The sequence below is a fragment of the Hippopotamus amphibius genome, chromosome 7, assembly GCF_030028045.1.
Source record: "Hippopotamus amphibius kiboko isolate mHipAmp2 chromosome 7, mHipAmp2.hap2, whole genome shotgun sequence".
Classification (NCBI taxonomy): Eukaryota; Metazoa; Chordata; class Mammalia; order Artiodactyla; family Hippopotamidae; genus Hippopotamus; species Hippopotamus amphibius.
Genome location: NC_080192.1, coordinates 70266055 through 70327002, shown reverse-complemented (window position 1 = coordinate 70327002; position 60948 = coordinate 70266055). Strand labels below are relative to the sequence as shown.

Below are 60948 nucleotides of genomic sequence, written 5' to 3'. Positions count from 1 at the left end.
TCACTGATTCACTTCTTATCCTTTAAGATGCCTGGGATTATCAATAGAAAATCCCTAACTCATGTGCAATGACCACTACTGGCTTGTCCAAGCTTTCGTGCTGGGCAATTATCTTGAGTTTTATCTCAAAAGTAATTGCCTTCCTCTTCTTCCCACTAGGCGCAGCATACGCAGATGAGTGTTTTGTAGACATTACAGGATGTGAAAACAAAAACCACAATATGTAAAAACACAAGCACCACAGTACACTGACGAGTATTGTTTGTTTACCCTCAGGATCATGTGGCTGACAGGGAGCTGTCAACATCCATTTCTAATAAAAACTCTCAACAAAGTGAATATAGAGAGAACGTACCTGAATATACATGGTGTCATATATGACAAGACCATAGTAACATAAAATAAAATGTATAATAAAAAATATAGTGTAAAATCTGAAGTCTTAGATCTGTTGAAAAATCTGATCCAGTTAAAAATCTTCCTATTGCATGTTTTCACTAATCAAGTGCTTCTACTAAACATTTCAGAAATATTACTACATATATATTTAAAGCCATAAATTCCCATCTAAGCACTGTTGTAAACAATTCCACCATTTTTGAATGGTTTTTATTATTGTTCCAAATATCTCATTTCCATTCTGATTTCTTCTTGATCAACGGGTTACTTAGAAGTATGTTGCTTAATTTCTCAACATTTGAGAACTTTTGTAGTTATCTTTGTTTCCATTGTCATCACAGAACATATCCTTTAATATGATTTCAACTTCAATAAACCTTTGAAATTTATTTACAGTTGTTTTTTTGGGGCAGTGTATGTTTGTTCTTGGTGGATAAGCAACGTGCCCTTGAAATGAATGTGTTTTGCAGCCATTGGCTTCAGTATTCTAATAAATGTCAATTTGGTCAATTTGCTTGATAGGTTCAAATTTTTTATATTTGTATTGGTTTTATATGTTTATTATATCATTTACAGCAAGAGGTGGGTGAGAATCTTCAACTACAATTGTGAATTTGTTTTCTCCTTTCTGTGAAATTTTGCTTCATATTACTTTGAAGTTCTGTTATTAGGTTCATACCTACTTGGGGTTATTATATCTTCCTGCTGAATTAATTCTTTTATGACTGTGAAAACTTTTTCTCCCTGGTAAAACCCTGTCTTAAAATCACTTTGGTATTAATATAGCCATATTTGCTTTCATCAATGTTTGCATGATATAACTTTTTCTATGCTTTTACTTTTAACCTGCAGTCACTCTATCTTCTGTAAGTAGCATATAGCCAAGTCTTTTACTTAATCCAGTCAGACCATCTTTATCTTGCAATTGGAGCACAGGTAGCCCCCACTTTTTGAACATTTGCTTTACACTAGTTCACTTTTATGAAATACCTACATTAGTACCTGTTTTTGCTAACTGAAAGAGATCTAAAGGGGATTTTTGCTTTCACAAAAAAAAAAAAGGCAAAAGGCAAAAATAGCATTCAGTGTTTGTTTTGCAGCAAGCTTTTACAGAGACAGCACATATCCGGTGCAGTGGAAGAGGCACTGCCAAAGTCCTTCCCAAGAAACCACACTCAGCATCTCAGCATCAGGTCGCCATAACTTTGAACCATGTCAGTGAGCGTCTGTGCTTTATGTTGGTTTATTTTGTACATCCATTAGCAAGATGTGTCCTAAGGTACCTGCTTCTACGCTTGTGAAAGGTTTCAGAGGAAACCTCTACTTTTGGTACTTTCGAATAGGGGGGAAGCCTGTACTCAGAAAAGCCTCACTTGTTCCTTCTTTCCTACCTTTTTTAATCAATTAAAATTAAGAATGTCATTTTCTCATTCAACTGCAAAAACTGTTCCTACTCGGAGTTAATTTTTATTTTGGTTAAAATATACACAACACAAAATTGACCATTTTAATCATTTTTAAGTGTACAATTCAGTGGTAATAAGGACATTTACAATGTTGTACAACCATCACCAACATCCATCTCCAGAATTTTTTCATCTTCCCAAAAAGAAACTGTACCGGTTCAACAATAACTTCCATTCCTCCTTTCTCTCAACCCCAGTAACCATCATGCTACTTTTCTGTCTCTACTCTAGGAATATGATTGTTCCTCATTAAGTGGACTCATACAGTACCTGTCCTTTTGCGTGTCTGTCGTATTTCACTTGGCATATCTTCAAGACTCATCCGTGTTGTAGCATGTGTCAGAATTTTTTTCAAGACTGACAGTCCACTGTACATACATGCCACATTGTTCATCTATTCATCTGTTGGGCTGTTTTCACTTCTTGGTGCTTGTGAATAATGCCACTATGAGCATGCGTGGACATCTGCTTGAATCCTTACTTTCAGTTCTTTTGAGTATAAACCTAGGATTGGACCCATGGGATCATATGTTAATTCTATGTTTAGCTTTTAGGGGAACTTTATCCAGACTTCTACAAACATTGTTCCACTGTTGCTTAAGGTTATCCATGAATTTACAATTTCCCTTGTATGCCATTTTTTCTTGCATCATGATGTGGGTTACTTTTCTTTCCTAAGGATATTCTTTTTTTCTTTTTTTTTTATCCTAAGGATATTCTTAAAAATTCCTTCAGCAGGGGCCTGGAAAGAAACTTTCAGCTTTCACCTGAAAATGTCAGTAAGAACAGGGAAAATATTTTGCTGTGTCTAGACTTATTTTCAGGCATACTCTCCGGCACAGTAAGAGTTGCATCTACTTTCTTGACTCCCACTGTTGTTGTTAAGAAGTCAACTGCTGGTCTGTCACCCTTTTGAAGATCATGTTTTTCCCCATTTTGGGTACTTTTAAGAACCTATTTGTTTTGGGTATTCTTTTAACTTATTACTATTACTTATTACCCACATGTGTGGGTATTTTATTTATCTTGTTTGATTTAGTTAGGCTTCTTCAATCTGACATGTCAGTACTGGAAAAATTTCAGTCTCAGAATGTCACCCTCCCTTACCAGTCTCTTAATTCTCTGTCACTGATCGTCAAACCTATACTTTTTCTGTGTCCCGCTTATATATTAACGCTTCCTTACAGTTTCCTGTTACTCAGTGCTATACTGTGTTATTTTTACCAAGCTTTCACTTCGTAAAAGAACTTTTTTCTGCTACTTAACTCATGCGCTACATTTCTAATTTTAACCATCATGTCTCATTTCTGTAAATTCCATTCGGCTTCTTTCCAAATCTGGTCATTTCTGGTAATCTCGTTTCATCATATTCCTATACTCTTATTTCTTCAAACATACTAAACATTTCAGAATATAAAATAAGTGCTGGATCATTCCAGAATCTACAAACTTCACAGGTTTAATATGGCTGTTTGCAGGTTTGCATTGACTCTTGCTCATGGTAGCTTTCAGTTTTCATATTTGTGAGTACAATGCATTTGATTGTGAATGACAGTCCTTGGAACTATCCGTGGCATTCCTTTGAGGCCTTGCTTAAAGGTGATTTCCTCTATAGAGAATCCAAGTTTTCCTCTTCTTTTGGCTATTAGAGATTTCTAATTAACAGTGCCAGTTCTAGATCCAAAACTGTATAAAGGAGCTTCTGGTAAGAAAGTCCCAGGAAGACATTTCCCACTAAGATACGTAGATATTTCTACTTATTCTTTTCAGAAAACTTCATGTTTTTGAAAGTTCATCCATTAAAATTTTTGTCTTGAAGTGCGCTGGCATTAGGCATGGGTCTTCGATCTCCTCCTCTGAGCGCATAGGTAAAAACCCAGGCTCTAAGCCTTGTCTACGCTACTTGATTTCACTTTAATTTCTTTTAGTACAGCTATAGCTGTCCAGGAGAATCAACGAGCTATAGAAAAGTGGCTTCTTTATGAATTTTCTTCCTTCATAGGGATGATTATTTTAGATACTACTGTTCTAAAACTTCTAATAATTTCATTTTTCTTTTTAAACTCTTAAATTATAAAGCGCCAGAAGAGAGACATGGTATTTTGATTTCTTACCTTTTTAGAACCATTTAACCAGTCACTATTTGGTTTTTTGGTTAACTGTCACTTCTAAAGGTAGTTAATCAGTGGTGTTTCTTTACAAATGTATGACAGGAGTTTCCACTTGGCTGGGGAGAAACTTGTTTCCATGTTAGCATTGTAACAACCACTCAGAAATCACTATAGCATCGAATTTCTGTGCTTTTAAGACGAGTTCCTGGAGCAAACTCTTACACCTGTAACATTGATGAAATGTGTGTTGACTCTGCAATCAGAGAATAATGCCAATAAACTGAGTCAAAACATTATATGAATACTTTAATGCAAAATGCTTAACACTTAAAATTAGCAAAGCTTCATTTAAATTAAAACTCCATTTAACTAAAGATGGTTAACCCCAAGAATTGTACAGTAGTTGACTTCTGCTATATAATGCCAGTCCTAATGCAATACAATGTCCACACGTTGGCGGTCGCTTCCTCCACTGCTCTTCTGAACCCTAAGGGGTGGGGGACAGGGTACTCAGACACAACAACACACAACCCAAATAAACTGCGCAGTGATTCCTAAGAGTTTTAACCCATTTGACTAAGCTGTCCAACCACACGGCTGGGAAATAACTGCGGGTCTTGTTCCAGAGCTGATAAGGGGTTCTGTTTTTACAGCTGGGTAGAAGCTCTGCACTAGGTGAGAAGTCACAGTTTAAGGATGCATGTTCTGTAAATAGTTACTACATATACACATTTAGTGTCTGTAAACACTAGAAATATACATTAGACAGAGTACCCTTACCAGGTGGGTACAGTTTAAAAAAGAAGATGAGGTAACATGAGTCTCAAAGTCCACAGGAATCCTGCCTGAAGAGTTTGAACAGCTGCCAGTAATTCACTTCCAATGTGCAGGGGTAAGGCGCCTCTGGGACCCTCAGGGCTTGCCAAAACTGGATTCACTGGCTTTCAGCATAGCAACCGCATCTTTCACCGCATGGTAGATAACATTCTTCACCTGAAAGAATGAGAGAAAATAGGGTTCGTTTACCATTAAATCTAAAATCTGTCAGTAAAAATAAACTTTCCCCTTACCAATTTCATTACTATGCTCTTGAAATTTAAAACTCAAAATTCAATATGAAATGTTAATAATACTTGAAAGGCCCTTGGGACTCCTTTAGGCTCTTATTTTATACACATTTTAAATCCACGCCTCCTTTGAAGAACTTGAAAGCTCACTCTCCCCCTTCCATAGGCTTTGATCCTGCGTGGCCCCACCCCCAGTGAGTGCAGACACAAGCAAGCTCCAGGCTACAGCTCTATTTTTCAGAGTTTATCTACTTCCCTAGTTTTCCAAACATGAAATCATGTTAGATAATTCACCACCGAAAGCCTCTAAACCAAAATGAGATTTCTTTCCTGTTTATTACTCCTCTGCCTAAGCAGGTAGCAGAACTAGACATGAAGCCAGCGCATCCACTCACTGTACCAAGTGTGACATGGCCAAGTCCGCTGATTATTTTTATAAGGTCAGTAATGGGCCATGAAGCCAGAGTCAGAGAATGCCAGGAATCAGAGCCATTTTACCTGTAATTTATCTTCATGATTTGTGTGAGTCTGTGACAGATAGCGGAATTCCTGAGTAAGCCAGAAGCAGTGTTTAACATGTTCTGGAGAAACGAAATCTTCAGCCACTTTGATACAGCTGTATAAGTTATGAACCTGGAAAACAACAAGCCACATCAGTACCACGTGCCAAAGTTTGCAGTGTAAGGAGAACAAAGAATACGGGAACGGTTCTTGCCTGATGTGGAGCCCCTGCTGGGATAAATACCACATCTCCAAGAAACTGCACGATAGCCCAGCCTTGAACTCCATACTCTTGATGAAGACGCTTTCTTAGTGATCGGTCTAAATACCAGCTCTGATCATGAATGGGATCATGGTCTGCTGGGTTTTCTTGACCTTGCTCTTCTGATACCTGGAATACATTCCAAACATTATGAAACTGAGTAACATGCTGGGCCTCAATGAGGGCATTTTGACCCCTGAAGAGCGTGGGCAGTCAGTCAGTAAATGCCAGGCCTTCTTTAACATGTGCCCCTGTTGGCAGAGAGAGAAAATACTACTCAAAGACATAAACTGAATGAACCAAGAGGAGACTGAAAGAAAATGTGGGTTCCCTTGTGTCATTTCCTATAAACCGTGACGGGCCGTCTGCATATTTTTGTAAATACTGTGTTTGGACAATATTTTGGCCTAGACTTCTGAATGGAAGTAGACTTAAGCTCCTTAGAAACAGACTTGCTACACTGCAGTTTTTAAAAACCTGTTTTCACTTAACAACCTGAGTTATGAAACAATCCCAAAGTTGCCTGTAGATTGAACTTGTTTATTCTAGACCCACTACCTGGCAGCACAGACTCAGGGTGGCACTATCAAAGGCTCAATATGGTGACCAGCAGGTTTTCTGGGAGAGTCAAATTACCCTTAGCCAGAAACATCTTGATTGAAGCAAATGCTGGTAAAGGATCTAACTTGGCACCAGGCAGCAGGCCAGGAGCACTCATAACCATTCCTCATAAACAACTGAAGGGTACCAGCCACAAATGTCTGGGCTGCAACTAGCAGCCTCAGTGGCGAAGAGGTTAAAAACTGAATCTGTCCATCTCTTCCGCTGCCTAGCGCTTCCACACAGAACCCTTGCTGAACAACCTGCTAACTGGAAACATGGAATCTTCAAAGTCCCTGAATCCCTTCCCCACATAAGCTAATGGCCACAGTAGGGTGTGAGGTCTTCCTGATCTACTACAAATTAGGGTGCACAAAAAAAACAAGGACCTTAGTAACGAACTTTGAACACAGCTATCAAGGTCGAATAAATGATACATGGACTTCTGAAGCGCTTAGATTTTTAAGGCAATAAAAACAAATAGATGTGGGGATATATGTATAAATACAGCCGATTTACCTTGTTGTACAGCAGAAACTGGCACACCAGTGTAAAGCAATTAGACTCTAATAAAGAACTTAAAAAAAAAAGTAGTATATATGAGTAAACCCTGCATATTAAGCTAAATAAAATTTGTTTTCACTTGTACGCTAAACTTGTTTCATATTAAACACTGTTTAGACTGAACAAACAAAACAAAACAAAAACAAATAGATACTACGTGGTGATCAGAGGAACTACCTTAAAGGTAGAGCACAAAAACCTCCAAATGCACTAAAACATAAAACACAGTCATTAAAAAAAAAGACAAGTTCCCCTCTTTTCAGAGGTGTGAGCCTAATCATCTAGAAATCGTTGTTCCTTAGCAACCAGCTTCAGCCTATCCAGTCTGAGATGCCCAGACCTAACTTCTGAGCTTGTGATTATTCTCCAGTAACCCAGGCAGGTCTTGATATGTAATATAATACTGCTATCCTGCGTGTCTCTCTTCACATGCAGCGGGTAAGGAGCACACCTTTTTAAGAAATTCTCGTATCTTCTCCGTGTCCTTAGCAGCATATATGTGCCAGAGGGCTCCGGGCTTCTCTTTTCCTTCAATGAATCGCTTTATTGTGAGTTCATCAGAATCTCCATCTTGGATGGTTTTAAGGACTTCTGCAGACAGAGAAAGCAAATATCAGACCACAACATTTCAGCTCAGAGAATAAGCCCCACTTTTTTTCTCAGCATCCTACCTTCTTCTTGGTCACACTGTCCTTTGGGAATTCCCACGTAGACCATGACATTAGCTGCATCAGACACATCTAAGTGAAGATTTGTTGTTCCATATTTCCGATCTTCTGGAGTAATTAGTCCTACAAACAGAAAATGCCTTAAATTTACTGAGACAGCAAAGACTGCCAGTCTTTCCCACTCCCTGGAATACTTGATCACAAAATTTAAAAGCTACCTTTCTACTCATGTAAAAGTAATAGAACAATATTTAATATTAGGTTATTTTATCCTTTCAACTTTGCAAAAAAAAGCTCTTATTAAATACTTATTTATAAGAATAAAAAACCAACTCCTAAGACTAGGATTTGTTTCTGGTGACAGGCAAAATAGGCTTCCTCCTGCTGAGAACAACTAAAAATCCTGGATAGAATTATTTAAAAAAATTTTTTTTAAATGAGTCAATACGCTAGCAAGAAAAGAAAGCCAAAACTAAAAAGCAGGACTCAGGAATGGTAAAGTGGACTACTGAGGCTGGGATTTGCCAAAAGGATGTTTGCTCAAGCAGGTGAGATCAAGCTTTGGTTGTCACAGCCTAGAAGGACTCTGGGGTAAGACATAAGATGGGGAGTCTAACAGATCCCACCCCATTCCCCTCACAAACATGTATAGCTGGGACCTCAAATGACTGTGTACTTAGCATAAGAAGGAACATTGCCCACATGTTCCTTGGATCCCTCAGCTATGAAAGCGGTGAGCCAGAGCACGAGGTCCACACTGGTGCTCACAATCCGAGCCTCTAACCGCTTACCCCAGGAGAAGGCTCCTTTGTTCAGCATTCACCCTGAGGCTCATCAAGCCCTGCAGTTACCTTGGACGCCCATCCTGACATGAGGTCACTGCTTCTTGAATGGGCAGCAGAGCCAAGCATAGCTTGGGGTGGACAAGCCTAGGCTGTTTTCTAACCCACCAAGCCCTGAAACAGCCCTGTCTTGCTTGGAGGCCAAGGGACTTCTCTCTGGCTTGAAAGGGCCTGTGGTTTAGGAGCAGCTATACACAGCAGAGGGCACCTTATCATGTCAACCAGGGACCATGGCCCTGGGACTCTGGTGTGTTTTCCTTTCTTTCCAGTTTGCTGAAATTATCATTCCTAGGAGGAGGTAAAGCAACAGACAGTGGATAAAATCATATGATATATGAGATTTTCTTTAGAATAGTAAAGAAAAAATATAAAGGGAGGAAATAAGGAAACAATTACGCGAGAAAAAAACCTGAGACGGGTTGTAACCAGGGCACAGGTAATATGGGAAGTCACTATCCTACACTCCCACGTTTTCAGTACATTTGGAAAATTTTCTATAGTAAAAAAAGTAAACAAGTGGAATTTGAGAAGAAAAAAAAAAAGCAACGTGATAGAAGGCAACTGAATGAAATGAACACAGTTATTCATGACAGCATGGAGGAATATCCAGAGTCTGATTCCATTTATACAAAGCTCAAAAACAGGTTAAATACTGAAAGAATATTCTGCAAGACTACAAATATATATGGTAAAACTATAAAGGTAAGGAGACGATAAACACAAACTTCAGGATGTTGGTTAACACTGGGGGCAGAAGAAAGGAGATGGGGCTCGGAGGAGGGAGGAAAGGTGAACAAGTCTCAGAGCCTCATCAGAAGATGCTTGCTGGTTGGCCAGTGCCAACCTGAGTAAAAAGTGTCCAAAAGAAGAAGGAAACGACACCTTCCCAGCCACCAGCCCAAAGTCCATCCAATCCCAGCTACAGGTGACTGCACATTGATAAAACCAGTCTCTAAACTGAGAGAGCCTGAACTCAGATGGAACCAAAAACAATGGTCCCAGGGAAAGGATTCCCAGAAAATAGAAAATCCTGAAACAAAACACACCATGGATTTTTATGAAAAGAACAAAAGCTGACACAGTAGGGCCTGCTGGGTGAAAGTACTGAGGTTGGAGGTTGGTTCAAGTCTGGAAATTAGGAGACTTGAAAGTCCTAGTCCTAGATACCTCTTGGATATCCTGATCAGGTCAATGTCCCCTCTATCATCCTGAAGTCCTTGTCCCTATCTGTGGTGTTGGAGCTGGAGAGAGGTGACTATATGATCTTTCCAAAGAGCCTTTCACTCTTCTTAGTCTGATGGAGAAGTCACATCTCAGTCACCCAACTTTTGAAAAACGACTGTGCCTTAATGATGTTTACGATAAAGTGTAAAGTGTTTGAAAATGAACATGTTTTCACTATTTTCAACTCCTAACTGCTTACTCTGAATGGGAACAATTCTGATAGGAAAAGCTATTATAGAGTAACACTGCCATCTATCTACTGGTATCTAGGAGGAAAAGATCTGCTGTCAAGCTATTTAAACCAAGCAGACTATTTATTTTGAAAACTTCTCAGATAACCACTTCTACCTTATGAAGCTTCATAATTTCTGTAAGGCATGGATAATCACTATGCAACATCACACTACTTGCTTCAGTGGCAAAATGCTTCCACTTACATAAATTCACTATAAATCTTCACCATGAACAGAATATGCCCTGAAATCCCAACCACCCAGCTGCTTTGAGGGGCTGGGAGAAGGGAACTAAGCTATGGTACACGCTGCAGACCCACACGCGGACCCACATGGGCTCTCTAAACTGAGACCTGAGGACAACGGGAAGAGGAATAGGTGAGATGACTCCTGCCAGCTGCGTCCTCTCTCCCACAGACCACTGCTCACCCTGCCCCCTGGCAGAACTATCTTGGGCATCTAGGCTGTGGGAACTTCCCAACGTAAACTCCCCTCTTGGAATGTTCCCTGACCTCACTCCAGGTAGTTCCCTGGGCCAACTCCACCATAACAGAAGAACTGGGGGTCTGAGGTCCAAGCCCTCTCTCCTTCCTCCCCCAACAGTGTCCGGAGAGGATGGCAAAGATGCCAAAAGACTCTGGCCTGCCACCCTCAAGTCTGAGAGATCGGAGTTGGGATAATTATGGGAGGAAGGAATAAAATCAAAGAAATACAATTCAAAGGGTGTTTGCAATACTAACTTAAGCAACTAACTACTACCCACCAACACAGAACATTGCATGTAAGTTTAGCAAGATGTTAAAAACAGCTGGAATGCCAGCAAACTGACCTAAACGTCCAGCAACATTAAGACAATAAAATTATATTCATGCAATTATGTACCATGCAATCATTAAAAATGATCACACTAAAAATCATGAAGCAACATATAAAGATTTTACTGTATAATATTAGCTGCAGGAGAAAATTTTTAAACAGCATATGTCCTACAACTGCAACTATGAGAGGGAAATATACATCCACATGGCCAAGGAATGACAGGAAACAAAAAATGAAGACTATTGCTGTGTTAAGGGTTAGGGTTACAGACGTTTTCCACCTCTCCCTCCCCAAAAATCAACACCCCGAACATTTTGACTTGCTTTACTCCTGTAATAATTTTTTCAAGTTAGCCATTCCTTCCTTACCATAAGCATTATACATCTTGGGACCCAGATCTGGCCTAACAAAGTAGTTTGGCAGCCTTGAGGCCAAGTTCAGTTTGCCATCTCTCCTTGTGTACTCAGGCAGTGGAATGTTGGCCATGAGATCATCAAACCTAGGACAAGAGAACCATGAATTTACAAAATAAGCTTGTGTTTCCAGTACATCGTGGGATTTGATTTGCTCCTTCTACACCAAAAGGAACGACAAAACACCTGTGCTCGGGAAGATGGAGATAGCTGTCATTAACGATATTTAAGGTTAGCACACGATACTTATATGTGGAACCTAAAACATGACACAAATGAACCTATCTGTGAAATGCAAACAGAATCAGGGACATAGAGAATAGACTGGTGTTTGCCAAGGGGGAGGAGGGTGGGAGAGGGCTGGACTGGGAGTTTGAGATTAGCAGATACAAACTGGTATATACACAGGATGGATAAACAACAAGGTGCTACTGTACAGCACAGGGAACTATATTCAATATCCTGCGATAAACCATAATGGAAAAGAATATGAAAAAGGATGTGTGTGTGTGTATATATATATATAACTGAGTCACTTTGCTGTACAGCCGTAATTAATACAAGATTGTAATTCAACCATACTTCAATAAAAAATAAATTTAAAAAAATGTAAGGTTAGAATTATAGTGCTTATCACAAAGATGTCTTTTCTCTCCTACAGCACACATATATATCAAAATGATCTAGAATATTTCAGACAAAAGATTTGAGCAACAAATTCCTGATGATAAGAAGTGACATGAAGGGATATATTACTCATTAGTTCTGCGGATTCTTTGCAAGGTTCAAGCTCAAATCAGGAAAATGGCTCTAGCAATTCTGCTGTCTTGGTGTCTAAAGTGATATATCACACCCAACCCTAACATGTCTAATCTCACTCCTGCCTCCAACTCCGTGCGTGTACATCTGAGTCGGCCTCTTCTCTGGGGAGCACGAGAGTGGAAACATGTGGAGTTTTCATTACTGAGCCAGATTTAAAGGTCCATAACTTCTTTATCTCACCACCTCAAAATGAATTCCACCTACCCAGTCAAGGACAGGATCATCTCTCCCCTCCCTAAGATCGTACCTGGATGGCATCATATCTCTAAAATCTTCTCCTGGTGGCCAGTCCTTAAGTTTCAACACCATTGGCTCTTTTTCATTTTTCAGGCGGTCTGAAAGGTAACCGGAATTACTGAACTGTTAATATTCATAACTCAGAAAACAGACCAAAATCAATGGCAAATTAGCACCTTATGCCTTAACAATGCAAATAAAATTTATTTATCTCAGCAAAATCTTCATAACCTGATACATTTGGTATACAAATATTATTTTTCTTTAATATTCCCCTCCCATGAATTGCCAATCATTTTATTTCTACAGTGCCAAGAAATCCATTCGTACCCATGTAGCAGCAAGGGGTAGCAAAATAAAGGTCACCAACTAATTGTATTAGAGCCCTATCTTTTCCAGATGCTTATTAAACTGCTACTCATTCTTTGAGATCTCAGCAACCCACTTTGTTTTTTGTTTTTTAAATTTATTTATTTATTTATTTTTTGGCTGCATTGGGTCTTCGTTGCTGTGCACAGGCTTTCTAGAGTTACAGCGAGCAGCAGCTACTCTTCATTGCAGTGTGTGGGCTTCTTATTGCAGTGGCTTCTCTTGTTGTGGACCAAGGGCTCTAGGCACATGGGCTTCAGTAGTTGTGGCTCATAGGCTCAACAATTGTGGCTCGTGGGCTCTAGAGCACAGGCTCAGTAGTTATGGCGAACGGGCTTAGTTACTCCGTGGCACGTGGGATCTTCCCAGACAAGGGCTCAAACCCGTGTCCCCTGCATTGGCAGGCAGATTCTTAACCACTGTGCCACCAGGGAAGTCCTCAGCCACTCACTTTGGTTCACTCCACGCAGGTGGTGTTTTGACAGATTTGACACAGTGTTCTAGAAGAAGTTAGCAGCGCCCCAACTAGTAAACAGCAATGCACTTTAACAACTGAAGGCCCTAGATGTTTAGAAAACCCAGTTTTCTGAAGTCAGAGTGAAATATAAATGAGTTATTGTGCTCAGAGAGACTGAAGCTACCTGATCTTCTGTTCCGGGACAACCAGGGCTAATAGGGCCCACTCTTCCCACCCTCTACCACCCACCCCAACCTTCTGGATGATACACACAGGGTTTAGTTAGAACTATTTTCTTGTAATAGAACAATTACCCACTGCAGGTAACGTCAAGGAAACGAGAACCAAGGGGCTCTAACTGAAAAAGACCTGTTGATAATTATGACTAACAGCACTGATAACTATTATTTTATGTCTTGCTGTGTTCCAGTCTCTATGTGTTTTAACCATTTAGTCCTTACAACTAAATCCAACATCCCAGTGAGATCTGGCACTATTTAATATTCCTACTTTTCGACAAGGAAACTGACAGATGCCTGAGGCCATCCAACTACTAAGCAGCAGAACTGAAACTGGAACCCAGTCTCAAACCCTATATTCATGAGGACTAACATTTGTATAGTGTCTCATGGTCAACCAAGTACTGTCCCATAATGTAGTTCAAACAGGTGCACACTCCTGGAGAGAACAAGCAGAGGAAAACACAGGGTGCAGAGTATGTTCACGATGCCAGTGGCGTTTCAGTGTGGGGGGTGTGCTGGGGGTCTGGGGAACAGGATCAGCAACATGGAAAAGGCAGACTGCGGTGGACTCCGGGCTGCCGTAACTGTGTGCAGGCATGAGGAGGTACGAGCCCCAGGAAAACGCAGTTACTAAGCTCACATACACAGCAAGTAAATATCAAGAGTCAGGATTTGAACCCAGGCTAACTGGAAAGCACTGTGGTATATGTGCCTCTAGATCCCCTTTCAAAGGACCTGCTGCCCAGACACAGCTCTGGGGTCTGCCTCAGCTGCAGAGAGCTGCCCTGCCAGGTCATGCCCTTCCCGGGGCACCAGCACCTACAGAGAGAGGGAGGTGTGCGGATAAAGGCCCAATCTGAGACAATGGGGGGCAATGCTTGCCCCAGAGCCCCCTGCCAGACTGGCTGAGGCTTCGCTGAGTCTACACCACAGCCAACTTCTTCTCCAGTCCTGCTTCCTCCTGCATTTCACAGATGTTGATCCCCAGGTCAACTTCTCACGTCTGAAACTCCATCTTAACATCTACATGTGGAAACCCCCATCATGCCACATTAGAGTTAGCTACAACTTTGTTATAAAGTTTGTTGTAAGTGTGGGCCATAACTTGTAAATGTGGGTAACAGGAGATAAGGAAGCAGGCAATTACAAGGTAAAGATATGTCTTGAAAGAATGAGAATGATAAATGAGCAAACTTGAATTACTGCGAGTCTAAAGAATGACCCGCCAAGCCCTCCAGTGAGGGTGAGAGCATGAGGACAGGTGCCTATGCTGACGGGCCAGTCCACGGAAAAGGGCCCAGCCTGAGCACCACACACTCAAGCCTCCTTACCACCACCATCCCCCTCACCCAGGTGAAGCAGGCGGTGACCAGGATAACCTGTGCTAAACAGATTCACATTCTCTGGCACTCTCAGGTCTACTTATCTTGTTAAACAATAATTAAAATTTTTTAAAAATAAAAAGGCTACATAAACCACCAGCCTCGAGTCACACGTGCTCCTCTCCCCTTGGGCACATTGCTGTCACAGGACAGACATGCAGGCACCTGAGGAAGGGGTGACTAAAACCTCACTCTCTGAGGAGTTACAAAGTGAATTTGTCTCAGTTCAGAAGCATAAACTGTGTAGAGGTGAGACACTAATTTTGAACTCCAGAGTCACAGAAAATGCTGTTGCTGCCACTGAAGGGCCGCAGACTCCTGCTACTCCTGTGTCCACCCCTTTCACATCCTCAACCCCCTTTAAAGGTCTTTAATACATACTTGGAACATCTTCAAATCCATCCCAGAAGTCTCCTACTGTGGCTCCTGTGATGATTTCATTCGTTCTGCAATTAACTAGGTCAACTTCCTGATTTCCAAACTCTTTCCTGAAGGATTCGGGTTTCCAAAGCTCAGTGTTCAGTTTATGATGCACTCCTGACACCATCACTGGCTAAGAGAAGAGAACGAAGACTTCAGTTTGAATTCCCCCAGCTCCGTCCCTTCACCCGAGGCAGCCCCGCCTCAAAGAGCTGCTGGTTTGTTTCTCTGTGGCTGGTCTTCAGTCTCAAATCCCAAATGCCAGCTGAGTCCTCAGAGCTCCCACAGCATTTCTTGTCTTCACCACTCACCCGCTACACACACTCCTTGCTCTCAAACTACACTAATGAGTTTCTAAGAGCAAGGATTATACCTTCTGACTCAGATCCCATTACAGAATACCAACACCAGGGCTCAGGGCCAGGCAGGAGATTTGAAGGAGAGACAAAGGCAGCAAGAGTGCCCTGTCCAAAGAGGGCGCTGCCACTGGCCTGCAGCCTACTGTTACCAGGCAGGAATATGACCCGGAAATCTCCATGTCTTTTGGTTATCTAAGACAAGCCAGAAATCCTGATCTTTATGTGAAACAGCCTGACTAAAATATTGGCAACAAGTTCAATTTTTAAAAAAACTACGTAATCCAAAAAACCCAAAAAACAAAAACAAAATAAAAGGCACACAACATTATACAACCCAAACAAAACAAGTCGGAGGACTGTATTCAGTCTATCGTTGTCATCATGAGCAAATCTTGTTAGAACACAGGACAGAAAAAAAATATTTGGTTAAATACATACATTTTTCTATTTAGCAATTCCCAAGTCCTGGCCTTGTCCAAGAGCAAAGTGTTCCCTTAGTGAGGACTCTGTTTAGTCCAGAAGAGAAGACAAAGGCCCAGGAAACAGAAACCAAAACAGGAAAGCAGAGAAGCACGTCTACAAAGCCACGCATCTCCTAAACTATCAACCAAAACTTAAGATGGAACACGACTGCCCTTTAAAGCATGCCCCTTCCCTTGGGAGACTACACACCAATTCCAAGTTGACATCACATGGCTCAGAGCCACCTAAAATGGTCTTCAACACAAGGTCCTAATTCATGGAAGAGGGATCCCTGATTTTTATCCTGTTTTGTCTAATCCCCCAAACCCCATCAGCCTTAGTTATACTCCCACTTCTCCTATTGAGGTTTATCACACAAGAATCACTGAGCCCAGAGTGCTCTCATCACAAATACAAGGATGACTGGTTGGAAGCAATCAAAACCTCATCAGAAAATACAGCTCAGGAATGGTCTGCGTAAGAAATAAGACTCCCAGTCACACTCTGCTCTAATTGTATTTGCCCTAAACAATAAAGTACAAAACAAGAGATAAAGCATATACCACGTAAAATTCAGGAGGGGTGGGGAGGGAATGCGGGGTGGGATTGTCAGAAGTCTACCAAAGGCACCAGGAAGGAGATGGGAAGTGGGCTGGGGAGCAGAGGCGCCTCTTACCTGCCCCTGTTTCCAGCACTCCCTGAACACATTCCAGTTGCTCTTGTTGTTGGGATCTTGCAGGCACAGCAGGCGATTATCACACAGCCAGTAGTGAGGAGTGTCAAAGCCCAGGATGCTGGGCTTGATGGTCAGTCCTTGAGGCCTCTTAGATAAATCAGAGCAAGGCTTATTTTGCACCAAAGATGCAAAGATGTCATCAAGGATTTTTGGTGTATTCTTGAGTCCATTTTCTGTCTGAATTTGAGAAAGAACACAAGTTTTAAATATGTCATTTCCTACCACCAAAAAATCCATTTCTATAGTGGTAGGATGAATACACATTACATATACAGGAAAGAATCCAAGCCAGGACCCTCATAGAGGTAAGTCCTCTTCCTCTAGCTGACATCACAAAATTCTCAGAAGTGAGTACAGGAAAGAAGTGTTAACAAGAGAAAGGACCCAGCCCAGAATTATAACCCTGTGAAGCCTATGTGCCAGTGACACAGCCTCTGTACCCGTGAAGGAAAGCATGGGACTCACACCCTTCTTTCCACTTCCTAATTCAGCTCCTCTCCTCTCTTCTTATTCTGATTCTATTCACCTTTGCGAGGGGGAATACAAACAGTAAAACAAAGGCGTACCTTTCCTGCAGAGGAATTCAAGAGATTTCGGAGGAAACCAGAACTGTTGTTGCTTACAGGTGTCAAAATTGTGCTGTTAAAGGTGTGGAGGACTGTGCTGGATTTGCTCAAGGGGGGGAGCGGTGGAAGGCATTTGATTTCATTCTTCAGAATGGGCATCGTTGGTTGTTTTTCTAAAAGCAAAACCGAAAACATCCAGATGGAAAAGCATTTGGAAAGGCAAATCCCTTACTAGTCTTCTATTAACAGAATTACTTTGGAACTCGGTTTTCTTTTACTGGAACCAAGAAACTTAAGAGGATAAATACTAATTACTGATTTAGACAAGGATTTCCAACTGCTATTACAAAAATAAATATCCAATATCCAAGGTAATACTACGTATGGTAAACTGCATTTTTTATCTTTTTTTATTCCTGGTATACAAATTACAACTGATTTTTGTAAATGAACAATGTAACTATCAACCTTGATAGACAAGTTTTTGTTTTTGGGTGTTTTTTAAAGATTTTTTGATGTGGACATTTTTTTTTTAAGCCTTTACTGAATTTGTTATAATATTGCTTCTGTTTTATGTTTTGGTTTTCTGGCCCTGAGGCATGTGGCATCTTAGCTCCCTGACCAAGGGGATGGAAACTGTACCCCCTGCACTGGAAGTCGGTCTTAATCACTGGACCACCAGGGACGTCCCGATAGATATGTTTATAAATATAGATTCTCTTAGATTTTTCACATGTATAATTAAATTGTTTATAAATACCAACAGCTTTCCTTTTCTTTCCAATCCTAACATCTTTTTGTTTGTTCACCTTACTGCAATAGCCAGAACTTCCAGTGCAATGTTTAATAAAAGAGTGAGGACTTCCCTGGTGGCGCAGTGGTTAAGAATCTGCTTGCCAATGCAGGGGACACGGGTTTGAGCCCTGCTCTGGGAAGATTCCACATGCCGTGGAGCAACTAAGCCCGTGCCCCACAACTACTGAGCCTGTGCTCTAGAGCCCGTGAGCCACAACTATTGAGCCCATGTGCCACAACTATTGAAGCCACGTGCCTAGAGCCCGTGCTCCACAAGAGAAGCCACTACAATGAGGAGCCCATGCACCACAATGAAGAGTAGCCCCCACTCACATCAGCTAGAGAAAGCCTGTGTGCAGCAACAAAGACTCAATGCACCCAATTAAAAAAAAAAAAAAAAAGAGTGAAAGCAGGAATCCTTGTCTCATGCCTGAACACAGAGGGAAACTGTTAAAAAATTATTCAACCAATTAAAAAATTCAATCATAATTTAGGATGTTTGCTGTCAGTTTTATTGTAGAAACTTATTAGATTAAGGATAGTCCCTTCTCTTCCTAATTTAAGGGTTTAAAAAAAATTATAAATAGGCTTTGACTTTTACTCATTTTCTGTATCTCCTCATATGACTTTGCTGGGGGGTGAAGGGCGGGGTTGCTTTGGGTCTTTGTTGCCAGTTTCTCTAGTTGCGGAGAGCGGGGTCTACTCTTCGTTGCGTTGTGCAGGCTTCCCAGTGCAGTGGCTTCTTTTGTTGCAGACCACAGGATTTAGGCACACAGGCTTCAATAGCTGCAGCATACGGGGCTCAGTAGTTGTGGCACACGGGCTTAGCTGCTCCACAGCATGTGGGATCTTCCTGGACCAGGGCTCGAACCCATGTCCTCTGCATTGGCAGGCAGATTCTTAACCACTGTGCCACCAGGGAAGTCCCTCCCCACACTTTTGATGTTAAAACTACAGCTGCATTTCTGAAGCCCTGCTCAGTCACCCTGTATGATTCCTTAATTTATAGTGTTAAATTCTATTCACTGAGATGTTGTTTGGGATCTTTGCATGAAAGAAACTGATCTTCAATTTTTCTTTCTTGTAACACAGCCAGAAAGCAGGATCACCTAAATTCTAATGTAACTACTTGATACCAAACCCATGTTCCTTTTGATTTTTTTTAATCATTTATTTATTTGGCTGCATCAGATCTTAGTTGTGGCATGTGGGATCTTTCATTGTGGTACGCAGGCTCTTCATTGTGGTGCGTGGGCTTCTCTTTAGTTGTGGTGCATGGGCTCAGTAGTTGCAGTGCGCAGGCTCTCTAGTTGTGGTACGCAGGCTCAGTTGCCCCACAACACGTGGGATCTTAGCTCCCCGACCAGGGATCAAACCCACATCCCCTGCACCGGCAGACAGATTCTTAACCACTGGACCACCAGGGAAGTCCCCAAACCCATGTTCTTTATACTATCATCAAGCATCCTGAGAAAACAGCACAGATGAGAAAAAGCTGAAGCCAGAACATTCTAATTTAGACAAAATAGGAAATATATACAGGGTAAAGACAGAAAGGCAAAAATCACTATGAAAACAAGTCTCAGCCCACTCCATTCTTGCCAAACACAGTCTCAACCTTACCTAGAGTCCTATCATCAGCAAAAGTTCTCTCTGGTGCTGTATCTGTGTCAGGTCTCAGGGTGACTAGAGGGAACCACTTTCCACTCCACATCACTTCTAACCACTCTGTTCTCTCAGTAACTGAAGTCGCCAAGTCCCTCTGGGAACGGACGAAAGCTCTCAGGAAAGCGGGAAATACTCACCCTTGTTCTCCTTGTTGACATTCCCGCTGGTCAGGTCTGCCAGCCAGTTCAAAGGAGATGTGCTGGCTGGACAGGCAGGCTTCACGCTGCTGGCTGGCTTGGAGGCAGCCTCTCCACCCACAGCCACTGGCTCCAACACCAAGGGATTCTGCTGCAGCACAGCACCAAGAGCCGATTTTTCTCCACCTAAGGAAGTCTGCGTTGAATATAAAAGGAGAATTTTACACAAGCTGAAAAATTACATTTCCCTTTTCTTACCTTCTCCCCTAACTGCTCACCAGTAAGAGAGAAATAGCCAAAACAAAACCACCTACTAGCCCTGGACACTACCACAGCTGCAGTAATCTGGCAACAACAGAGCAGAACTATGTAGCAGAGATTTTAATTTTGTAGCTTTTAAGTATTACTAGTGAAAATAACACTGACTAAGTGAATGAATAAATGAGGCAGGGTAGGAAATACAGCTGTGATTTCAGAAGGAAATGGGATGCAGAAGAAGGAAAATGCTCTGTTGATGTAGCACAGTGTAGTAGACTTTAAAAAGTTATGAACAGCTCTAAAAAGAATTTAAAACATAAACTCAACAACAACAACAACAACAAACTGGACAGACAGAGCACACCACTTATTTTTCTATTACTTAAAAAACTTCCATGACAACTTAGCTAGTGAGTTATACATACATAAGAAGGAAAAAGGAGAGTCAAACTCCTGTTATGGTCTGGGCCCTCACTTTACATGTGATATAATTCTGTGATGCCCAATTACCAGCATTGTTTACTATTCCTCTATTACTGATGAGGAAGCTGAAGCATAAACACATCAGTTCATTTGAGCCAAAGTTACACAACTAGAAAGTGTCAGAAAAAGAACTCAAATTCAGTTCTGACTACAAAGATCAAAACCCTTCTATCTATGCTGCCTTCAACACCACAGCTTTATGAACATGTAAAATAATTTCTGATTACTAAAAACAATATGGGATAACAATTATTGGGGTGAGGCAGAGAAAGGGAGACAATGGGGGGGGGGGGTAGATGTGATGGTGGAGGTGAAGGGAATGTCACCAGGAAGAGGCACATGAGCACCAAGGAAATGTACATTTTTTATTTGAGTGAGAGCTACATAAAGATTTATTTCAGTATTATTTTCTTCAGTTCTTCATATATATTATAGGTAAAATATATTCAGTAACTTAAAAAATTTTAAAGCTTAGCTGAATAATTTTAACTGTGAAAAACATGAGAAGTTAAAAAACCTATATTAATTTGACAACAACTTATTAGGAAGATATAGAAGAAAAGATTTTTGCTTTTTCAAGGAACAAAAATTAAAAGCCTATTAAAAGAGGTTGCAAATGAGGTCTACAAAAATAACATGAACTTGAGAATGGGTCTATGAAGTGTCACATGAAACATGAACTCTCCCTTCGCACTGACAGCTGTCCCCATGCTCCCCTTCAAATACACTACAGAAATCCTTGGGTTATTTGAAACAGACAGACAACAATCACAAGGATGGTGAATCCAGCATAAACAGGCATACCTGTTTTATGTCTTCCTTTGAGGCTGGCTTTGAAAAGAGTTTGAATTGCCTGTTTGAACAGGGACAATTTGCCTTTATTCCCCATTTTGCTCTTACAGAATGAACAATGTCTCCAACATCATAGAGGGCTAAAAAAAGGGCACAGTCAAACATCAGAACAAGGATATTAGGTACTTTCAACCTCAACATTACAAAGCAGAAGCTGACGTTTCTAACAGGATGACTTTTTTTTAGCAGCATTTTTTTAGGGTGCTTACAAGCCCTCCTTTTCATCCTAAGTATGCCTTCCCCCAAATGTGCCACTTTCTTTCCTTTTACAAAACTATTTACAAGGCCTTAATCGAAAAGTTTGGGGGCAAGATTTAATACATTTCTGGACAATTTACATTATATATTAAAATAAAATGAGCAAGTAATTGCACTACACAAAGTAAAACCAAACTACCAGTCCCTATGAGCTAACCAAGACACAGGAAAGGAAAATCATTGCACCACGTGAAATACCTTTTCCAGGAATGATCTGTGTAGGCATGAGGTTCTCTGGTTCGTGTATCTGACTCTTCACACATCTCAGCCAAGAGAAAGTCTTGTAGGCAGCACCTGCGAATAACTGATTTGTAGTAATTGCTCTTTACGGACTCTGGCCCCAGAAGTTTCAATCATCCATCAACCACAAATCAATGAAAGGCTTAATTTAAGAGTAGAAGGATCTGGAGAAGAGTCAAGTCAGTTCTCACCCTGTTGGCAATTTTTCCTCTTCATCCGATAGCAATCCACACACACTCCAAACCCACACCGAGGACACACCCAGTGCAGGTTGAAGATGGTGGTGTCACACACGTCACACATTTCTCGAACACCTTTGACAGCTCGCTTCCAAGCAACCTGTCCTACAAAAACCAATAAATCACTTAGTCTTAGGGACAAGAGGGATCCTCAAATAAAGCGAGGGGGGAGGGCAGCTCACGCCATTCCTTCCTCTCACTGGTGTTCCCATCAACTGCTCAGCCCCCAGAGCCTGTCTCATGTCCCCACCCCCGCCAGGAAGCTCTCCTGGGTTCCTGCACACTCCCATCAACTGGTCCTTCAGACTCAGGCCTCTTCACACTGTACACAGTCAGGTGCCGTTTTACTTCCCTCTAGGAGACTAAACTCCATGCAAGCTGAATCCCTGTTCAGGCTGTACCCTATCCCCACCTCCCACCCCACCCTCTCCAAGGAGCTCTGCACACACCTGGTGCGTAGAAAGTCCTGCTAAATAAATCAATGAAAAAAGCAACACTGGTTACACAAGCTGGAGTTTAGACACAGGCACCAGTGGTTCTTTACCTTTTGGGTCATGAGACCCTCTGAGATTATAAAGGCAGCATGGACCATGTTTTCTCCAAAGGGAAAAAAATGATTCAAATACACAAACCCAACCTTCAGTGTAGAGTGTCAGGTTATTCACAGATGCCTGAAAGCACTCAGACTGCCCACTGAAAACCTCAGGGCACTTAGAGAACCTGGAGGGGCCAGCACATTAACCAGCACAATGGTCCAAAGTCAGTTCCTTCATGGGCCACTGTCAGAAACTCAATTTTGTTAGAGCCAGGAGTAATGCAGGCACCCAGGACTGACTCACACTAGCCAAATATGCAACAGACTGAGGCACAATCTAGATTCTACAAAGTAGCATCTCCTGCTGCAGTGGGCAAGCCCTGATAACTGGAGGGAGGAGTCTTCCAGGACTGGGCAAGACATCGTACCCCTGCCCCCGATGGAAGAGAACCAAACACATCATCAGAAAGCTTCAAGGAATAAGAGCAAAGGGAGGACATTTTCCTGGGTCACAGAAAAGCCCAATGTCTGCTGATCAGAAGGCTGTTTTCTGTCTGTCTGTCTGTCTGTCTCTCCTGAACAAGACAGGATCAATGCTGTCACATTCATGTTCTACGGAGAACATCTTTTGCTAATCCAGTCAGTGGTTACTTCTTTTTTCAGACTGATCGCAAGGCAAATGACTAAGTTCAGTTTGCTTCAAATTAATCCAACTGCTGAGTGAACCTCTGCCATTTCATTACAATGTAAAAGCTCAGTGCACAACACATAGAGCTTCAGGCATTTTACAGATGAGATTTTATGAACTTCACCTTGGTCACTTGGATTAGACTGCTTTATTAGAGAGTAGTCTGAGATCTCTTAGCTGCCTATTTAATGATTATTTGTCATTGAAAAGACAGAATATATGTATAAAGGCTGAGACCTGCTTCCTAATCGCAGGATCAGAGGGTAGCCCCCCACCCCCACCTCTAGAAACACCATGTGGTGGCATCTTTCAGTACCACTCACAGTGAGTTCCTCTCTCCAACTGACCAGCTTGTCACAGAGGAAATAAAGAGGAACAGGATAATCAAATAGGCAAGGAGGAAAGGTTAATCACATTTATATCTTTAAGGACAGAGTTTCTTAATTATGCTCTTAATAGACAACTGTGCCTTTTTTGGTATGAAAAAAAAACACATTTTTGCAGATGACTCACCTTGAGCAAAGGAAAAACATCAGTAGCTTAAAACAGCCCTGCTGATTCAGGAGTGAAGCTACTAATATATTCCAAAGAAGTGTTTTTACATTTCGATCATTCATATACCACCTCTAGACCAGTTACTTAAGAATTTTTCTTTAAATCTCCTTTTACTTAAAAGTATAGAAGAAAACATGTGTATCTCTACTGAAAATGGAAAACCAGTATCACTTGTCCTAAATAGAAGATTGCAGGAAAAACAAACTTGAATATGATTCTTGGCTTATCAGAGTCTCTACTACCCCAACAGAACGCAGTGCTTCTACAGCTGCTCTTCTCTTTAGTAGGACTCTGGCTGCCCAAGGAGCTCACAACCCCATACCCCACCTCGCTCTGGATTCCCGCTCCTGGAAACGAACCAGTGCCCATTCCTTGGACTCTGAGATGTAAGAGTATTCAAACATAACCAATAAGTTATTTTTGTGCTTAAGCTAGCTTCAGTTAGTTCCTGGGACCTACAACCAAAATTCTTAAGATCAGTATGTGTGGATGCTTATATTGAAACATATTTTGTTATGCAAAATCTTGAAAAGATATCTACCAGAGGGATGGAAAGGCTTCACTTTTAACTTGCAACTATTTGGGAAAGATAAAATGCTGGAACAAAGTGTGAGACTTAAAAAGGGTAGATGCCCCTTGGTGCTTCTGGCTGGCTATCTCACTCTTACGGGGGCACACAGACAGGGGATGTGCTGTCGCCCTCGACATCACATATTGAGATGTCATGAGGGAGGGCTGGCTCTAACGTGTCAGCCACACTGATCTCTGTGGTTTACTGGGCTGCCAGATTAGTGTCAGAGTGCTCTCAGGGAGCGAGGACACGGCACACACCCAACTGGAACCTCCAAGTATTCCCTGAAAACCTTGACTCTATTAGAACCACTCTCATCTACGCTTGTTCCCATTTTCATGCCTGGGTCCCAGCCTCCCCAGGCTCTGATTCAGTAGCTCTAGGGTACAGCCTGTCCATTTTCACTTTCTTTGAAATGTATTCTTAATTAAGAATCTTTGTCTTAAAATTAGCCAACCGGCGGCCTCACCCCTTTTGGTGAGCCCACACTGTTGGTAAGGCTATGCAAATTCCACCAACAACACACCTTTACCTTTCTTAACAAAAAAGGAGTTACACTCCTTTAGTAATTGCCCTGAAACAAACCCCATAGATAGGTTACTGACTCTGATGAAATCAACAGGCAGAATCTGTTACAAAAGGAAAAATGCAACCTCATCATACCAAAGTAATTTATACTTCTGGGTGAAAATGAAACCCATGCAATTAGGACTTAGGTGTAATTTAGGAGCAAAAATCAAGTTGGACTCAAAAATCCTACCCCCTAAGAGATGCTCTTACTGTGTGGCTCAATAGTTGACATAGCTTCCTTTTCAGAAATCACCATTTGACAGAAGTGGTCTCCAATGTTGGCCAGGATATACTTTGCTGTGTCCAAATCAGTCCCCACAACGTATTTGGTTAAAGGCAACCACAAGCCAATTGCTTCACTGTCATACTTGTTTGGTGTTAAGAAACCTTCTACCCGCAATACACCATGTTTATTGAACTGTAACCTAGAGAAGGTAGGAAAAAAAACAGTATGTTACATACACAAAATATTGATTTACATCTTGTTGTGACTGTTTAAATGCTATTTAAATCAACCATTTCCTTCCCAGTTTTCTATCATCTCCATGGCTAATTACAGCCAACTGCTACTTGGCAACATGAACAGAAAGATGTTTTTAAAACTTCCAAGTTTTCCCCCAAAACACACGGGGTGTTGGCAGCAAGAGGGAGGTGTGCTTTACACACGAACTAAGATCTACTCACATCGCCTCCAGGGACAGCTAATGAACCTGCCCCACTTGGAACTTAATAGCAAGAACAATCATAAGTCACCAGAGAAGTAAACTAATGACAAACAGAAGGTGATAAATAATCTGACCAGATCTGACTACAACTACTACTTCAAGAATAATGTTCAGCAGGGGAAGGCTAACCCTTGACATCACCATAGCCATGTCCATGAATCGGAAAGTTACCAGCACAGATACAATTCATGATCATTAAAACACCTGTGCGTTTAATTCAGTTCATCAGCAATCTTTAGTCTTGATAAAACTAAAGGGGAGAATAGGAAGAAATTAAAGTCAACACTTCTGTTTATGATTAGAACTAGCTGAGCTTGAAACTACCTAGATTTCTGAGATGTATCATATCTACAAACTCATTTATACCCAGAACAACACTGCTCATTTATATATCAAAAGGACCAGAAAGCTACCTTTCTCTTCACTCAGGATGAAAGAATTTAAATTATTTTGACTTAAAAAAAAAAAAGGCACCGTAAGAATGAAAGTTTTTGCCTATAAAAGTAGAAAAGATTTTTTAAAGATAGACCTCCTTCTGCTGGCAAAGGGACACACAGACTGGGATGCTCAAGCCCTGCTAGTGGGCATGGAAGCAGCTGTGACCTTCCTCCAGGGCAACTGGCAGAACTTACGGATCAAAGCCTTACAACACACACACCTTTTGACCCAGTAATGCCGTTTCCAGTAACCCTTCCAAAGTAAATAATCAGAGATGTGGACAAGCAGATGATCATTTCTGTATTATTTTTAGTGGCAAAAAACACACAATAATCTTAACACTAACAAGGGAATTGGTTAAGTGAATTTTCGAACAGTTATTTATGGGTTCTTGCATATAGGTATTCAAAAGTATTTGCAGAAAAAAGTTAACATGATCGAGTAGTTCCTATTACATACTGGGAAAGTATGTATTGGGAAAAAAGTAAGATTCAAAACAGTATATACAACACACCAAACAGGTATGCTTGAATACACTTTATGACCACATAAACACTAAAATGCACTGAAAAGTTAACAGCTATTTGTGGTGGTTTTTTAGAACCTTCAGAATTTTTCTGTTTGTTACTTTTAAAAACAGAAGTTTATATTTTTAAGCTTCTTTGCTTTAAAAATAAAAAAACTTTTAGAAAAATGGTACAAATCAACTGGTTTGCACGGCAGAGGTAGAGACACAGATGTAGAGAACAAACATATGGACACCAAGTAGGGAAAGCGGGGGTGGGGGGGGTGACTTGGGAGACTGGGATTGCCATATATACATTACTAATAAGAAAAAAAATATCAAATTGTACACTTAAAACATATGCAATTTATTGTATGTCAATTGCATCTCAATAAAAGTTCTTTTAAAAAATTAAATAAACTGAAAAAGGAGAATGAGAGCAAAGAATTTGTAATAAGATCTAGATTCCTAAATCCACAATTAAAAAGTATAATCTCTACTCTTTTTAGTTTTAGACTTCCTGTTGATAGAAGAGGAAGGACAAAAGTATGTTATGGGGCCAAGGGTATCTCAGCTTCTCCCCAAATGCCTCACCTCCTGAAGTGAAAGAAGCGGCAAAACACAGGTGAGTCTTTCTGCTGCTCCTTATCCTTTCGGAGGCTGTCCAAGCGACACTCCCGGCACTTGGGCAGCTGCGCAACGATGTTCACGCAGGAGTCGTCCTGGACAAAGGCCTCACCACTCTGCTGCAGCTTCTTGAGTTTGGCTGGGTCTGTCAAAACTGACTTCCGGGATGGGGCTAGAAAAAAAGATGAAGGAAAATGGGACCTCAAATTTTTAAAAATCACATCAATATTTGACTGAATTCTATTCAAAAGGCCAGTTTTCCCAAAGGGAGAACTCTTCTCAATTGCTGGTTCAATTGCAATTTTAAAAAATGGCTTAACAGAAGACAACTATCAGAACAACTGGAAGTTTTATTCTCTTTATAAAATACTTCTAATTTGGTGACTCCATTTGGCAACTTAAAACCCCAGACTCAACAATTTCAAATTAGTGCATATATCTATTCACAACCCTAGATAAGATAAACACTTCAGGAAGACCTTTCCAAATCAGACACTTAATTCAAACTCATTGCAAACTTAGCAATACACAGGGATAGGTTCACCTCAACAGAAGACCATGTGAAAGTCAATTCTGTCAGCTTTCACACTGAAAAAAGACTGGTTTAAGATGTGTTTTCTAAAGCACTCTGCAAAAGCTAACCATCCCAAATATAACAAAAACCAAACAGCTTTCTGGCACAGGCCCCTTGGTCTATAAGAGTTATCTTTTAAATGCTTCCATGAGATGTCACTTGACCCTTGACATATCTTCAATTTCCTTCACATATGTTCTGTTCAAGATTAAGAGCATTGGCTAAAGACAGGATTTTGAATCTAAGTAAATGCATGTTTTAAGTTTTAACTTGTAATCAGCAGGAGAATTTGAAAGGAACTGGTTTCTAAAGAAAAAGGGAGAAAAAAGTAGAGATGTAACATTAAAGAGCGACCACTGTGTCACCCAAATAACAGAAGGGAATCCATTTCTAAGTCAAGAGCCTTGAGGCATAAAGTGGGCCCTCTGCATCCATGGCTTCAACCAATGGATTGAAAATACTACACAATCTGCGGCTGGCTGAATCTGCAGATGCAGAACCTGTGGATTGGACTGGGAAGGCAACTATAGGGGACTCGTGCATTTGTGGATTTTTGGTATCCACAGGGGGTCCTGGAACCAATCCCCTCAGATACTGAGGAACGACTGTATTTCATATAAAACTGACAGAAAAGACCTTTTCTTAGGGTCCAAGAGAGCTGAGAAGAGGAAAGTAGATTCTTAGGCAAATCAAAAAACACACACAACTTTTGAGGAACCAGTCGAGAGATGGGTGGAAGAGGCTGGTATGTAGTCTTGGAGGAAACTAGAAGAAACATCTCAAACCAAAGAAAGCTTTAAATAAAATAAGCATCTTTAATAATTACTTTAGAGGTGTTCTAATCTTACCTCTCTTTTAAAGCAGAACTAGAGCACACTGTAAAATGCTAAATGGATGCTGTCAGGCTAAACATTCAGTTAGTGAAAAAGAAGGTAAAGCAAGAAAGGAGAGAAAATAAATCAGTAGTTCATGATGGAATTTTAATTACTCAGATATTGAAAACACATCATCCTTTGAGTTGGACCAGGTTTCCCTGGCCAAGTCCAAAGATTATCTTTCTTATCTGTTCTGCCTGGGCTTAGAAGAGGAAACACCTAGAAATAAGCAAGTTGAACTATCTAAATCTAGCTCTTTAGTGAGGAGAGCCACAGTTGATCCCCCATCAATGATTCTCTCAACTCAGAGCAGAGCCAAGGGGAAAAGGCACGACTTCTGAGGAGCCACACATCTACGAACAGAAAAAGGGCGGCTGTTCAGCTCCAGCTTGTTTTTCTTTCCTAACCCCCACGCAAGCAAGGACACATGGCAGAGGAACAGTTTCCAGTCAAGTCTCTCCATTCCCACAAGCAACACTGGTGGAAACAGCGCAGAGATCCTGGTAGGCTTCTGATCACACTGTCTTATTCCTCAGCCAAAAGTCCCAGTAGACAGCATGTACCAGGATGTGACTAGGCTTTTCTTTTCTCTTAAAATCATTTTAGTTGGGGCATAGTTACACAACATATTAAGCAAGACAAAGCTGGACTTGGAAACTCACTTTTACACCTATAATGTGCTTACCGGTCTAGAACTTTCACTGTTTCTTCACATAATATTAAAATAATTTGCCTTAAAAACTAGCTGAATGTGATGGCTGATGACTCAAAAAGAATAAAGAAATAGAACAGGGACATGGTTATGAATATTCACTTTCTTTGGGGAGTTATATAACTCCTGAGGAACAGTATAATCTTATGCAAATAATTTTATGCAAATTACCAGCTATATCAACTTAAGCCTCAAGAGTGAAGAAGCTGGGTTAGAAGTATTACTCAGCAAGGAAAGTTCTTTTCCAATTCCTCCAACTCTACTTCAAAAAGACCCCCAGTGAAATCCACCTCTAGTTTCAGAGGCCTGCAGGAAAAGCTAGTGTGGATTATCCATGTCTTTCTTACCCAAAGGAATAGCGTTTTTATTAAGTTTTTTTTCAAGTTAATTTTCCCACACAGCTGACAATTATCAAATCTATTTTTAAACTGTAATAGGCCTGAACCTTTTGACATACTGAAGCCATTTAGTTCTATTAATTCTAGTGACAGAGCTGCTGATAACCGCCGTCACTGAAACGCATCCTCAAACTTGACATAGGTAGTGTGAAACACAATCTGCCATTTTCTCTATAAGAAGAGTACTTAGGGGGCTTCCTAGGTGGCGCAGTGGTTAAGAATCCACCTGCCAATGCAAGGAACACGGGTTCGATCCCTGCTCCAGGAAGATCCCACATGCCACGGAGCAACTAAGCCCGTGCGCTACAACTACTGAGCCTGTGCTTTAGAGCCCGTGAGTCACAACTATTGAGCCCATGTGCCACAACTACTGAAGCCCACACACCTAGAGCGCATGCTCCACAACAAGAGAAGCCACGGCAGTGAGGAGCCCGTGCACCACAACGAAGAGTAGCCCCCACTCACCACAACTAAAGAAAGCCCGTGCACAGCAAAAAAAGACCCAACATGGCCAATAAAATTAATTAATTAATTAATTAAAAAAGAAGAAGAAGAAGAAGAAGAAGAAGAAGAGTACTTAGTTCTAAACTGTGGGTGCAGCAGGACCTCCCCTTAAGCAAAGAGACTCTGCCTGCTGTTTCAGCACTGTCCTCAAATTCTTTTAAATAAAAATTCCTTTTCTAGAGCTGGTGATGCAATTCCCTTTTTAAAAAAAATTCAAATCTGAACTACCTGTGTGAGCATAAAATTTCAGTCACTTCCTTCACTCCAACCTGCATATTACAGAAAGATCAGTAATAGACCGAAGATAAAGCAATCATCAGCTCATTTTAGATTTTATTTCAAAATTATTTTCTTACAATCAAAAATTGGGAATCAGACAGGCTCTTTCGTGGGGCTAATGGCAGACTCTGGGAGGGCTCACGCCAATGAGGACTTCCCAGAACCTCTGCCCCCAGTGCCCCTGTCTCCTCAGTGAGCCACAGCCGCCCCCCACCTCTGCCAGCAACCCTCTAGCACCAGCAGATGGGGACTCCAAGGCTTAAGAAAGCTGGTGGCAGGACTTCCCTGGTGGCACAGTGGTTAAGAATCCATCTGCCAATGCAGGGGACAGGGGTTTGATCCCTGGCTAGAAGATCCCACATGCCTCGGAGCAACTAAGCCTGTGCCCTAGAGCCTGTGCGCTGTAACTACTGAACCCACAAGCTCTAGGGCCCGCATGCAACAACTACTGAGCCTGTGTGCTGCAACTGCTGAAGCCCGTGCTCTGCAACAAGAGAAGCCACTACAATGAGAAGCCTGCTCACCTCAAGGAAGAGTAGCCCCGCTCGCCACAACTAGAGAAAGCCCGCTCGCAGCAACAAAGACCCAACACAGCCAAAAGAAAGAAAGAAAGAAAGAATAAAAAAGAAAAAAAAAATTGGGAATCACCTAAGTCATATGGTAAATGCATATAATGGAATCCTTGCAGCCTTTAAAATGTTGACAGACACCTACACTGATGCGCTGAGTAGAACTGTTGGTATGAACCCATTTGTTTAACGGTTTGTCTGTGTTTCTATATACATGGAACTAAATCCACCAAAATGTTAACAACAGTAATCGTTTCTGAGAAGATTTAGGGATTTTACTTTCTTCTTTGAATTTTCTTGATTGTATGAACTTTTTCTACAGTTTCCTATTTTCTCATAAGGTAAGAACATACGTACATACTGACAACCATCTCCTACCTTCTACCAATAAAGATATGCAGAAACACTCACCATTCTGGATTTTATTGTTGCTTCTTGTACAACAGCTTTCAGTATCTACCTTTGCTGAAGACTCCTTTAAATTCTGTGACTGGCAACCTAAAGTGGAAGATTCTACCTTTTTTTCTACACAACTTTTAGGACTATTACTATTGACACCTGCTTTCTCTTCTGGCTTATTTGAAAGGACATCAGATGTGGAAGGTCCATGTTCAAGATGCTTCTGCAGTTCAGGAGTATTGGCAATTTCCAATTCTGCCGCAGAAGAAGTCTTTGTAGGTAAGCACTCCTTAGAAAGGTCAGTCGATGATGGAGGAAGAGATTCCAAGCTGCTTTCCTGATCAGTGCTGGTCTTCAGCTGGGTATAGTTTCCCTTTGGTTCGCTCAGGGTTTTCAAGTCTCCAGTCTCAATCTGAGGAGACTTTGAAGAGAGCAGCCCTACTTTGCAGACAGCATCTGGTGTTGTTCTCAGTATCTCAGGCTTTGTATTTAGACAGGAAGAAAGTTCTGGTAAAATCTGTTTATGACATCTGAAAAAGATTAATATAGAAAGCTAGCATCTAGGACTCCTTTATCTCTTCCCTACCTTCCAAATATAATTGCTTGGCTCCCTAAAGTAACCAGTGTGAAAAAGAAAACGGCTTATATTATAGAATTTAGGATAGGTTTCTGTGGGCTGGAGTTAAAAGTGATCAGTCCATGGCTCTGAAAAAACATCTTAAACACTAAGAAAAATACAACTCTAATCCTACTTGCATGTTCTCATAAATCTTTAACTACTTCAAGTTAGTTCTATTTCTTATAGCAAAATGAACCTTAGCTTTCCCTCAAAACAAACTGAGTATCACATGGAACCAAAATCACCAGCAGCACAAAACCCTGTCTGGCTATGAACATGTTACCAGCCTTAGCACTGGACAATTTCATTCTTGTTTGCTCAGTGATCAGGCAAAGAGAAGAGACAGCTTGTTCACAGAACAATCTGGTACTCCCTCCACCCCCAAAAGGGGTTATCCTTAAAGAAATTTTGTTTCTCTGAAATTCATCCTAAAGTTCTTTCCCCAGCAAAATGCAAAGTCCTTTTTTCCTGTTACACTTGTTTTCCTGCCTCTAACAAAGGCTCTCATCCTGGAGAAGCTGTTCTCATTTAAGCACCCATACTGGACATCCTTGCTTCGGTATGACCGAACTTCTTACTGTTCCCTCTTTCTGCTCTGGAGACCACTCCGCCCTCTCTCTGACTGTTATGTGGCCACCCTCCAAGCTCTCTCCCAGGCAGCCCGCTGTCCTCCCAATGAACCAATGTGCTCGTCCACTCTCCCACCTTACTGCAATGGTCTTCCAAGCCTACCCTTCTACACCAATCTCTGACCCCTATCTTAGGTCTTTATCAACTGACTGCACAGGCCACCACTCCTCCTAAAAGAGAACCTTCCCTTAAAACTCTTCCCTCCATTAATCTTGCAGCCACTATAAATCTCTGATTAAACTTTACATTTCTTATTGTCTTTACCTATAAATTAGTAACTATACCTCATAACTATTGCTTCCTCATTTCTATGACTTAGTATTTTCTCTACTGGCACATTTCTCACCTTGAGCTCTGGGCTGATGAGAACCACCCACTGGAACCCTGTCTCCCTCTTCTCCACACTCCATCGACCTCAGTCCTACACATAAAACCAAGCTGCTCCCTCTTCCTTGAAAGCGGACATCTACCCCACAACTGTCTGCAGTACTTCAACAGACCATTCTCGCTGTGTCAAGTCAAGAAAGCTCCTCTTTCCTCACCACCCCCGCCCCACTCTTTTCTGCAGCCTTTTGTGTGTTGCTCTTCATGCCTATTACACTTATCACCTCTGAAGGCACCTGACCCATCCGGAAACTCTAAGCTCCCTGGACAACCTGAGAATGAATGGCAGGTCATTACATCAAATTGTAGCTGCACTAATACTCTCTCTCGACACCTGAGCAATGTCAGCTCAGACAGGAAGAACCATGGCTAAAATAACCGTTCTTTGTATTGTGATTAAACATCCTTAACTTATAACTACTCACCCTTGAGGAATTTTTGCTCCGAGGTTGGGTGGAGAGTTGGCAGCCTGGGGAGTCCTCTGCTGTCTCGGGTCCTTACTTGGCGGAGTTGCTGCAGTACAGCCGAGCAGGATCTCCTTAAAGACTGTTGTGGGGACAGACTGTACAGCACACACACTGGGAGAGGCCTAAAAGATATCAGACCAAGCAGATATTAAAAGGAAAGCCCCCTAGTTGAGGAATTATGAAATGCTAGCAAGATTCAAGTTTATTTGCTTGGTTTAGTAGTAAACAAGCACAATTCCATCACCAAATAAAAAGAACAGGACAGCAGAACAAGTAATAAATCACAAATTAAGGACTTATACCTAAGGGCTATTAAATAAGTCACTCCAGCTTTAAACAAAACTTAAGTCTTCCTATAAAAGACCACAAGCTGATCTTTTACAGACCTCTGAATCATTATGCCAGGAAAATGCAGCCATGTGGCAATTACTTCACTAATGCAATGCACAGAAGTGAGCTTTTAATAGACAGTCTTCAAATGGTGGCAGCTTCACATGCATTCAGTTCATCATTACTAAGTGCCCACCACGCACTTACTGCATAGACTGGCAGGAGACCAGACCACATAGGACTCTTGCAGGCAGTGGTGCCTACTGGGTACCAACATAAGCCTTTACAATGCAATAAAAGTTGAGGACATGGTTCTTGCTGGTATGTGGCTCATCAAGTCACAAAGGTCATCCCAAGCTGCAAAAAATATCAAGTCATAACAGGCTTGTGGGACAAAGTTAGGACACTTGTCCCCTTCCCTTTTTGTGTAGTTTTAGCTTTACAAAAGTATTACTAATGGACCAACTTCTTCCCAGCGTATACTATCCAGTTTATACTCTCCCACCATGGAAAGAGAAGAGGTTAAACTCAACTCCAGACCACTGTCTATAGCTAAACCAGGTGAAACCCACCAACCTTCTTCCCCAGCCTCCTCTTATGCACTTCAGTGTAAAGTCACGTCCTCTTCAACCGTATCCCTTTCACGCCATAATGACCTGTACATTCACCTTACCAAACCTAAACTTGCAGAATCTTCAAAGTTTCTTCATCTTCTAGTTACTAACTTCTAAAATTTGATGTAGAACTTCCTTAGTAAGTTTTTAGAACCTCACAATTCTGAATATAGACTATGTGGTCTACTCATGAATCTTTTTTGCAAACATTTACCCTGACAGCGTTGCAAATACTATCTAGTGTATGCTAAATACACATATCTGAAAAACAAGAATTTACTTAATCACTATTAAAGTTTTGGCATAACTTTCAACTATTTTAAGGTATCAATCCTAAATCATCTGATCATATATTACACTACATTAGCTCAGTTTTGATTAAATATTAGCTTTGCGTTCCCCAGAAGGATTTTTTGGGCGAGGCTTTGGCTATTTTAAGGACATCCTTGGGATAGCCAACTTTACCTCTGTGGGCCTCAGTTTCCTAATTCTTAAAATAAGGAAATTAGATATTTTTATTCTGTATAACATCCACTGAACTACTAGAGCCAAAAAACCATCCATCTCATTTCCCATATCCAATCAATAAACCAGGAAATCCTGCCTCTATTTCCAAAATGTTTGTGGAGTCTATACATTTCTTTCCAGGCCACCACTAGCATCATCTTTCCCCTAGACTACTAGGTGTATACTAAGTGGCCTGACTCCCTTCCGTTTTTGCCTGAACCTTTCGTCTCCTATTGGAAATTTATTCTACCACAGAGCAATCCTTATAAAATATAAATCAATCAGATGGTGGCCCTCCACTGCCTACAAGAATTCTACATGGCCTGGTCTCCGCCAAACCCCTCCCCTCCCCTCACTCCATTTGTTCACGGTGCTCCAACTATACTGACTTCTTTTCCGGTCCTCAAATGTTCTAAGCATTTTCTTGCCTTACCCTTTGTACTTGCTATTCCGTCTGTCTGGGCAGTTTTCATGTGGCTAGCTGGTTCGATCCTTCACCTCAAATCTGCTCAACTGTCACCTCAGACTCTCTGATCACTCCTTCCAAAGCAGTGTCCCATAAGCCACTGCCTTACGCTTTATCATATTACCATGTGTCTACCTTTCACTGTACTACCACACTGTGAAAACACCTTAATTTAAGTTACTTTTTTACTGTCAGTGTCCTCCCAATGAAACAAACTCCTATGGGCAGAGATCCTGCTCTTACATCCAGTTATGCCTTTTAAAGCCAGGCACATAGCTGATGCTCAATAAATAAGACTGGTGGAATGCATGAATGAATAAATGCTCTTAGCACTTAATATTTCAAAATAGCTACAACTAAGTCTTATGAGTTATCTCAAGAACCAGGCAGTAATGCTCACCAATGTCCAGCACATATTAAGTGTTCCATAAATATTCGCTGGAAAGCAGGATGGAGGAATAGAGGGAAGGGAGGACTCTGCTGTTTTCACAATGGAGCCTCACCATACCAAGGAAAGGCTTTGGAGAGGACTGGCAACAACAGCACAGTGGCTAAGAGCATTGGGTTCTGGTGTTAGACCCTGGTTGGAATCCAGTCTCTGACACTTCCTAACACATCATTTAACCTCTCTAAGCTTCAGTTTCCTAAATCGTAACGAGGAGCAATGAATCAGAGTAATGAGAAACAAGGAGAGGAACGAAGCACACTGCACAGGGCTGCGCTTTACCACAGGGCCCGGCACGCAGATTAGCTGTCCCAGAGCACAAAAATACCACGAAAAGTTTCTCAGTTCAGTCACCATGTGTTAGAATTATCATAACCTGGACACGTTCCCTTTAAGAAACTGAAGTATATCACTCTACAACTTTCCTAAGGTTTAGCTCAACGGGGATAGGGCTCCAGTTCCAAAACCCATCTCCATGTGCACACCACTGCACTGGCCTCTGACTTGACAAGGGTCAAAGTTTCTTCTTACCTGAAGAGTTTTCCCTGAAGGTCTTCTATACCAGTCATGGCAATAGTTCCTCCCTGCCAGCAGACGGAGATAATATAATTGAGCGTATAATGATATTCCAGAAAGGACACTGCTGGCTCACACTCCTCAGCAGACTCTCTCAATTAACCAGGCAACGTCCTAACTCTGAGGAATAGTCTGCTAGGCAGAGAAGACCTTCAAGGAGCCAGATGTTACTGGCAAACAGGTTTACCAAAAGTATTCATCAAGGCAATCAAGAGTCTCGTCTACTTAATCCTGAACTCCTGTCATCCAAAGACCACCAAACTCTGTGCCAGTCCAATACATCTGGAAAGTGCAGACACAGTGAGATGTGCACCAAGTGTGTTACTGTACTCACCTTTCACTCACACATTTAAATGAACTCTTTCTATCCCCACTCTTCCCTTACCCCCCCATCTCTCCTGAAATCTAGGCTAGGCTAGTGTTTCCAAAAACTTGCCTCATTACAAGAATCACCCAGGTTAAAAAAGAATATTTATTGATATGGAAAAATATTCACAATATACTGTAAAGGAATCAAGGAAGCTACACAAGAGTATGGTTTTTAGTTTACAAAAAAAAAAAAAAAAAAGTAGCCTCCACAAATATACAGGGAAAACAAAAAGAAAAAGAAAAAACACAGGAGGAAGATAGGTATTCCAAAATGTGAATAATGAGAGTCTCTGAAAAGTATCATTATGAGTGATATTTTTTTTCTTCACTATGCTTTTCTCGGTTTCCTAAAATGAGAATACCTTTTTTTTTAATGTAAGAATCTTTGTTTTGAAGACAAGTGTAATATAAAGGAGAATAACTTTTATAATTAAAAAATAATAATTTCTAAAATGTCACTATCCAGGTAAAAATTTACCATCTCCAACTTCCTTTAGAATGAGATGACTAGGATAGATCTTAAGAGCTAAAACAGACATTTTTTAAAACATCAAATTTATTCTCACATTTTAGATGCAGAAGTTAAGGCTCAAATAGGTTGAGGGACTGACCTCCCAGGCAAAGTTCAGGCTTTTTTCGAAAAATAGCTTCTACCATGCCCAGCGATCAGTTCAGAAGCACACAAACCTACCGAGCTGGACAGTATGCTGACAGAGAGCAGAGACAGGCTCCCTACCCTTCAAGAGCGGGAGTCGGGAAGAAAGAGGATCACTTATATACTTATATAGGTGCACATTACCATATTTTACAAGCACCTCCTTCAAGGTTATAAATTTACTTGCTCAACTGCTTATCACATCACAGATAAACTTGACACTTTGAAGAATGGGCACCTTCACCAACATGAGGTCCCCACTGACCCCAGTCCTGTGTGTACCCCAGGCTGATTTCTCCTAGATCCATCAGGATGCCATTTCCTAGGCCTTGGTTCCCTGCAACAACGTAACATCACGTGGGTCTTCATCTCACCACTGTTTGCACTGATGCCTTCTGCATGAAAGGCAACACGCAATCAGCTTCTCCCACCTGCCCTTTATTACCTCTATGCAACATTGCTTACAATTTATCCAATGCCCAAACCTGACAAGTTACCATTCTCCTGTTTCTCTTTTAGCTTCTAATACTGTGGTTTACTTGACAATATCCCCTGTGAGCTTACCTCTAAGAGGAAACGTCACTTGCCTGACATCCTCCATTTACAGTCCTCACTACATTTCTTCCCCTTTGTAAATTTTAAGGCAAAATGAAAAGGTAGTAATACTAATTACCATAATTACCTCTTCATTCTTTCCTGAACCACCTGAGGTCAAGCCTACGCATTTGGAAGGAAGACAGAGGTATCAGATATCTTGGTTTACAAACTTTCTTGTCAAGTATCAAAGTTCCTGTGGCCTGTACTTAGACTTAAGACTCAGGAAAGCTGATCATCTTAGCCACCCAGAATCTTCAGTATTTGTGTAGCACATGCTTGCTCTGGTTGTAGCTGATGTTGTAGTCCAGTCTGCCCTGATCCAGAACCTTAGATTCATTCACTGGCCCACTCTCATGGCATCTCTCCTTGCCTTGCCCCCGCCAGGCCCCAAAGTTCCCTCTAAAATGCTGCTAACAATCTTAACAATATCAACTTGATCAATTTTAAAATTCTGTACTCCAACCTGCAACAGGACATCATAAAGGCCTTCTTGACAATTATAACACAATAAACTATGTAACACAAGTGTATTTGGATACCTAAGTTGCAAGAAAATTATTCGTGCTGTAATAGGACCTAAGGATTCAACTCACTTAAAAAAGAAACAGCCTTAAGTTTCTTTTTTTTCCCTCAGATTTCAAAATTTGACCCTGTCATTTATACCCTCTTGAGATGTTTACCCCAGTCCCCCATCCCCTCATTAGGCTAGTCTGTCTAGCCCAATCTTTGGGGAATTCTGAATACAATGGTCCTCACTGTGTATACTGTGATGTCATGAAGACATGCACTAGTAATTACAAAGCACAATAAATTAAGGGACTTGACATAGTCTGGGATATAGATTAAAATGATGGTAGAGATGTTAAGTTTGGCTTCCCTGAGAAAGCAACATCACATTAGGAAGATCAATGGGAGCTAATTACAGTGAGGATAGGATTAGAAGAGAAAGGAGAACAGTGAGTCCTGAGGTTGGAGAAAGCATGAAGTTTTGAAGAGCTGAAGAAGGCCAGCTTCTTTATAACACAGAAGAGAGGGAAAAGCTGACAGCCTTAAGTTTCTTGATCCAAATCCTATTTCAGGACAGAATTAAATCCAGTACTTGAACTCAACAGTGACATGCACAGAAGCCTGTACTTTTCTCGGCAGAAATTAGTAATAGCAAACCAACCACTTACTTCAAAAAGTGAGTATGTTTGTTCACCCAATCATAAAAGACCAAACCTCTCTGTTATTGAGGTGGGAGTCCTATTTCAACACCAAATCTACTCAGAATTCAAAGGCTCCTCCCCTCTATTTCTGCAAGGCATTCTTCTGATCTGACACACAACTCAATTTATCTTCAAACATACCTCCACACGGTGAAATTGTCAAATCTATTGAGAATTTTCAGCAAACATCAAAAATAAAAACTTTTTTTTTTACAAAAACAGTGAACCAGAAACTTATATTATCTCCACCTGCTTGAGCATAGAAATTACGGCCAAGATCTGGGACTAGCAAAGAGCAGACATAACAGCACAGAGGAGCAGAGAAGACAGCTTTATTACCACTAAACAAACTGGTCATACACTGCAAGAACTAAAGAAAGGTTCACACAAGTGACAAAAATAAATCAAGGTTACCTCAGAGCAAGATTTTGCTTGTTTGGAAACCAGGCTTCCATTATTCTCAGAAGATTTGCGTTTTACAGCTCCAATTCTTGCAGAATTACCTAAAATATTTAAAAACAGGCAAGTTGGCTTCCCTGTTTCTCTCAATGTAAGAAGGGAAAAGGGGAAAGGAGAATAAAGACTTGAAGTAAACACTATCTCACCACACGCCACAGAGTTATCGTGTACAACTTCAACGTGAATCAGCGATGGGTCAACAATTTTCAGGGCTGGAATCTTAAATAAATAAAACAAAGATACTGGGAAATTTAAAAATGCTCAGGAACATATCAGAAATTAGCTCTATCAACATAACAACAGGGGCTTCTTACATATAATTTTTAAAAATAATTGTGATTTTTTTCTACTCTGATATTTTAATATAAAATAATAAAGGTGTTTAGTAATTATAAGACACTATAATTACTTTTTATAATTATCTTCCCCTGCCAAGTTATTGTACACACAATTACCATCATCCTTACCTCCTCACAGTTGACTTGAAGGGTTTTTGATGTTGGGTTTCCGTTTACAATGGTTGCCGAAAACCACTGAGTAGATGGATCCAAGCTATAAATTTTTACTTCTGAACCAACTAAGTTTTTGTCACCTCAAAAAATAAAAATAAAAATAAACCCTCAGAGCAATTTGCATTATTTCCCAACAGCACCATTATCCAGGATAATCTTTCCCCAAGTCTTTAAAAAATGCAGTAGACAAAAAGTAAACATTAAAAGATACTGCTATAAATGCAAGACAGACATTCAAAAAAGCTTCACTTTTTATTTTAAAGCTTCACTTTTCTATAGATTTATCTTAGACTTGCAATATATTTATTCTAGCATTTATATCAGACCATGTAGTATCAGATAATTCACTGAGAGGTAATTCACTCTCCTACGCAGCTTCAGAGGATCCAAATCCTGGAAACTCAGAGGAACTGCTAAGTCTGATAAAATACTTACAACTGTGAAACTGACCAAGAAAATCAATAACAGTAAATGGCAAGATCAGATTATCAAATTAATGTTTTATTAATTTTATAAGACTGAAATTCCAAACATATCAAGTTCCATGTCAAAATAGAGCTGAGCTTGTTTAATATCTACTCCACTTTTATAGTTTTCACATGATCCCTGAGCTTTCAAATTTCAGAGGCTTTGGAATACATTATAGAGTAAATAAAGTCCTCCAGTCATCTAGTTGCATGGGAAAAGCAGCAAAAGGATTTCTAAAAAATTAGAAATTTTAATGAGCAAATGAGTGAGAAGGGCTAAAACAAAGCTTTTTACAAACTAATTATTGGTCAACTGATGAACTATCAGCAATAGATAATCCACATACCTTGTAGAAGATGGCTTTCATCCAAATGTTTCACAATCAAAGCTTGAAATTCTTTACTGACATTCTGATTATCCATAAGTGAAAGCCGAAGATTGTTTACATCCTGGAAAATGGAAAATCATTACATTTTAAGGTAACAAGTCAGAAAAGTTGTTTAAATTCCAGTGGGTATTTCAATCAGTTTAATCAGAGGGATTAAAGTAGTGTCAATTAGCTGTTTGAGGGCAGCAAACCATTGCAACTCCAATGAACGAGACTGGCCAAATAGTAGGAAACCACCAAAGGATCACAAACATAAGGCAGCCAGACGTGAAGTCACCCCAAGCTAAGAGCAAGACAGATACTAAGAGTAGCTCAAATTTTAAATTTGACAGAACTTAGGCTATGGGAAATATAATAAGCAAACTGGCTAGTCAGTTCATGTCAAAAATACTCTGTATCCCGAACTCAAGGGATTAGGGATATCATAGCTCCAGATGCAAGGGGCACAAGACACGCACATAGAAAACACTTAGATTCATAGTATCAATTCACTGAAATTGCTATTTTTAACAAACATCATTTCACACAGATTCATTTACCATAACTAGAATTCCAAATGCATTCTTCTTTACGAATGGTAAAGGTGGGGTGAGGAGGGACAAAATCTGAATGAAAACCCTAAGTCTTCAGCAAGCCAGTTTTGAAACACTCAATTCTTGGCAGCTCTGTTGCTGGCACTGTTCCACACTGTTCTGGGTTTGTGTGTACACTCAGTTACGATAAATGTATACAGAATGTCAATAGCAATAACCCACCAAACCCAAACTATACAGCACAGAAGCCCTTCCAATATCACACTTTTCTGCATGTGAAATGGGTACACAGTGGCCAAAAACAGTCCATCCATTTCTCCCACTGGGAAGAATAGTCTTTTACAGAGGCCACGATGGAAGCAGTTCTTAAGCCAAGTAACATCAGACTTAAACTAGGGACTTCATAAGAGCTCAACATTAATTACCAGAATGGACCATGTGGTTTTTTGGGGGTGGTTTTTTTGGTTTTTTTTTTCTCTCATGCTACTGCAATTTCAAAAAATTTAAATGCGTTCACCAATTCCTACCACAAGGTAAAATATCATGTTAATGGAGAGAGCCACAAGGGCTCTTAAATAAGGTAGAATAATTTGATTCTGACCAGAAGAGTTTTAGGGCTCCTCAAAAGTGCCAGATAATTGACCTGGATACTTTGTTTTTTTTTCTTATCCACATATAACTGAGACAAATTCAATCCGAAAGACAGGAGTTAAGTTTCAATTCCAACCTCTGCATATGCCAAATACTTTTCAGATTCTTTATTCATTATTCACAGCAAACATTCTACTGTGGTATCCACAGCATCCAATGTAGAGTTTCCTTCGGTAGAAGCCTTACATGATCATCTATTGATACATCTACAAGAAAATGCCCTGAAGCACTAAAATTTGGCAACTACCATCATCAGTAAAAGTCAAGGACCCATATAGTCTCCCTCAATTAATATTATATTAATAACAACACTCACACTGACAGCACACAGTGCATCTCCCTGAGAACAAACAAAAACTTACTGATCTTTTTCAATCTCAAGAAACAAAACTGAGTCCTACTTTAACTGAAAAGGTTGGACACATGAAAGATGTAAAACAGAACTGTCCCAAAAACAATGCTAAGAAGTAAAAACTACTCTATTGCTCAGTGAAGCAGACATCCACAGCCCATCCTGTATGTTCCGTGGTCCTTAAGAGCAATCATTCTGCCTTTTAACGTAGGACAATATCAAGATGCCTACTTGACATGTGAAGGTAAGTTGTGTCTGCAATTAAGAAAAAGCATCTTCCTCTGTTCCATTTACTTAAACACTATAAAATAAGGTTCAGAGTATGAATCTTGTTTTCACTCACTTCCAGGATATGGAAGTAAAAGTGAGACTTGAGTAGAGAAAAGCCAGTGCTCTGAGTTTTCCAATTCAGGCCCAGCAACGGCAATGAGCCTTCGTCCTAAACAGTCTTTTAGCAAATAAACTGGTTTAATTGTTCTACACGCCATAGAAACAAGTCAGGTCACAAAACAGTAGTGGGTAAAGGGGATTACTAAGCTTCATAAGTGGTATATAAACAAACCAATGTTATTATAAAACCAACATGATTCCCAAGGTAGTGATATGTGGAGGTAAACTGTGTGTTCTTCCCCTCCCTCCCAACATTTTTATAATAAAGGAAAAAATCACATATGAGCAGGACCAAAGAGCCTAAATGCTGTAAAGAAAAAGGTGGGAGTTCTGCAAGCTCACTGGAAAGAATATGAAAATGCGCATGCACGCACGCACACGCGTGTGCACACGCACACAATTCACACTGTTTGTGGTAGTTATGTTCAATCACCACAAACACTGAATTAGTATATACTGAACCATTCCTGGGGAAAGAAGATGGAGCTAGGTTCCTTCAAGCCTCTGGTCATAACACTGTCATCAACCAATCAATACATAACATTGTTGTATGTGTTTCTGTTGAAAAACACATTATTTAGTATATATTGCTGCATTACTGACCTTGAATCTACTACACCTCATGGCTAAATGAAGCTTATCTAACACATGTATTTTCTCCCTAAGACACATCACAGCCTCCTTGCACTTATGAACACCAGAGAGCACTTCAGCACTACTCTCAGGGGCCACTTTAAACAGTGAAATCACTAGCAAAAAAGCTCAAAAAAGCAGTACTAAATAGACCTTGAAAAGGACACTTGTTTACAGCAGAAGAGATGAAACAAGAAGGCAGAAGAATGTCACCTTATTCAACTTCAGCTGGGAACGTGTGTCAGACAACTCAAAATTTTCACCATTCTGCTCATGTCTGTGAATGACCACGAAAGCACCAAAGTACTGACTGGGGGACTACAAATATATTTTAGCAAGTAAGCATGCTCCCAAATATAGAATCCTTAAATAATGAGGACTGACATATATGTATACAGATATATGCATATATATGAATAATAGTCAATCTTTTAAAAATTATCTTCATATCACCTAGGTGTTTCTATACACACACACCATCAACTGTAGTACCTTTGTCCTTACAATCTCAAATAAACAGTACCAACCCAACAGCTAACACTGAGCGACCATGTCTGACAACTTAACTGCTCATAAAATGGGTCCTTTTCTCTGTTAGATATCTGAATTAGAGCAATCAACATCAATAGGTTAGTTCTCATATTAAAGGAATTTGTGATTCTATTTTTAGGGTTTAATATTGTTTCTGTGTTTTACCTGTATAGGCTTTAAAAGGTCTTTGGAAAGAAATACTCTCTGTTGATCTCCCAAAAAGCGAATAGACGTTATGGACCCCAAACCAGCTTTGTCCAGCAGAGACTTATACATCTGAAACAAAAGAAAACGTTTTGGCATCATAACTGCTGTCGACATAACTCTGAAAATGGGGACTGGTAATTTTCCATATACACAGCAAGAGATAAAGCCATTCAGCAGTTTATTTACTACCGGTATCTCAATAATAACTATGTATGCAACCACAACTAGAGCACATAATTTTTATCCAGAATCAATAACTTAAACCAGATACACCTTTGAAAGTCATTAACATACAGGTCTGGGTCCATAGATGTATGACTTCTCCCAAATTTATGCAAAATATTGCTTTACGTACATTTTTCTGGGGAGACAGAGCCACGTTTTTAGCAAATTCTTAATAGATGGGGAAAAAAACACAAAGAGCAAAATACCACTTTAAACAAAACCCTGCATCACTCAAAAACCTTCAGTAGCTCTTCTCAGCCATGGGCAAAACCTTAACTTCGCTCATACATCACACAGGCCCTTCACAAGCTGGTCAGCCTTTCAATCATCCTCTAGGCCTTTCAACTACCCAAATCTGTCCCCTCCCGCTTCAAGCTGCAGCTCACGTCGCAAAGAGCCTGAACTATCCTCTCCTAACACAGTGATCGCTGCTTTCCTTTAGCTGCACCAGACTTATGGTGTGGAAATGGCACAATCATATACTGACTGCTAGTATCTTTAGTGCCAAAGAAATATGAGCCAGAGGGAACCTTAAAGATCATGAGACCAAAAGTAGAAACCCTTACAGGGGCCAGGCGACAGCTACTTGTCAGCTTCAGCCTACTGTTGCAATAAAGAATTACTACAAGGCTCCAGGGTTGCCATATCTTGCCCTTTTTCCAAGAAAAAATGGAACTCTAGATTTTTAAGGATATTCTCTACATTTTTTAAAGTAGACAACTAATTTAGATTTTCTTAAAACACTGTGAGGGTCAAACCAAAAAGATTCATATGTCTGTATACATCTGCTGGTTTCTAACCTCTGGCCTAGGGTTCCCCACATTACCTCCACCCCCATTCTTCAAGTCAAGAAACGGAGGCCCAAGAAAATCAAGCCCCCTCCTAGCAGGGCTGACAGGAGATCTGGGGGGTTTTCCCTCAATCTTCTACATTGTCATATCTCTGTACTATTATTTTCCAGAGGGCCAAATATAGGCATTACATATAGAGTTTCCCTGTTTCATTCATAACGGATGAAATACCCTCTTCTCAGGAGTTCAGTAAAGGCCAAGTTTTACTCACTATCGCAGGCCACTGAATAATTCGCTCAGAAATTTCAGGAGACTTTCGTTCAGCCAAAACCAAGTTATGTTCCACTAAAAAGGCTCTCCTTAAAAGGCTGTAGACGTCTATCCATCTTCTTTTCCTCCAAGATTCCCCATCAAACTCCACACACACCTAGACAAACAGAATTGAAGGAAAGCAGACTTAACAAAAATAAACATGAAAAATGCCTAAGTTGAATTATACCCCTATCATTCTACTCGAATCTTGTATCTGAATATGCTGCCCCAGACTCCTGCTCTCTTACTTCCCTCCTCAACCCACAATAAACTAACCATCAAGCTCTGGCTCCCACATCACTTTGGGAAGCAGAAATCAAGGGACATGGAGACCAGTCTCTGCCCTCAAAGTAACCTCTGGGACGCCGTAACAGAGAAGAGCCCCCTTGTAGGAGGTTTTTACATATGTTAATTAGACATCAGAGCTTCGAGAACTGAAAGACAGAAATCTGAAACCCAAAGAAGTACTTACTTGTCTCAGGGCATTGTAATTCTATGTTGACACTGTCAGTGAGTTTAAGATGACCCCCCATCAACACAATCCACCACTGGCTTTTGAATCCCTTTGGCACCTGTAGGACCCAGCACGAGGTGCTTTCAATGCTTTGAATTAAATAAACTGGGAAATTCACCTCAGAGTTTGAAATCCAAGACAACTTTGCTAAATATAGAAACAAGTAATTGATAAAGGACCTCAGAATTTTCCAAAACTACCTCTAACTTCTTATATGAAAATTAAACTACCTTTGGAATACTATTTTCCAAGTAACTATGAAGTTCTCTGCTTCTCATCTGCAAAATACCTTTTAGCCCTAAAGTTAAAATCCTTATAATTTGTATAGATATTTAAGACATAAAAAAAGAATTCAGTCCAAAAGTGGGTCTCTGACAGTAATCCAGAAATAAGGAAATCAGTCACAAAACCTTAAAAGTCATATAAATGTACCAACACCTTAGCTTCCTTAACCTGTTATGAAGATGCTACCCTTTAATTTACTATAAGTCTTTTAAAATGTATTTTATGTCTTAACTGAGATACAATAGGCTCTCTCAATATTCGGTGTAAAAATCACTCTTTTTATTTGATTTAAAAGCTCTCCTCTTAATAGAGAAATTTTTCAGTTTCAAAGAATTAGTTAATTTATCAACACGTCATAATTTCATTAGGTAATCATATTTCCCTTTTCAACCTTCAACTTTAAAATTTTTTTAAAAAGTTTATTTAATTACCATTCACCTGTCAGAATCCAATTTAAAAATCCTTTCCTCAAAGAAGCCTTCCCTTACCAAAGAGCCCCCCTCTCTCCCAAGAGAAGTCCCTTGCTAACTGTACTCAAAACGCTGTACTTTTCCTTCCTAGCACTTATCCACATTTTGAATTATTAATTTGTGGTTAACTGATTGACATATTAAAAACTCTAATAGGTCAAAGTCTGTGTCTGCTTTTACTTACCATTGTATTTCACCGGTCTCTAGTCCCCAGTCAATACTTGTTGAATGAATAAATTTCTCTCTGAATTGGGCTCTTACACCTTCTGTTTCTCTCATCAGTTTGGAAGGCAGAAAGTTCCCAACTGATATACCACTAGCCTCAATCCCAAACTTTTCCAGTTTTATGGCTACAGAATACCAAATCTTTAAAATCAAGGAAATTTAAAACCCATCCTATTCTTCTCCCCCAACCACAAAATGTGCACCCCTAATTTCCCAAGCAACTTCCCCTGAAAAGCTGCCCATCTTCTTAGTAGGCAGGCTTTTAACCTTGTAGTTATTACAAAATAAGTGCAAGTGTGTAAGCACCTACTATGTGATAAGGCCCTATGTACTCTCTCCTTGGTTCTATGTATTCCATCCATCACCATAACCAACCAACGGTCCTTCCCAGGGGTGTTTGGAGACTGCCTATCTTCCTTTCTGTTTCCTAGTCACAGAATCCAGGTCCTCTGATATCTTCCCCAGTCTTTCTGCCCCACATCACATCAACCTCAAACCCAACCTAGCTTTGGATGACAGAATTTTCCCATCAATATAGTGTAAGAGGAATGCACATCTACAAACTTCAGAACCAAAGAGATCTGGGTTTGAATGCCAGCTATACTGAAGCTTTCTTAGAATGATTTTACATGCATAAAATTTATTTAAATATTTAAATTATATAAAATATGTAGGATTACAAAGGAAACCAATTAACTGTACCAAGGTCAAGAACCTTGCTTAAATCTAAGCTCTCTGAATCTTGTGTTATGGTAGCTTCAAAATGAAAGTACTAACACCTACCCTTCACTGAATTGTTAGGTAGATTTTAAAGGCAATGTATGTTAAGTATGTGACAAGGAGACTAGGTAGCTTTAAGACCTTCATGATAATTCAAATCTTAATTTATCAGAGTATCACTTCTTCAGTTAGGAATGGGAGGAGGAAGCCTTCAGTATGATTATCTAACATCTATTCAGAAAAAAAAGTAATCTAAGATCTTAAATGTCTTCCCCAAACTTATGCAATACCACAACTCTTATCATATCACTATCTATAAAGCCTATGATCAACCCTAAACCAAAATTTAGACAAAGTCCCTCTTTATATCTCAATTTTTGAATGATCTGAAAATTAAGTTTAGTTCTTTAAAAATAAATAATTTTATGACTTTGAAGTATTAAGCTGTGTTGGTTGAAAATTCACATTTAAAAACATGACTTTTAAAAATATATAATGAAACCAACAAGTTGTGAGCTTTCTCAAACATTCTTTAAAAAGTTTCCCATCTATCTTAACCACACGTCTTCCATTTGTGCCTTGAGGTCTGAAGTTCTATATATAAGAACATCCCCCAACCCTCCTAAAGCCTCTTTTGCAGATTTTTCCATTAAAAAAAAGAAACAAAAAACCAGTAAGAAATCAAATTCAGGGGGAACGAACGTGATTTGATCAAGTTCCTTCCTGCAAGCTGACAGATGCAACTAGTTCTCATTCTAAATTGTGTTCTTCCCTCCAAAATCACTTGGTCCACAAAGGATGTTATTTATGCTGTCTGCCTCCAAAGGCCAGAAAGAGGCCTATTAATTATGATTTGCTATCTATAATCCCCCAATTTCCTATTTTTTAAATAGGGCATTTTGTAAATGTGTGCCTATTAGCCTATCAAATTTCTCAACCAGATGTTGGATATTTCAAGTTAAATATGAATTAATATTATCTAAGCAAGCTAATCTCAAAACCACCATTCTTAGTATACACTAATCTTACCTGAGTAAATGATTATGAAAACTATCAGAATGGCCAAGTAAAATGTTTCTAAGTTTAAAAGTAGGCACTTACAAAGTGGCATGATTTTTAATCACAAAGTTTTTAATGACATACCTACTCTATGCCCAGCACTATGAAGAATATCACTTATTTCACTACTTCACAAATTAAGAATTAATTCATTATGCTTCTATTTATGTCTTCTTACACCTAGATTCTTGTCTAAAATCCCAGAGTCTAGCATTCAATTATAGGGGTAAACAGTTTATTATACTGTGCCGAGTTTCTCATTTTAGATGGTTTGTTTGTCAACAGAATCCACCAACATTCAAGTTTCAACTGTATCCAAGGATGAAAAAACTAGGCATTGGTCAAAGCATCCAACTGCCAAAAAGGGCTTTAACAGCAGGAAATGGTTCCTATAGATGGCAAGTACTACTCATCTGCTAAGGACATCCCTGAGAACCAAGAAGGCGGCAGAAGACTCAAGGAAAAAGCAAGAGAAAGACCTAGACAAATAAGTTGGGGAAGGAGGGCATTCCCAGCATGCATAATGAACAAAGCCAGTTAGGAAGCACTCTGCCTCACACGCAAGTAAGCAGAGTAGGATAAAAATAAGGTCAAAGAAGTCCTTATAATCACACCTAATTAAGATCCATTGTTATTCCAGATAAAGAGACTGCCACAGCTCCATTGGAAGGTTATTTCTAAACTGCTTTTCTATATACAAGTAATAATTTTATGATTCCTTCATTTATTTGTTCAAATATTTTAGCAAAAACTACATGCCAAGCAATTTTCTCAGTGCTGGGGACACTGAAGCCAGAAAAATAGAGTTGCTCTAACCTCATGCTACCTGAGCATTAAAGCCTAGTGTTTAAGGTCTGGAGACAAACTTGGGCAAGTTATTTAACTTGTTTAAGCCGCAATTTCTAACACTAAAAAATGTGGCTTACTATGCAGGATTTTTGTGAGGTTTAAATAAAAGTATGTACTGCATAACAAGAATTTGTTATTAGGTCTTCACCTAACTTCTTAGTAATCAACTACTAAACACATTGTATCTGAGTAAGTGACTTTCTTACAAAGTCTTTCTCTAGATGAAACAAAGTTAACAAGCTTTGGCCTCATCAATGTCATCCTCAACTAAGGAAGCACCTCAGTCTAGACAGACTTGTACTTCTACCAGTACTAAAACAGCTGCATACTACTTGAATTTCATTCATTCATACTCATGGCAGCCCCTAGTCACAACTCACTCCCCAAAACTCAGTGCCCCTAAGCCCAGGTCTTAGGCATTGTCTTAGTTACTCAGTTCCTGCCTGCATCTCGCCAAACAATTGGTTTCCATGTTTTAAAAACTGCAGTTTTGCTAATATAACACACCCCTAAATGGACACCAATTACTTCATCTGCTACTCAATTAGGAAATGCAGCAATAAATCATGATTAGAAAAGAGAAACTGAGTAGATTTCTTACATGAGGGCTGAGCTGTGGGGCCTGCAGGTAAAGCAAAAAATCCACTATAGTTAAAATTGTTCTTGAATTGAAATCCCCGTTGTCTCCAGGTCAGGCACTGTAGCACAGCCGAAGACACACAGCCAAACTTAGATTCAAATGCTCCCTCTGCCACTTGGTAGCTAACTATGCGAGTCTGGATAAGATTTCCTTTCCTAAATCTATTTCTTCATTCTGAAAATGAAGATATCACCACCACTTCAAAGGTTGGGGGAGATGTGGAGATTAAAGAGAACACACAAAAAGGACCTCCTAGACTGCCTTCCCAACTTAACAGGTCCGCAATCACTGATGGGGAAGGGAACACCTAGTCTCTCATTATCTGCCAAAGAACTAAAGACTGTAAAGATTAATTTTGTTTCCATTCAAATCAGATAAAAACAAAGGCACTAGAGAAAAATTTACTTGGCAGGTGAAATAAACCACAAGGATGATTGAAATCTACCACACAAAGCCCACTTTATTGAGGAAGGTTACTAGCCTAAAGCAACTAGGTTCGCCATCCCTGCACCACTATACATTCTTTCCGAAAACATCAAAACCGAGCTTGCTGGGAGTGAAACCAAACTTCACAGTGCATGACAGGAGTTCGTTGGTGGCAAAGCCTTTGATCAGGCAGCACCATGATTAAGGTGGCCTCAAGGTTCAAAACTTTCTGGGTTAGAAGATGGCTTATGCCAATTCCTTGGTTATGTGACCTTGCGCAAGATAATCTCCCCCAGCCCCAGCAATTTTGTCTGTAAAATGGGGAATACTAGTACCTACCCCCAAAGAACTTCTGTAAGGATTAAATACGAACATGGCTACGAAGTGTTCAGCATGACGCCTGGCACGTGGTTAAGTACTTAATGGTCACTCCTCCTTTCTCAACATGAAGATAGAGCACACTATGGAAACTTTAAAATATATGACCACACATCCTTCTCCCAAAACCCTTTGCAGACTAATTACTGGTTTGGCCATGCACGGTCACCTTGAAAGTGTTCACCTTGAACAGTGTTTCAGAAATCAACACATACTCAACTGCCAATGCAAAAACTTGCTTCCCTCATTTGAGTAGTTTTCAAGAAAAAGCAAAGATAATGACCAAGTGAAGATACTGAAGCATATCCATTACCCAGGATGGAAAGCTCTTCTGTTCTGACAAGTTTCCTTCAAGTTATCACCACTTTGGAGTCTTTGTTGGGGACCTTTTTCCAGTTATTTTTGCACAAAGAAGTTTTTGTTGGTACAGCTACCTCACTGGTAGTTTCCAGACCATCCTTTCACACCAATACTTCTATTAGAGAGCACGATCAGAATTCATCTCTCTTTGAAAAGATGTAACTGAAAAAGGTTCTGCGTGTCACTGATTAAAAATCACTGGCCGCATTTGTCCCCATTTCTCTCCCTCCCCTCAAGCACCCAAATAGAATATTTCAAAGCCATTCCTCCAACACACCATATAAGGGGCAGCTCCACCCCGGCCCTCCATATATGGTCATATCCCACACCCACTCACAGACTCCTTCTGAGGCAACCAGGAACCCTCTCCTGCCCTGACCCACCATATACGGACAAATCCCCACCCTAACATGCTGAAGAGAACTAAGCTCCTCCCTCTACACTCACTTCTTTTCTAAGTCCGAAAGTTTAAGAAGCTGGGTGAAGAAATTAGAAGGAACAAACTAAAAACCCCACTGAAAGCACTTCCAAGCACTAGCGCTCCATTCTCAATGATTCCAAACGTCACCCATTTGCCCCACTTAATATGAACAACAACACTCCCCCTTCTGAGAAGTAATCGTATAGCCCTAATGAGGCACAGCGTGGGCAATAACTAAGCATGTCTGAGCAACCCCAAGCCCATTATTAAACACAGGCCAAACACACCTCGCTCTACACACCATTTCAAAGACTTTCAAGGTCTAGTTTTCTGCACCTTCAGATCAGATGCCAACTTTCTGGTCGGCTTTTCAGAAAAGGGGAGGGGGGGGGTGCTGGCTGTCTCGTTACCAAGGTAACTAGGAAACGTCCGACTGCCGAGGCCCGGGAGCCGGTTTTACCTTCAGATCCTTCTTGGTAACGTCGGTGTGGGAGACGGCTCGAATGGTCCCGGAGAGCCAGGGCCACTCGGCGACGCGCTCCACGTCCCAGCTGTCGTGGCCGCCGTCGCTGCCGTCGGCTGCGGACAGGCTGAGGAATCGCTTCCCCACCAATACTGGCCAACTTTCTCCGAGCGTGAGCACCATGGTTTCCACGCTGCAGGAAGGGCTCCTCCCTGCAAAAACACAAAAACAAAATGCAACGGGGGCGGCCGGCGGGAGGGGGCCGGGAAGAGACGGCGGTGGCGGGAGGCCAGGGCGGAGGAAAAGGCTCCCAACCCCGCTCGGAGGACGGCACCCCAGGCGGCGGCGGTTGAGACGGACGACCCCGCGCCCGATCTCTCCACCCGCGCGCTCCCCGCCCCCCGGATCCCTCCCCCACCGCAAACACGGGCCCAAGCGCCGCGTGACCCTCGCTCTCCCAAGTTTCGCTTTTCCAAAACCTTAAGCCTAAACGCAGACAAAGTCAGGGGAGAATTATCTGAGGCTTAAGTGGATTTGAGAGTGTTCGCCCCTCACCCCGGAAAAGAAAAGGCCCCGAAGCAGAGGGCCCGTCCCAGGCGGCCGGGTCCCCGCCCCGGGCGGCCCCGCGGGAGGGGCGAGCCCGCGGTTCCGCACTTGCCCCGCCGCCCCGCCCCGACACCTTTCTACCCGGCCGCCGATCCCCGGCCTGTGCCGCGGCGCGGGGGCGACGGGGCCGCGGGCTTGGCGCCTTCACCTTTCTTCCTCCGCTCCCCTCAGCCGAGGCCGCGGCGCTCTTACCCCGCCTCCCGCCTCCCTGAGTCACCGGCAGCGGCTGCCGCTTCCAGCCGCCCAGCCGACTCTAGCTCTGACTTGGTTCAAGAGCTCTCACAAGACACGCACAGCCTCCCGGGCCCGCCCCCTCGGAGCCGCTTCCACCCCTCATTGGCTGAGTCCAAGGAGCTGGGCGAGACTCGTGGGGAAAGAGCCCAACGCCATTGGTCATCTCGGCGAGGGCGGGGCGAGAGAAAAAAACAATTCCTTGGCTGCCTCCTCCCTTTCCCCTCCCCCTTCCGACTCCCGGACGACCCCCATTAGGTTAAAGTACACCGAGCGTAAGCGAGGGATCCCTCCGCCACAGCTATTCTTTCCGTTTGTTGCCTCACGGGATGCAAAAAAGTCCCGCGAAATCGGTCATCAACTTTAGGACCCAGGGGAAAATTGCCGTGGTGCACAGATAAGACTGAATGGCGAAACCCAGGGCTGTAAGTGCCTATTGGATTGCTTTTCAAGTGCGTAGGCTGTCGACCGAAGATAGGCTTTCCACTTGGCGGAAGAATCTCACAGGAAAGGGGTGAGGGCGGTGCAGAGTCAGCGGGGGAGGGAAGGGACAGGAACGTGCGGTTTGAAGCGTACTCAGTTAGAGGGAGGAGCGACAGTGCTCTGGGGGCTCATGCGCAGGCGCTTCGCGGAGCAAGGGCTGGAGCTTGGGCTGCCGGGCGAAATGGCCGCGGGAGGCGCAGGCGCACGTGGTGCTGATCATGGAACGTCTAAAGTCCGCCATTTTGAAGGAAAAATGAAGAAAGGCATGGAGTCTCTGGGAAATGACATTAATTAAATCTAAAGCAAAAAAGACCAGTCAGTATGATGCAAAAATGGGTTTTTTTCTTTTTGTTTTTTAAAGTAAAGGGAGGATGAGAAGATATTCTGAGTCTTACAAAGAAATTGAAAGACTAGATCAAGGTCATAATGATGTAAGAGTTATGAAGAGGAGGTGACTTTAAAGGACAAAGGAGTTGAGAGGTGATTGTGTCTTTTGGACCTGAAGTTTTTTGGTTGAATGAAGAAAAAATGGAATGAAGGAATTGAAGATCTCTTATTTTATAAAGGCTGGTGCTTGACACGGCATCACATTTAATTTTTAAGATTAAATGAAGATTAAGTGAAGAATTGAGGCTCCCAATTTTGCAAGTGTGAAAACTGAGAATCGGAAAAAGTTCAGAAATGTATTCAAGGAGTTATAGATACAAGTTAAGGTGTTGATTTTAAACATATACGTTCTGAATACGATTAAATAAAATTTTTAATTAAGAATAAACACTGAAGAATTAGTTTGATTTATAATTTACAGACCATTAAGGGGGGTGGGTTGTGGAACAAAGAAAATCTGTCCAGTCCAACATAAGTCAGAATGGGAGGGAGGGAGGAAAAAAAACCAAAAAACTAAGGAGAAATATGGTAAATAGGAAAAAAAAATTAGAGAAGTAAGTCTAAATATCAGTATTTACAATAAATATAAATGGGTTAATTTTACTCAGACCTTAAAAGACACACTGGATTAAAAATAAACTCCATCTATAAATTGACCATGAGCAAACTCCAACAACAACACAGAAACCTTGAAAATAGTGGGTTAAAAGAGGTTCTAATCTAATGGTAACTGAAGGAATGCAATTTAGCAATGTTAATATAATTGAAAGCGAAGACACCAAAGAGAAAAGCATTTTTATACTAATAAAGGATAAAGTCCACCAAGGTAATACGCACTCTTGAACTATTGTGACTCTGGGAACATACTCTAGCCTATGCTAAGACTAAACTTATGCGCAATTTTTGACAAATTGTAGTAAGAGTATACTGAAGATATTTATAAATACATCTACCCCAGAAATAGGCATGTCAGATTTTTTAAATAAGTGAAGGTATGAAGGACTTAGATTACATAATTAACAATTAATTTGAAAAACAATAGCTAGGACCAAGTTCTATAAAACTTCAAATAACATATAATTCCTAAGTTACATTCATGGTTCCAGAACTTAGGAAAGATGGAAAGATATCCAGTGCATTTTATAAAACCTGCAAACCCCTGTTATCAAATCTGAACCAGTAGAGTACAAGAAAGGAAGTCTATAGTTCAATCACACTTATGAACAGAGACAGAAAATTCTCATATAGAATATCAGCAAGTTAAATCCAGCAGTATATTTTAAAAATAATAACCATGATTAATGAGGGTTATTGCATGAGTATGAGGGTATTTCAAGATTAGAAAGTTACTATAATTCACCACAACAGGTTAAAAGAGAAAAATCATGTTTGTTTTAGTAGAGGCTGAAAAGAACACTCACTCACAATGAACACCGAACTACCTAGAAAACTAGGAATATTAAGAGCACACACGTATTTAATGCTTATTCATGGTTAGAAAATAATTTTAAACCTCCTACAAACCTAGAAATATGACACCCACCATAGAAAAACACCCACAAATATGTACTGGGAGACATCAACAAGGTTGTTCATTGCTTGTGGCTGTGAAAAATTAGAAATAATCTAAATGTGCTTCAATTAATTAAATAAATGAAATGTGATACATATAATGAAAAGCTGTAGAGCATTTGAAAGGGAATGAAATATATTTAGATGTACCAATAAGGGTAGATTAGCAAAACACATTTTGAATGAAAAAGAAAGTTGCATTTGACAATATTTGAAAATACACACACAAAAATTACACTATATATGTTCTATAATATATATATATTAAAACTCATAATGATGGTTACTAGTATTGGACAGTGCACACTAGTATTGGGGGTGTTGGTCAAAGGTGATTTAGCATTGTTTGTAATACTCTCATTTTTAAAAGCTGAAGTATTCATGTTACTTTTGAAATTTAAAGCTATATTTTGAATCCTACAAATGTAATCTACTACATTAACACTCAAGAGTATTCCTGATAAATTATTAGAAGTAATACAAGAGTCAAGAAGGTGGTACAATAGAAGATCAACAACAACAACAAAAAGATCAAAAGAATTCCTATTGCTCGACGAGCATTGATTAGAACATAAAACAGGAAAAAAGAAACCATCTATGATTATGTAAACTACAGAATACCTTGGAGAAAAACATAACATGAAATGAAAAAAGCTGTATGAAGAAAACTGTAGGACTTAGGACTTCCCTGGTTGCACAATGGTTAAGAATCCACCTGTCAATGCAGGGGACATGGGTTTGATCCCTGGTCGGGAAAGATCCCATGTGCTGCGGAGCAACTAAGCCCATGTGCTACAACTACTGAGCCCTCATGCCACAACTACTGAAGCTGGAGAGCCTAGAGCCTGTACTACACAGCAAGAGAAGCCACCGCAATGAGAAGCCCACGCACTGCAACTAGAGAAAGCCTGTGTGCAGCAATGAAGACACGATGCAGCCTAAATAAATAAATAAATAAACATTTTTAAAAAAAGAAAGAAAAAGAAAAGAGTAGGACTTTACTGATGGGAAAATATCCATAAAATGGATGCATCAGATTTGAAAAATCCCATTTCCTTATATTACTTGTAAAGATGTCATTTCTCCTCAAACTAGTTTCAAATTAAATTTCTTTTGGTGAATGAAAGAATCAAAATAGAAATACCGCATGTAAATAATTAAGACACAAACAGATCCATGTATATATGAACAATTAGCTTATGATTAACACAGCATTTCAAATAAATGCAAACAATAAACTATTCAATATATGCTTTGGGGTCTAGTTGTTATCCATCAGCAAAAAATGACAAAGGCATATCCCTACATCAACATTCACAAAAATAAGTTCCAGGTGTATCAAAGAGCTAGATATAAAAAATCTAGTAAAATATTTTAAGATTCCTTCCCCCTTTTCCTCCTCCTTTTCTTTCCCTTCCTCTTCCTGAACATTTCAGTCCAAAAGCCATTAGGGGTGCTGAGTAAGGTAGGTTTTCATAAGAAGAAGCTGCCTGGCATGGAATGTTTGAGCCAATTAGGAGTTATGGCCTGGCATGGGGAGTCAGAGCCTAAGCAGGATGAAAAGGGTAGATGTACAGAAGGTCAACCCCACATGGGATACCTAGAGTCCAAGTGAGATGAGGTGGGCATCCATGAATGGAGGTCACCTGGTGTGGTATGTTAGAGTCCAAACAGGGTGAAGAGACTGCTCTCGTTGGAAGAAAGCCTGGCACTGGATATTGGAGCCTGAGGAAGGTAAGGAGAGCATTCACTCAGGGACCAGCAAAGGATACTGTGAAGACTAAGAGAGACCTTACAAGTAGGAGGAGAACCAGGAGAGAGGAGCATCCTGGAAACAAGGCAGGAGAGAATTTCAATATGGAGAACCATTCACAGAGGTCGAAGGATAAGCTGAAGTCAAGGCAGATGGGGGATTGAGAAGCAGGATATTGACACTTCAAACAAATGTATTTTAGCCTGGAGGTATTGCCATAAATCACTTCTATTAGTTCATAAAATCTATCATCCAAGCCCCAGCATACACATTACATTCAAAATCCTGCCACTAACTAAATGAGTTGACTTTTGCCCCAAGGGACGTCAGAAGTTTCCAAAAGCCCTTAAGAAAGTTAGCAACTAGAAATTTGGAGTCTGTTTGGACCTTGATCCCTCAATTGCAGAACAATTAGAATACAACTTTCTGTCTAAATCTGCTTCCCTTAAATAGCACAAGAAGTGTTTTGTGTGAAAATTTAAATGTTTTATGTTATCTCTGTTAATGCATTGCACCTGTGACAATTAGTGAAGCAGACCATCAATACTAAGCTCCTTGCCTCTTTTTTTTTTTAAGGAATTTTTCTGTTGAGGAATAATTTGTTTCCAGAGAAATGCACAGATCTTAAGTGACCAGTTTCTTCAGTTTTACAAATGCATACATCCGTATAACCCACACTCCATCAAGATGTAGAACAGAGGTCAGTCACCTACAGGCTACAGGCCAAATCTGGCACACCACCTAATTTTCTACAGCTTATGAAGAATGATTTTTACTTTTTTTTTTGGTAGAGCTGAGCAGCTTGTGGGATCTTAGATCCCTGACCAGGGATCAAACCCAGGGCACCAGCAGTGAGCAAACAGTCCTAACCATTGGACCACCAGGGAATTCCCTATTTTTACATTTTTTAATGTTTAAAAAAAAAGAGTAATAATATTTTATGACCATGAAAATTTGCAGAATTCAAATTTCATTGTTGATACGTAAAATTAGAACACAGCCTCTAAATGGAGGGACCTCATAACTTATTTTCTTCTCTAGTTGCCTTAACGTCTTCAAAATGTGGTCCCTAAATATCCCTAGATAAATTCCCTGGATTCGGTCCACTGGAAAGGCTAAAACGTGCCTCCCCTGCCCCCCACACAATAGAATCACTTTCTTAAAATCATATATTTCAGTTACTGACTTCTCACCATCTGGCTGAATGACTAGGTGACATAACATTGTTTCAAAAGTTTTGTAGAACTTGTCTTTTAGTTAGTTGACTTTTGGCTGAATATATTGTTATTTCTCCAGCTGTTTTCTGTTCCACAGCTCTGAGCTCAACCACCTGTGCAATGAGTGGAAAAGGGAAAGATGGAAAATTTCACATGGGACAGTTCCTAAATGCAACCTGTTGTTTGTTTGTTCTTTCCCAATGCTTTATTATGAACAATTTTAAATGTTACCCATATGCCTACCAAGTTCAACAAGTAACGTTTTGCCATGGTTGTGTATTTATATAATTTTATTTATATATATATAATTTTTTCTGAACCGTGCAAATATCATTGAACTTCATCACTAAATACCCCGGAGTGCATCTCCTAAAAATAGTTTTTTCTTAACAAAACTATAGTATTGTTATCTAACAACCTGTCCATTTTCAACTTTCTCCAATTATTTTGAGTTTAATTTTGAAGAACAGACATTCTTGGATCTCAAATATTCTCTGAAAGAAAGAGATGATAAATAGTCTGTAATTAAGAAGTTTGGATCTTTTCCTGGTCTCTAAAACAAAGTGAGTACTAAAGGGACTCACCTTCCATCGACGTTAAACAAAAAATTCTATTATGCAAATCTTTGTCTCCTTCCTAAGAAAACACAGGGTACTAATCATCCCTGAGAAGTTTCCCAAATAAAAGATTATACGTGTTTGGGTTCTTAATATCTATCCCTCTCCCCCCACCCCCTGCCCTCAACCACAAGTGATTAACTCATTTTATATCTTGATGATGATAAGTTCTGGCTTTTCATGATTAAATGATTTGGGGTGCCTAAAAAAAATTTAGAACACAGCCACACCCATTTGTTTATGTATGACTAATTTCATGCTATAACAGAGACTGTATGATCCCCAAAGCCTAAAATATCTACTTTCCATCACCTTATAGAAAAAGTTTGCCAAACCCTGAAAGAGAACATTCCATGACCCCTGAATGTTCCTAAGTGTTATTTTCTAGTCAATATCCCTGCTCAGAGTAAACTTTGTTCCAATGTCTATTACCATAAGTTGACTTTGCCTATTTTTGAATTTTATTTAAATGATATAATATAGTATGTATTCTTTTGTGTCTAGCTTCCTTTACTCAGCATGTTTTTGAGATTCATCCATATGATTATATCTATAAGATGTTTACTTCCATTCATTGCTAGGTAGTATTCCATTGCCTAAATATGCCATATTTTGTACGTCCCTGCTCTGTTAAATATCTGAACTGTTTTCAGTTCTAAGCTATTATGAATAACATAATTATGCACATGTTTGGGTTTAAGTCTACTTATCTTAGTGTTTGATTTCTGTTTGTGGTGCCTTTTCAACATTTTAACTCTTTCTGCTATTGTTCATTCCTTCCTGCAAAATCAGATTTCTATTTCATATAATTTCCCTTCAACCTAATGAATTTCTAAAAATGAATTAACAATTTATACAGTAATTTAGATGGCATAAGGACCAACAAAAAGAGGAACCTGATAGTTGCTCACTGTGTAATTCTATTGATAATACTAAGCCAAGAAGTTGACACATATTCCACTCAGTTGTATTATGTGTCCAGGTGTGTGATTTGATCAACAACAAAAATAATGTACACAACATCAAACTGTTTTTTCTTTTTTAAGAGCAGCTCAATGATTTAGGGAGTGTTAGTACAATACAGAGGACATAAGGGGGAAAGTACAAAATGATATTTAGCATTTTACTTTGGAAAGAATTAATGAGAAAGCAAATACGACTTCATCTTTCCTTTCAAATAAATGATCTTAATTTATCTCTATACAAAAAAGTTTAATTCAGTTTATTATAAATATACCTAAACCATTAATTTTTGCAGGTTTCAGGTAGAACCCAGCA

The 60948-nt window shown here is 40.4% G+C and overlaps 1 protein-coding gene across 4 annotated transcripts; it reads right to left on the bottom strand.

Moving 5' to 3' along the window:
* Window positions 1-1858: 1858 nt before the first annotated feature.
* On the bottom strand, window positions 1859-53694 carry KDM3A (lysine demethylase 3A). 4 transcript variants are annotated; one of them, XM_057741457.1, is made up of 27 exons: window positions 53559-53694; window positions 52802-53016; window positions 45954-46109; window positions 44625-44735; window positions 41328-41430; window positions 40469-40593; window positions 40148-40220; window positions 39957-40045; window positions 33734-33897; window positions 31688-32205; window positions 27333-27537; window positions 25281-25495; window positions 22104-22256; window positions 21871-21966; window positions 21367-21494; window positions 19822-20017; window positions 17222-17394; window positions 16596-16832; window positions 15060-15231; window positions 12239-12326; window positions 11125-11255; window positions 7642-7761; window positions 7422-7561; window positions 5759-5935; window positions 5542-5676; window positions 3980-4969; window positions 1859-2369 (listed from the first exon to the last, which is right to left on the bottom strand). In XM_057741457.1, the coding sequence occupies exons 2-26, from the start codon at window positions 52985-52987 to the stop codon at window positions 4889-4891; spliced, it is 3972 nt and encodes a 1323-aa protein (XP_057597440.1). In that variant the 5' UTR covers window positions 52988-53016; window positions 53559-53694; the 3' UTR covers window positions 1859-2369; window positions 3980-4888. The 4 variants fall into 4 exon arrangements, with proteins under 4 accessions (XP_057597440.1, XP_057597441.1, XP_057597439.1 ...); XM_057741458.1 differs by having other exon boundaries at window positions 22104-22251; window positions 25324-25495; XM_057741456.1 differs by having other exon boundaries at window positions 53603-53677.
* Window positions 53695-60948: the final 7254 nt, after the last annotated feature.

Bases quoted from the DNA above. Each gene is read 5' to 3' on its own strand.
- KDM3A (XM_057741457.1), bottom strand. From the start codon at position 52,987: ATGGTGCTCACGCTCGGAGAAAGTTGGCCAGTATTGGTGGGGAAGCGA. The intron at 20,018-21,366 runs GTATGCCTGTTT...TATTCAACGCAG, and splicing joins CAAAGGAAGACATAAAACAG to ACTTCCTTAGGTGGAGAAAA. The intron at 7,562-7,641 runs GTAGGATGCTGA...CTCTGTCTGCAG, and splicing joins ACAGTGTGACCAAGAAGAAG to AAGTCCTTAAAACCATCCAA.